This window comes from Gastrolobium bilobum, unplaced genomic scaffold, assembly GCF_033153095.1.
Source record: "Gastrolobium bilobum isolate Gb01-03AN ecotype WA unplaced genomic scaffold, APGP_CSIRO_Gbil_v1 utg3209, whole genome shotgun sequence".
NCBI classification, from domain to species: domain Eukaryota; kingdom Viridiplantae; phylum Streptophyta; class Magnoliopsida; order Fabales; family Fabaceae; genus Gastrolobium; species Gastrolobium bilobum.
In genome coordinates this window covers 234497-306182 of record NW_026899772.1, presented here as the reverse complement: position 1 = coordinate 306182, position 71686 = coordinate 234497, and the positions used below count along the sequence as shown (strand labels likewise).

General features: G+C 33.4%; 7 protein-coding genes across 9 annotated transcripts; 5 read left to right on the top strand and 2 right to left on the bottom strand.

Annotated features, from left to right (window-relative positions):
* The first annotated feature begins 9030 nt into the window (after positions 1-9030).
* Positions 9031-13193, top strand: LOC133293347 (uncharacterized). Of its 3 annotated transcripts, none has more exons than XM_061491899.1 (6): positions 9031-9253; positions 9988-10224; positions 11020-11131; positions 11214-11388; positions 11933-12170; positions 12743-13193. In XM_061491899.1, the coding sequence occupies exons 1-6, from the start codon at positions 9079-9081 to the stop codon at positions 13042-13044; spliced, it is 1239 nt and encodes a 412-aa protein (XP_061347883.1). In that variant the 5' UTR covers positions 9031-9078; the 3' UTR covers positions 13045-13193. The 3 variants fall into 3 exon arrangements, with proteins under 3 accessions (XP_061347883.1, XP_061347885.1, XP_061347884.1); XM_061491901.1 differs by having other exon boundaries at positions 9058-9253; positions 12767-13193; XM_061491900.1 differs by lacking the exon at positions 9031-9253 and adding an exon at positions 9278-9431.
* Positions 13194-14627: 1434 nt separating this feature from the next.
* On the top strand, positions 14628-17296 carry LOC133293373 (pentatricopeptide repeat-containing protein At5g19020, mitochondrial). The gene has a single exon (XM_061491943.1). It carries the CDS (start codon positions 14628-14630, stop codon positions 16737-16739), a length of 2112 nt encoding a protein of 703 aa, XP_061347927.1. The 3' UTR covers positions 16740-17296.
* Positions 17297-19922: 2626 nt separating this feature from the next.
* LOC133293378 (uncharacterized) lies at positions 19923-21170 on the bottom strand. Its single transcript, XM_061491951.1, has one exon. It carries the CDS (start codon positions 21161-21163, stop codon positions 20207-20209), a length of 957 nt encoding a protein of 318 aa, XP_061347935.1. The 5' UTR covers positions 21164-21170; the 3' UTR covers positions 19923-20206.
* A 13458-nt stretch (positions 21171-34628) lies between these two features.
* LOC133293306 (uncharacterized) lies at positions 34629-38179 on the top strand. Its single transcript, XM_061491853.1, has 8 exons — positions 34629-34778; positions 34866-35127; positions 35217-35313; positions 35410-35827; positions 35947-36241; positions 36515-37049; positions 37256-37794; positions 38124-38179. Exons 1-8 carry the CDS (start codon positions 34629-34631, stop codon positions 38177-38179), a joined length of 2352 nt encoding a protein of 783 aa, XP_061347837.1.
* A 2273-nt stretch (positions 38180-40452) lies between these two features.
* LOC133293387 (uncharacterized) lies at positions 40453-41356 on the top strand. Its single transcript, XM_061491959.1, has one exon. The coding sequence runs from the start codon at positions 40509-40511 to the stop codon at positions 40989-40991; it is 483 nt and encodes a 160-aa protein (XP_061347943.1). The 5' UTR covers positions 40453-40508; the 3' UTR covers positions 40992-41356.
* Positions 41357-42619: 1263 nt separating this feature from the next.
* On the bottom strand, positions 42620-54930 carry LOC133293341 (mediator of RNA polymerase II transcription subunit 33A). Its single transcript, XM_061491891.1, has 12 exons — positions 54616-54930; positions 52555-52665; positions 51188-51535; positions 50542-50858; positions 50355-50446; positions 49249-49609; positions 47768-47978; positions 46056-46170; positions 45801-45962; positions 44654-45308; positions 44196-44402; positions 42620-43887 (listed from the first exon to the last, which is right to left on the bottom strand). Exons 1-12 carry the CDS (start codon positions 54891-54893, stop codon positions 42770-42772), a joined length of 3975 nt encoding a protein of 1324 aa, XP_061347875.1. The 5' UTR covers positions 54894-54930; the 3' UTR covers positions 42620-42769.
* An 11270-nt stretch (positions 54931-66200) lies between these two features.
* On the top strand, positions 66201-68565 carry LOC133293355 (endo-1,3;1,4-beta-D-glucanase-like). The gene is made up of 7 exons (XM_061491914.1): positions 66201-66418; positions 66808-66829; positions 67126-67252; positions 67405-67495; positions 67605-67694; positions 67775-67875; positions 68216-68565. Exons 1-7 carry the CDS (start codon positions 66268-66270, stop codon positions 68354-68356), a joined length of 723 nt encoding a protein of 240 aa, XP_061347898.1. The 5' UTR covers positions 66201-66267; the 3' UTR covers positions 68357-68565.
* The last annotated feature ends 3121 nt before the right edge of the window (positions 68566-71686 follow it).

Sequence of the window (71686 nt, the reverse complement as noted above, 5' to 3'; positions counted from 1 at the left end):
ATTTCTACAATATAACTCTTATAAAATCCTTTAAAAATATATTCGAAAAAAAATTATGCTTCCTTATTCGTTATTTCTAACATTGTGAATTTGAAAATCTAATGCGCGAAGTCCAACCTCCAATGTTTCGGTACCAGTTTTAATTTTTAGTGACTCAAATTCTTTGAGTATTGCAGGATTAATATTTTTGTCGGATAAGGAAAAATATCAAAGAGTAAGAGAGTCCAGTTGTTTAATCACGTGTTAGAAGCTAGAAAATTTTGAAGCCTACAAATGATCAATATAATATAACGACTAAAATATTAATTTTTTATTTTTTAGCAATATTCCTGAGCAGCCAGAATTGTTTACTCTTGGGGTGGTATTAATAGTGGACCTTGAAATTTTTTTTATTGTCTGCACCTTTAGAATAAAAGAATAAAGGAAAAAAAAATTTAAAGAAAATTTTAAATATATTAAAATACGAAAGAATATATATAAAAAAAAACTTTAACTTAATATAAAAAAAGTAATCAAGAGTCAATTAAACTGTTACAATAGAACATTTTGGGTCTTCAAAAAAAATTACGGGCCTCAACTTAATCTTTTAGGGGGAGTTTGGTACGCGTCATTCTTCAAGATTCTCAGGAAACTGAATTTTTTTAAATTTTAAATTTTCGGATATTATCGTAAACTGAATCTTAAGAGAAAAAATATTACTTGTAATCCCTCAGAATTCAAAAATAGACCCAGATAATCAAAATCATGGTCTTCTGAAATTCACAAAGATCCACATTAATCCCTCAAAAGGACTAACATGGGTCTATTTTAGATTTTAAAGTGATTACGAGTCGACTTTTTTTTTAAGAGATTAAATTGGATCATGTGATTTTTGTTCATGACCCAAATTTTTTTTTTTTTTCCAAAACATTTGTGTGTGCAGTTGCACACTCTAAAACATACACAGTTGCGCCACTCGGTGGTATGATGCCTCAAACCTTAACTACTCCTTAGCAGCATATATACACATGTGATGACTTGTGTGCTGGGTGACTTATTTTTTATTGATTTATATTATTCTCTCTCACGATAAAAGTTTTTTGGGTTTGAAGTGTAGATTATTGCATAGACTCAATTTTTTATTTATTATTTAATTCTACAAGTGGAGGGCGGATCGAACTCGTGATCTTATGGTCATTGAAACTATAATACCATATAAAGAATCACTTTAACCCAAAACTTTAAAGTGACGAGTACCTTTTCAATGATTTATATTATTCTCTGACTCAGCACAGATAAATTTACTTCCTTAACAAAGAAACACTACGAGTCCCAGAATGTTCAGACTCATGCCAGATCCTTCTGTGAGGTGTTGCTGCTTTGTCCTTATAGGACTCCTATTTATGTTAAATTATTCAGTTCTAAGTGGTCCTCTTCTATGTGTTCCATATTCAAAGGAACCTATCCAAGTATCTTTCTTTCTCTCTTTCTTTGATATTTCCTGACACACAGATTATGTATGGTCTCAGTTAGTCACATCATGAACTACAAAGATCATCTAATTTTTGTTCATTATTGCATTTCATTAGACCCTACAAGCCAACAGATTAAAGAGATGGTTAAGACTTAAGTTACCACCAGCCTGGAGCTTTCTTTTCTTTCATTTCAGAAGAAAACAGCACAAAATTCCAACCATTGAAATAACTTGTCTTCAAAAGGTTGATATTCACACTCCCCCCAACTGGCTTCCACGTGTGTCACCCTCATTGGTGTAGCACTGTAGCATCCCTCTTTCTGTGGCTAAAATTTCAATGTGGCCATGAGTCATGACCCCCCCATTATAGCTGGATATCAGTAGATTAACCCCACAGGTCCACAAAGATTAATTATATGTGCTTAAGATATTATCTTTGGTACTTTCTGGTTTAAGATAAGATATGGGAGCGTTTCCTTGCCAATCTTTTTCTGAACATTGAGACATTTGTTGACAAAATCACAAGTCACATGCTTGACCCGTTTGAGGAAGAACAAATCAGCTCCCCATATGGCCCTAGAGATTGAACGATGTGGTGCTCACGTGAAGTTTTTTGGAATCATCCCTAAGGCTTAAGTAAAAAACAAGCCCTCCCTTGTGTCCCTCATTTGATTTGGACTTCATGAAGAAGAAAATTAAAAGTGGCCCCTCAGGTTTGAGAGGATAATGATGTGAGGTTTGCCACTATTTAAGATAAGGGTGATTTTTTTGTACTTGCTAATCACTTTCAGAGAAACGACAATCACCAATGGCCTGCATGATTTAACTATAAAACTATGCATTTTAGCTGAATGTGGAAAGAGAGAGAGCACGTGTATTGATGTGCAACACAAGTACAAGTGGAGCCTTAACATTGGACGAGACATTGCAATTCTACATGTGAATCCAACTAGCATATTCATTTTTGCCAGATCAGATTCTATCTCCCATAAATTGTGTGCTTGGGCAGTTAGTTGGAGCAACATTTTATGCAATCAGAGACTTACGATGGGAAACGCAGGTAGAAGATTTGCCAAGTGGAGGAGAATTGTAAGGCAACAAAGGGGGAAGCTTTATATTATGAAGATGTGTATCTATATGCTTTTTAATTGGCATAAGTACTCTTAGCCAAAAGCACTTATTTTTTAAGTATTTTCAATCAGCTTGCAGTTGTTATATGTATCTACCTCAATGGATTAATTACTCTATTTGACTGTCGTACACTAGCAGCTTGTAGTTGTTATATCTCTCTCTCTCTCTCTCTCTACCAGCCCTCCTAGAGCAACTCTGTGTTTAAGTATCTGTTGTTTGTGTTGTCTCAAAAACATGCAAATGAATATAGTCGAACGTATCTGTTTGGTGTAATTCATTGCTTGTGTCTTGTCTCACATCTTGAATGTGTTTGAAAACAAACTCATTCAGGCAGAAACTAATGTTACTTAGCCAGGATTGTTAACATTAATTAGAAGTTAATGTCCTTCATAAGGGTATAATTATAAACTCAAACGGAGTTAGCATTACTGATATGTATACATAATACGCAAATACAACAATTTAATTTTCAATTTTCATTAGTACACGCTATGTATAAAGCTGATGATCACAACAATCTGTCGAGGGAAAAAGACATCATGTGACTTTCAACCCGCAATTTATGTGGTGCTAATAAAAACAAGCTAGCTAACTAACTAGCTTATGTTGCTTCTCTATAAAAGGTAAAATCCTAGCTGGACTATGTGATCGTGCTCTTTATGATAAATAAAAATATTTTTGGATTGGCAATGATGGGAACTAAGAGAATCAATACAAAGACATGCTGAATTTCAGACACCAATGCACTTGTTCTGCGAATATACTACATAAAGTCAGAGGGGTAGATAAAAAAATACGCACTTGTTGCAGCAAGTCCTTTTCAGGGGGACAATGTGACAGAGACTGCTTTGGAATCTAAGATGCCGTTCAGAGGCTATTCATGTCACCTACACCCACCACGCACTCTCACACTTTCTCCTCAACCTTCTTCTATATAAAGATTCCAAGGAACTAAACGTTTGTGTTGTCTAGGCTTTTATAGCATGGCAGGACATTTTTTTGTCAATGATAGATTTCCTGAGCATCAGTTATGGAAACAGTGATAAGGCACTACAGGGAGAAGAAAACCAGGTTTTATATCAAATGGAGGTGTATAGTAATTCTTCTAAGGTGGGAGGAGTGTTTGTGATGGGTGTTCTATATGTTGAACATTTTGATTATGTGCAAAAACAGTGATAAAGTTGCGTAGCTTTTTGTTTTTCTTCTCTTGTAGTTCAGACATGTCAGTACGTTACCTATCTTAGAAAGCCATAGTGCAGTTGTAGCCTCCAATGGAGGAACCCGAGATGGCTTCGGTGGTTGAGAAAAAAGTATGACTCTGCTTTGAATTTTTATTTTTCTTACTCTCTTGGTCAACTTTTTTCAATTAATTTTCTTACTCTCTTGGTCAACTTTCTTTTTTCAATTTTGTGAGTTTTTGTTATGAGTTCGTTTTTTCTGCAGCAGTTTGCAGTCAAGTTATATGCAGTAGATAACTTATCATCTGCAGTAACGAATGTATGTATAAGACAATCTCCACATAATCCTTTTTTTTTTTTTAAATTCTTGTATTTTGAAAATATTTTATGCTAATATGTCTTTATATTGAGATATGATTACAATAGTTATACATATAAAAAAGCTAATTAATTAATGTCATTTGTTACAATTTGTTAATCAATTCCGAACGGATACTAATTAATGTCAACTGTTATGATTTGCTAAATAAATCCTAACAAATCCTCACGTAGTAGAAGCATGGAGACAACAAGTGCTCAATTTGAAAAGGGTAAGAAATTACTTTTTGCCAAGAAATTACAATGTGGCGTTGATCATCATGGGTAAACCGAGAGGATGCAAATGGAAAAATATTTTCATGGAACCAAACATCATGAGAGACAAATATCTTCTGAGGCTCAACATTTATGTCCATAGAGGTAACCAAGAAAAATACACTTGCACAAGAATGTGAGTCAAATTTGTTCCGTGACTTAGGGCACATATGTTTATAGATAGACAACCATACATGCATGCACAAACATAGCATTGAGTCAAAAAGTAGCGAGTACCAGAAAATGAAGCCGTATATTATAAGGTCCCATAATATCGTAGGATACAAGATCAAAACACCTCTTACTATGCTGAAAACTGTGGGAAAAAAATAAATTTGATAATATCGTAGGTACAATCAATTTTATCGTTAAATCGATTATATTGATCCAATGAGTATATTTATTTTCATCTTTATATGGTTATGATTCCCAATATTTTTACTTTAAATAGGGTAGGGAATCATAACAATACAAAAATGAAAATAAATATAATCGTTGGATCAACACAATCGATCTAACAATGAAATTGATTGGTTGTAACACTAATTGGTTGTTACAATATCCTACCATATTTGTATTTATCTAAATAATAAAGGTTTTTGATACCTTTTATGATAATTTTAATTACAAAAGTTATTTTACCAAATAATGTAATTTTAATTTGAGCTCTAAAATAACTTACTGACTGAATTAATTGATGAATCGGTGAAAAAATTTCACAAAAAATATAACTTTTAACCTAAACATTTTATGTAATCATAAATAACTTTTAGCTTTATTTTTGAATTTTTTATTTTAAAATTTAGCTTAAAAATAACTTTTAACTTTAAAAAAAGGATTTGCATTTATCATTTAACATGACACAGCAAACTTTCCTATACACACAATATTTTGTGGGACCCACACTTTTTGAAGAAAAAAAAACTACGGCACGCAAAACGAATCTCTATAACATTACACAATCACTTTTCCTAACATAACTCTTATAAGACCTTTAAAAAAATGCATCAAACAAGTTTTAAGAATGTAGTTTATACTTATGTAAAATAAATCTGTTTTTATGCCTAGGCGAAACAACTTGGGGTCACCAGTAGAATCCGTCATGTTTTATGCCATGAAGGAGATTAATCTCATTCAAATAGGTATGGACACCCCTGGAAAAAAAATCTTTTTCTTTTTTAAATTTTTTTGTTATTAAAACATTATCATTGAAAAACTAAACGACAATTAACTCATTTCCTTTCTTTAAAATATAGAGGAATAAAAAAGTTATCCATTAAATAATGTGAAACTAACTCATACAATTTTGTTATTACATTGATTAATTTACTTTGTTCTTCTTTTTTTCTTATTCATACAATTTTTTTGGGTTTTTAAAGATATTTTTATACTTTTTAATGTGAAACTAACTCATTTGATAATAAAATAATATCCCATACCAACTTTATTCGTTAGAAGTTTGAATCTAATAACCATGAGCTAGCTCAAGCTGCAGGTATATATTTTTTTTTTTAAACAAAAGGAAATATAGAAAATTTTATAATATTTGCAAAGTATTACCATTGATAGGAGATTTTGTATTTATTTAAAGAATTTAATATTTCTCCTATCATACAATCTCCCTCGAAAGCACGGATTGGTTGATTTTTTAAAATTGTGCGTGTCGGACATGGTCTTATACGGATACGCTCCAACACGTGTCCGACACGCGGTCAATATTTTAGGACACGTGGTCAACTCTCGGACATGTTCCGACACGTTTTTCCGACACGTTTTTCCGACACGTGATTAACGTTCGGATACGTTTTTTTTTTTTAGTTTTAATTTTATTTTATTCACTAAATATAAAAAAATCATTTATAAATTAATTTTTTTCTGTTATGAAATTTGACATGAAAAATTAACAAGGTACGAAAAATTATTTTTGTTTATATTTATGTTATGAAATTTGAATATTTGATTGGTTAAATGACTTATTATGGACTGTTATATCTATTAAATATAAATTATATTACATATATTAAAAAATATTATTTAATATCAAAATGTGTCCCAACGTGTCGAAATATGCCATTTTTTAGAATTAATGTGTCGTGTCCCGTGTTAGTGTCCGTGCATCATAGCAACCTCCTATAACTTTAAGATAGCCCATCTGATGTTTGCTGATGATTTGATGCTGTTTGCAGAAGCTTCTCTAGATCAAATCAAAGTTATAGTGGATTGCTTGGAGACTTTTAGTTCAATGTCTGGCCTAAAGGTTAGTATTTCGAAATCTATTATTTTTTTCTCGAAAAATACAGATGCTCACATTGCAGATGATATCACAAATGTGTGTGGCTTTAAGCAAACTCACAATATAGGGAGATATCTTGGGTCCATGATGAAACATGGTCGAGTAACCAAAGACCATTATGCTGATGTTGTTACAAGAATTAGGCACAAGTTGTCTGGTTGGAGTAACCAGGTCTTATCTTTTGCCGGTCGAATTACTCTTTCCAACTCCGTTATTTCAGCAACTCCTATATTTCAAATGCAACACAGTCTGCTTCCTGTAGTCATTTGTGATGAAATAGAGAAGTTGCAGCGTGCCTTTATTTGGGGTGATAAAAATGGTCAAAGGAGATCTCATCTGGTTGCATGGGATAATATTTGCAAGCCTAAGAGCATGGGTGGCTTAGGGGTGATTAACCTTCGTGTCCAAAATATGGCTTTCTTTCACAAGCTTGCATGGACGATACTTACTTCGCCCGATTCGTTGTGGGTTCGAGTTGTAACAAGTAAATATAAGAGAGGTTTGGATCTTCGGAGGGAAGTAAATCATAAAGCATATGACTCATACTTCTGGAAAAATCTGTGTAGTGTTTGGCCATCTTTTCTTCAAGCAATGCAATGGGAGATTGGAGACGGTAATGATGCATTATTTTGGACAGACAATTGGTTGGGTTTAACTGAGTGTCTTGCCTCTCTGGCTACTCGTACTCCAACAGGTTTGGAGTTGAACCTCCCTGTTAGTGCCTTCGTGAACAGCAATACTGGTCAATGGAACTTTCCCTATATTCGTCAATATCTCAATGATCAAGCTGTTGCAAGGATCCAAGCTGCTCTCATTCCTAGCGCATCGGATGGAAATGACCACATTATTTGGAGAAATCAAAAGGCTGGCTGCTCTTTAGTTAAAACCGCGTATTATAACATGCTTGGTTTCCCTCTCATGCCGTTGAAAAATTCTTGAACTACCATATGGAAATGGCATGGGCCTCAACGTGTTAAATCTTGTATGTGGATCATAATGCATGGCCGCCTTCTTACTAAAGACCGCACATCTAGATGGAGTGGGGAATCTGGTCATTGTAAAATGTGTCCTGGTCAGTTGGAAACAAATCTCCATGTTCTAAGAGATTGTAAGCATGCTAGAAGTGTTTGGAATTCTCTGGTTTCAGCTAATCGGCAAAGCTTATTCTACAGCTTGGATCTTAGAGATTAGGTTGAAAATAATATCTCAAAAGCTTGGAATCAAAGTAATTCAGATGATTGGCGTGATGTCTTTTTTATCTCTTGCTGGTTCATTTGGGGATGGAGGAACAAAAGTGTCCATGATACCAACTTCAAGCATCCAACCCATGGAACGCACATAATTGCTATGTATATAGAGGAAGTTCGTAACTGCATGGGTAGGAAGGCTATGGCTACTACTAGCATTCATCCAACTCGTATGAGTTTATGGAAACCTCCAAGGCTAAATTGGGTGAAGATTAATATTGATGGGGCAGTTGAAAGGAATACTGAGGTGGCTGCTTGTGGTGGGATTATCAGATCTGATGATGGCTCTTTGTTGGGAGGCTTTGAGTATCATATTGGTGCTTGCACTCCTTTAATGGCGGAGCTTTGGGGAACTCTAAAAGGTCTGGAATTGGTTTGGCAATTGAGATTTAAGAAGGTGGAACTAGAAGGAGATGCTTCTGAAGTATTCTCTTTGCTTGCTGATTGCAATGCAGCTTGTCAGCCTCGTATAGTGGCTAAGATACAAGCAGTCATCGGTCAGGATTGGGAGGTAACGCTTTCTCATATTCCAAGAAGCTAATTCCTGTGCAGATTGGTTAGCCAAGTCTGCTCTTCACAAAGATACTGGATTCTGGAGTCATAGAGTTATGCCGTTTCACCTTGCTCAGTTATTTGATCACGATCTTCAGGGAATCTCCTCTTGTAGGGATATAGACCCTGGATAGTTCTTTTTTGTTTCTGGTTGTTTGTTTGTTTTTGTTTGGGGCTTCGCCCCTTAATGTTATAAAAAAAAAAAAAATTATATTATTTAAGATTTGAAAAAGAAAAAGACATTTGAGAAATCCATATTATAAAAAAGAAATAAAATTTCGAAAACGTTTCTATTTTTTCCACCAAAGCCCAAAATAAATTAATTTTAGTTAACAGGATAAGAATTCAATTACCCTTATTTAAATCTAACTCATTTAATAATATATTTTTAATACAACCATGCGTTTCACTTTCATGAGACGATATGGGATAAGAATCTGTCCAAGCGACAAGTGTTTCCTTAAACGGCGAAGAGAAATTCTCAAACGACACGAGTGGAGCTCGGAGCTATCTGTGACTGTTTGTTCCCTTAAACTGGAAAGCGTTCAAATTCAACTCTGAAAGGAGAGAGAAAGTGCGAAAGTATCAGCCATGTCGTGTTGTGTATCTTGCTGTGCATCTTTGACATGTGGTCTCTGTACCTCTGTGGCATCTGGGATCTCCCAAAAATCTGCTAGGATCGGTTACTGTTTTTTCTTTGGCGCTTCTCTCATCATTTCTTGGATTCTCAGAGAAGTTGGAGCACCCCTATTGGAGAAACTCCCATGTAACTTCCATTCTTTCACTAAAGCTTGCAACTTTCATCACAATTTTCCATTTGGGTATTTATTTTCATGATTGGTGAAGTGTGATGATAAATTGGATTTCTCTTGATTCATATTCATGTCCTAGGGTTTTTTAGAAACGGACTACATTCAGCTGTGAGGTTGAATTTTCCTTTTAAGGTAACCACATTTATTAGGTGTCTTGATTTATGACTCTTAAGTATTTAGAGAAAAGCTTGAAGTTTTGGTTGAATGGAATCATATAGAAACAGATTATTTAGTAGCATGTTTGGTTTTGATTAATTTTGAGGAAGAATTTTTTTTTTTGTTTAATTATTATAGGCTGTTTTGGCCCCAAAAAAAAAAAAAAGTTAATCCACACACACTCACTGCTATAGTGCTACTTGCAGTAATCTTTCAGTTCAAACACAATATATAATATATATAAGTTTCTTGATACTTTCATGAGTTTCGAGTTCTATGAAGCACCGATATTCCGAATTCTTTTTTCCAACGTATCCGATACGCGTATCGGAAACATATTGTATCGTATCGGCGAATTAACTGTCGTAACAAGAACGTGTAAGAAGAACGTATCGGAAAAAAAGTGTCGGAGCCGATGCTTCATAGGTTAAGCGCACTGAATTAATATCTGTTATCCCTGGAAATTATTTTTTCTATGCTAGGATTTGAATATTTTCCCTTTTTTATTCGGTCTATAAACCCTTACTTACAGGGATAGATTCTTCCGGGACACACACCAAGGAATGGTATCAAGCAGAAGCAGTTCTTCGCGTGAGCTTGGGAAACTTCTTGTTCTTTGGTATTCTAGCCCTTATAATGATTGGTGTGAAGGACCGGAATGATAGGCGTGATTCATGGCACCATGGTGGATGGACTGTGAAAGTGGTGATCTGGTTATTGCTTATGGTCGTTCCGTTCTTCCTTCCAGATGTCATAATATTGATATATGGTATGTTCTCTAACCTTTACTTTCTTGCTTTTGATTCTTTGTGGTATTGATGATTGAATAGAGTCTTTGCACAGATTTATTTGCTATTGAAAAGTAGTTTACGGAGAGGTTTGTTGCCTATATTTGATGACTATTTGAGATGTTTATGGCCCCCCAGTGGGCATGTGCAAGCATCTTTCCCCTGATCACAAATTTTTAATTTTGATGCATTGTCAATGTTAAACTTTTTGGCATTATCAACCAATCTTGTGTTGGCTCCTCATTTAATGAGTTTGGCTATGCTAACAACTACATGATATATAAAATTCATTAAATTATATGACAACATATCATTGGATGCAAGTGCTAAACTTTTTTAATTGGTAATGCATCATTATTCAATTCATTTTCTTTTAGGTTAGAACTTTGTTCTTTTGACCCTTATATATTGTAGACTTTGGACTTAAAAGAGCCTCACTGTCAGGTTAGCCTTATTTGGTCCAGTTCAGGGAGAATAAGATTTCCTTTGCAACAAATTAACACCTTACTTCCAATTTCTCGAAATGGATGTATTATAAATTTATAATCATGGATTAATATATCAGAGGGAATCTGTTTTGTTAAAGTGCTTCTTCTTGATATTAGTGTCGTATATATTGCTGTGTATATGCATATTGTACCTATATAGAACGTATGTAGGAGAGGCCTGATTTCTGAATGATTTTAAAAATAAAAAATAAAAAATATTCCCCAATGAATAATATGAATTTAAACCATAATTTCAAAATTGATGCGTGCTTGTTTATAATATTGCAGGATTCATATCAAAATTTGGTGCTGGCTTGTTTTTATTGATTCAAGTACTAATTTTACTTGACTTTACGCACTCTTGGAATGATGCATGGGCTGAGAAAGATGAACAGAAATGGTATGCGGAAAATTTTTTATATAATTTTTTGTCCTATGGTTGTCTATTTGCCATTGTGATCCTAATAAATTTTCCTGTTTAGGTATATTGCTTTACTTGTTGTATCAGTCGTATGCTACATTGCAGCATATGTGGTGTCAGGAATTCTTTTCATTTGGTTCGACCCTTCTGGATATGATTGTAGCCTCAATGTCTTCTTCCTTGTCATGACCATGATTCTTGGCTTTGTGTTTGCAGTTGTTGCTTTACATCCTCAGGTAAATAAATACTTTTAAGCAGTTGAAGCTCTATTATATTCCATGCTTTTGTGTAATATGAAATGCTTGTTAATGAGAGAACATCTGAGGGTTTTGCAATTTCCAATAATATATTCTTTTTGTATGCTAAATAAAGTCCTTAAATCCTGTAGCCTATTTGTGGAAGGATAGAAGTTAAACTTATTAACTTATTCTTGGATGTTGTTCTTCTCAACAATGCAAAAGATGTTTATGGCTTTCTGCCAGTTTACTGGGAGACCCTTTCTCAAGCTTATATTGTGCCCTCCTGAGAGTTGGTTTTTAGTCATAACTTGTTACAGCATATTGTTGGCCAAAAGTGAAAATAAGGAGGTCCGAAAATCAGCTTTGGATAATACCCTTCTTTCTTCTTAATTTTATTTTGCGTCATGGGAATTATATTTGATAGGTTTGGAAGGAAAGTGTGGTACTTGGTTAGTTGGTTTCCATCCATGTAGCCTCATGTACTCATTGTTTTATTTTATTATTGAAAAAAAAATGAATAATAATGAGAATGTAAAAACAGGTGAACGGAAGCTTGTTGCCTGCATCTGTTATTTCCCTTTACTGTGCTTACGTGTGCTACACGGGCCTTTCTAGTGAACCTCATGGCTATGAGTGCAATGGTCTCAACAAGTCCAGAGCTGTCAGCACAAGTACACTTATTCTTGGCATGCTAACAACAGTGCTATCAGTGTTGTATTCTGCTCTTCGTGCTGGATCTTCAACCACGTTCTTATCACCACCATCTTCTCCTAAATCGGGTAATAAAAATATTTCGACTCCTTTATGATATGTGTGTTGGTATTTTGGATTAAATTCTTTTGCTCTTTGGATACCATAGTTTTCCAGAACCCAACCGGAAAAACTAGGAACCAGTCCTTCGATTAGTTCAATCAACCTGTTAAAACAGGATTTTAAAAAAATGGTAAAATAACCGATCATGAACTGGTTACCCATGACCCCTTTTTTTTACAACTTCTTTACTGCATTAGTTATTTGGTTCCTAATTTATAACCAAAACTCAGCATTTCTCTTTTTAATTTGTTCAATGTGGGATAAATAGGAGCTTGTAATGCAATAAGAGTTTGACCGTTATTTATAAATGGGAAATTTCATACTTACCCGTTGTGGGGCTAGTATAGGATGAGAAGTTTTACTCTCATCTTTAATTTATTCAATGTGAGACTAGTATATGTTAGAAAATCATGTTAGTACTATTAGTACAATTCTTTCGGTTTAGTACTTAGCATGAAATTGAAACGATAAAAGTTTCTGGAAGCCTTTTTAGATTTTTCTAGTTATTACGTCTCATTTCTAATGTTATGTTTTCCAGGTGAGAGAAATCCTCTTCTTGAAGAAAAACTGGAGGAAGGAAAAACAAAGGAGAAGGAAAAGGAAAAGGAAGCAGGACCAGTTAGTTATTCTTATTCATTCTTCCACCTAATATTTGCTCTGGCTACCATGTATTCAGCTATGCTTCTTTCTGGATGGACTAGTTCATCTGAAAGCTCAGACCTCATAGATGTTGGATGGGTATCAGTATGGGTTCGGATTGGCACAGAGTGGGTTACTGCTGGATTGTATATATGGACTCTTGTGGCTCCTTTGCTCTTTCCTGATCGTGAATTTGCTTAGTTCTCGTCTTTAAATTACTCTTACTATATGTATAGCATTTTCATTGGGTTTATGGTATTGTAAGTTATGACCTTACGTGCTTTATATATAGAATGTTAGTGTGTTGCAATACGTGATATGTGTATATATTCACCTCTTCATGTGAAATGAAATGCACTTTTTCATTTACTATTGCTTCAGAGTTCAGGTAAGTGCTATTACAGAATTAACGGCTGTAAATATTTGATTCATTGTTGACCCATCTCATTAGTTGTAGATGTCCTGAAATTGCTGATTTCATTGTCCCTGCAATGCAATTATTTACCCTAATTCCTTAGAAAAATATGCATTAAGGATTGGAATAGTCGTTCAATTTGCCAGTTCATTGTTTGAATAATGTGATTGTACACGTTGCATATTTATTTCATTGGGTTTATGGTATTGTAAGTCCTGTGTATTGTATAGCTATTTTAAATTTAAATAAAATTTTAGAAAGTATAAATAAAAAAAATTAAATTATAAGAAATGTGCATGATTGATTTAGGTAGATTTTAAAAAATCAAAATCAAAAAAAGGACAAATTTAAACTTTATGATATATATAATTATTCTTTAAATTTATTTTTAAATATTAAAATTTAGAAATAACCTGTGTAAATTGTTATTCTTTAAGGGGGAGCAAATTAAAAGGAGTTTTTGTCAAACTGTCATGGTTCCAAATTTGCTGGGAGTTGCAGCGAGTACTGTGCATAACTCATTGCAATCCATAACGAGTTTAAAATCCTGGCCATAGGGCCAAAAAACTAGCTGGCCTTAGGAAACAAGAAACGAGCCACATGGAAAACCGTATTTGCTAACAGTTGTAGTGAGTTTGGAGCCGTGTTAGTTTGGATAAATCTCAGAGTAAACACCCTTTTTAGTTTCTGGCAATATCTACGAAGTTCTTTTCAGTCCCTAGCAATAAAAAAGGATCAAATTGGTCCCTGAAAGTACAAGAAAAAGGTCACTCTACATATTTGAGAGTTGACATAAGGACTAACATGACTTTTTTTTTGTAATTTCAGGGACCAATTTGGTCCTTTTTTATTGCAAGGGACTAAAAAGGACTTCGTAGATATTGACAGGGACTAAAAAGGGTGTTTACTCTAAATCTTATTGGAAAACATGGCACAATTGTTAAAGTCTCAAATTAAAAGATTAAGTTAATGCTAAAATAGTGTACTCTAATTTAATAGATAATAGTAGAGCAATTCAGATAAGAGAAATAAAAATAATTAATATCAAAAAATTAAAAAATTTGAGAGTAGAAGTGATTGAAATTTAAGGAAAAAATAAAAATAAAATATAGTTGTTTTAAGAGAATAAAAAAATTAAAATTTAAGAAAAATAGAATTTAAAAAATAATATTTAAAATATAATAATATAAGAATTAAAAAAAAAACTGTTAAACTATAACTCACATATTGTTAGCGAAAAATGAAATTCAAAAGGGAAGAGTAATGATGGAAATAATAATAAGAATAATTCAGCAGCGATATCACGTCTCTTCTCTGGGCATAGATTAAAGGAGAATAAATCGAATTTTAACTCTAATGGTCACAACTCATGTTCGTGTTAATTTCTACACTCAGAATCTTGGTTCGATATGTTCCAGTTAAGTTACCAAATCCAAATCTAAGATGGGTTTCAAGTTCCACCAAAGCCCTTCCATTTGTGCAAGACCCACAACACTGCATTCGCGTTTTCTGCAATGCCAGGCAATACCAGAATCACGCAGAGTACGAGCTTGCATTGGTTTCCGCTCTCAAGTCCTGTTCCTCTCTCTCCACCTCCTATCAGGGCCGCCAAATTCATTCTCTGGTCTTCAAACTCGGACTCCATTCCAACACGTTCATTGGGAATAGCTTGATCAACCTGTATGCAAAATGCGGTTTAATTTGTGGTGCCCGGTTACTGTTTGAGGCTTGTCCTACGTTGGACCCTGTCTCCTGTAACATTATGGTTTCTGGGTATGTAAAAGCTGGTCAATTGGACAATGCCCGCCAACTGTTTGACATAATGCCTGGTAAAGGTTGTGTCTCCTACACCACCATGATAATGGGTCTTGTCCAAAATGAGTGCTTTGAAGAAGCCCTTGAGGTTTTCAAGGACATGAGGTCTGATGGTGTGGTCCCAAATGATTTGACTCTGGTGAATGTGATATCAGCTTGCTCACATTTTGGTGAAATTTTGAACTGTCGAATGATTCATGCCTTGGCTATTAAATTGTTCGTTGAGGGGTTGGTTCTTGTTTCGACGAATTTGATGCATGCATACTGTCTTTGTTCAGGTATAGGGGAAGCAAGAAGGTTGTTTGACAAGATGCCTGAACGGAATTTAGTCTCGTGGAATGTAATGTTGAATGGATATGCAAAGGCAGGGCTTGTTGACACGGCCAGGGAGTTGTTTGAGAGAATTCCCGATAAAGATGTGATTTCATGGGGCACAATGATTGATGGGTATATCCAAATGGATTGTTTGCATGAAGCTTTGATGGTGTATCATGCAATGCTACAAACTGGACAGGGTCCTAATGAGGTCATGGTTGTGAATTTGATTTCAGCATGTGGTCGGCTGACTGCAATTGGTGATGGTCAGCAATTGCATGGAACAGTCGTTAAGAGAGGCTTTGACTGTTATAACTTTATACAGACTACAATCATCCATTTTTATGCAGCTTGTGGGATGATGGACCTTTCCTTTTTGCAATTTGAAGTGGGTTTAAAAGATCACCTAGAATCATGGAATGCTCTTGTTGCTGGTTTCATGAAAAATGGAATGATGGACCAGGCTAGGCATATTTTTGATGAAATGCCTGAAAGAGATGTCTTTTCATGGAGTACCATGATTTCTGGCTACGCACAAACTGAACAGCCCAAAATGGCTCTTGAAATCTTCCATAAAATGGTAGCCGGTGGGATCAAACCAAATGAAGTTACCATGGTGAGTGTATTCTCTGCAATTGCCACGTTAGGCACATTGAAGGAAGGAAGACGGGCCCATGAATATGTATGTAGTGAGTCTATTCCTTTGAATGACAATTTACGTGCTGCTCTGATTGATATGTATGCAAAATGTGGGAGCATCAACACTGCCTTACAATTTTTCAATCAGATGCGAGACAAAGCCTATTCTGTGTCCCCTTGGAATGCAATTATTTGTGGGTTAGCCTCGCATGGACATGCAAGTATGTGCCTAGAGGTTTTTTCCGATTTGCAGAGGTATCATATTAAACCCAATCAGATTACATTCATAGGAGTCCTAAGTGCTTGTTGCCATGCCGGGATGGTAGATCCGGGGCGAAGAATATTTAAAAGCATGAAGAGTGTATACAATGTGGAACCAGATATCAAGCATTATGGTTGTATGGTTGATCTTTTGGGCCGAGCTGGGCTATTAGAAGAAGCTGAGGAAATGATAAGGAGCATGCCAATGGAGGCCGACATGGTGATATGGGGAACTTTATTAGCAGCATGTAGAACTCATGGAAATGTCAATATAGGAGAGAGGGCTGCAGAGAGTTTGGCAGGGTTGGCACCATCGCATGGTGGAGGTAAAGTTCTCCTATCAAACATATATGCAGATGCAGGAAGGTGGGAGGATGTATCATTGGTAAGAAGAATCATGCAGAATCAGAGAATGGAGAGAACGCCTGGGTGCAGTGGTGTTATAAGGTAGTTAAAGGAGCTTCAATTCACTTACATTGTTTTGCTAATTTTAAGGATGAAGATGTTAAACTTTCAGTATTAACATCAACGTCACTTTTATCCCAATCTAAGGCATGCTGATCTTTCATTATGAAATTTTTTTAAGGAATTATCATGGATCCAGGTTATATAAATTGTCTAGAATTACCCCTTATTAGTTGTGCTTTAGGTATACTGTTATTATTATATATGAGCTTCAAAATAATTTGTTTTGGAACCTGGAAATAAGGGAAATCCAGACTATACTCGGTCATTATGCACTATTGGAAGTAAAAAATGTGAGGTTGCTGATACCAAACCGGAAGATCCTGATCCAACATTCTAGTAGATGTGGGGAGCTAATAGGAATGCTATTAACGGTCAAGGATGTCTTAAAACTTCTGTTATACTTCGGTCTTGTTATGACCGACATTTAATATAACTGTTAAGATAATAGGTAGAGTTTAGGAATGATGACCGACTATTTGTCTTTTGATGTGTTGAGGAGCTATTGAGTTTGAATAGATTTTAGCGAAGAAACATAATTTGTCCGGCATGTAATAATAATTGGGCACTGGCTAAGTTCTTTAATATGTTACCTAAGAGCTTACAATTCCTTTAGAACATGAAGTGTAATTCTTTCATTATTTATGATAGAAGTTGCCTGCTTGCACACAAATCTCAAGTTTACATTTATGTAATATGTTTATGTTGAGCAGATTATTTATAAGAGACTTATATCTGTAGTTAATATGCGAGCTCCGAATATATTTACCATTGAAATTGCAAGTTTCTGCCTTGCTTATCCGATTACACCTGTGGCATAGTAATAGTTTGTATTACAATTTACAAAGAGTAGACTTGGCAGTGTGCAACGATACTAAGGTCAGTTACCCCCTTATAAACAAGGTGAAAAATTCACGGATAAGCAAGGGTGTATAAAACTGATTATTATAGAAAAGTTGTTTAGCCTACAAGCTTTTGCGTGAAGGTTTAGAAACTGTTTTATTTTGTATTGAAATTTGACTTAATTATTAAGAATGTGAATTTGGATGCGTGTGCCTTTGTTCGATAGAGCTTGTCTGGTTAGCGTGTATGAATTATGAAAATGATTGGAGATATTAGGATAGGACCCTTCTTCACGGGAGCTGGAAGTCACCTTGCTTCATGTGAAGCCTGAGGAGAGTGCTCATACGGATTTCATGGCAAAAAACGATTCTCATTCATCCTTTAACATCTCTTGTTTGGTTACCCCCCCCTTGCTGCCCTTCACATGAGTTTGTTAGCTACTGTTAATTCATCCTTCCTTCTTCACTACTTAGTCTTGTTTTCCTTTCCTAAAAACAAAATAATAACAAGGCCAAAGCGAAAGACAATTCATACTTCTTAGCTAATTCCTTCAAAGAGGTTTCCTGCGAATTAGTACAATAGAATTGGACAAATATAAACGGCCTAATTCAGTTATGAAAGAGACTCTTTTTTTTTTTTTACTTTTTTTGGTGATTTATTAAAGGGACTTTTAATATTTAAGTGAATCGTTTGCTAGTTATTGTTTCGTGCTTTTTTCTCTTGAATTACACGATAGAATTCACCTCTGTTTGTCTTTTTCTCTCGAACTGCACCTGCATCGGTCTCTTTTTACCCTCTCCGTTACGGCTTTCTTTTCTTGCCCCCTTTCTGCGGTGGTTCAACGAGTATCCAATGCAAGCTTCTTGGTTTGATGGCAAAAGAAATCTGAACACAGGTAGCTATCAAAAAATATATTTATATTGAAATCCGTCAACCTCGTTTATACTTTATTTATTTCATTATTTGATATATATAAATGCAAAATGATTTCTGCAGCAGCTGTACCTACAGCAAGCAAGGATCCGCGTCCGGATCCTAGGATACGGCAACTGGCAACTGATCCTGAGTTTTTTTTTTTTTTTTTAAAAAGCTGTGGGGCCCACTTTTCTGTGTCAGCTGTAGATAACACTATCTACGGCTGCTGCAGAAATGTTAAGTCTAGGGGTGACAATTTGGGTTGACCCGCTCCGCCCCGCCACCAACCCGTCAAAAACGGGGCGGGGCGGGTTGACCCGCCAAAAAATATGGGTTGTAAAAATGAATCCACCCCGTTTCATGGTGGGTTGGCGGGTTGGTGGATCAACCCACCAAAAAATATGGGTTGTAAAAATGAATCCATCCCGTTTTATGATGGGTTGGCGGGTCAACCCGCCAATTAAAAAAATGTAATTAAAATTCAAAAATAAATTATATTTTATGAATTTTTTTAATATTATTTTATTTTATTTCACACTTCTCTATATTTTTTTAGTCTCAATCTTAAATGTATACTAATATTTGTCAAACATTCTTTAGGAATTTATAAATAGATAACATTTGTCATAAATAAAATTGTTATTCTTTATTTTTTTCTAGAAAGTACTAAGATAAAAAAAAATTGAATATCACAAAAATTTAAGTACTAATGAAATACTACCTAATTGTAAAAAAATAAAAAAAGTAATAAAAAAATTTAAAACCCGGCGAGTCAACCCGCCCCGCGGCGGGTTGAACCCGTTTTGACCCACTTCAAGACGGGGCGGGTTGAGGTGAGTTAGTGGGTTGAAAATCTCAACCCAACTCGCTCCATTTTGGCGGGTTGGCGGGTTGACCCGCCAGACTCAACCCATATTGCCACCCCTAGTTAAGTCCATATATAAAAAAGAGAGCATGTTAAAACATATTTTTTCACTATTTTATTATTTGAAAGAAACGTAATACAGAAACTAGATAGGTATCTTAGTTGAAAGGGCATGTTTTTTTTTTTTTTTTGATAACATTGAAACGGCATGTTACTCCCCAATCATTGTACAGAGACCTCTTAATATCACCATTTGATAATGAAAATCAAATTAGGTGTGCTAAACCAAAACCACGGCTAGCTCCTAGTTTCCTCCCAACAGAAGGGTTGCAAAAAACTGCTAGGACATTGTAATTAGTACTAAATCCGTACAAAATAAAATAATCCCAAAGTGATAACCCACGTTAAATAAGGAAAAAATTATTCTTATATTACATAAGTTAATTTTTTGGCTTACAAATATTTTGATAACTATGCCTTTTTTTTTTTTTTTTTTTTTTCAAGTGATGAGCCCTGTTCAAGATATTTTCCTTCGAATTACATGAAAATAGATAAGCCCTTAAATTAATCAACAAAATCTCTATATTTCCACAAACTTAGAAACACTAATAATTCTTTAGTATCTCCCAAAGTCCAAACACACAATCCCCCAAACCAATTATCCAAGTCTAAAAAATACTTATAACACATGAACAAGTTTTCTTAAGCCAACCACATTATTGCTGGCTTAATTAATAAATTTACATGGATCCCACCAAACTAATAGTACTCACTATACACCCCAACGACCTAATCACAAATTAACCACCCCCTCCTATAGTTTCGTAACTCTACCTTTCAATGTCAACAGGTGAAAAAGTTTTCCCTACGTGAATAAAGCTCTTGGGGTTGCCAAGTACGCTTCTCTTTTGGGACTCAACGTCGTCATTTGACTTATCATCTTCTCGTTCTTCATTCTCCTCCTCCTCGTTCCCCAACGAGAAATACTGAACCTTTTGACCATAGAGTTTGACCAAAACCAAGTAGAAAGAAACGGCGAAGATGGTGATTCCGATGAGGAACCAGCTGAATTGAATGTTAACAAGCGATATAGCACGGTGGAGAGAGTCATGATCAGAGCATCTAACAACCTTGTGACCCTCCTCAGAGTTCATGAAACACCCTTTGGGTATAAGACCAGGGGTCCAAAGCATAAACCCCATAACTATGAGCCACAAACCCTGAAAGAATATACTGAGGGAACGCACGAAGCTAACCAAGAAGCTCTTTGGCATGCCAATTCCCATGAGGGTAGTGGAAAGTGAAACAAGGATCACAAGCTGTAACAACAAGTGGTATTGGCCTTCTGGTCCCATGTGATCTGCGGAGTGAAGGTGAAAGAGAAGAAGCTGTTGACCAAAGGCTATGGAACCTAGCATCTGTGTTAACTCATATTGTGCTTCCGTGTGGATTTGGTCGAGGATGATAGCAAAAGCTGCGTAGACAAAGAAAGTCATGGAGATTAAGGAGTGTTCGAAGTTATGGAGATGGTTAGAGGGAATGGTTCCATCTGGGTCAAAAGGTTGGTGGCGATCTGGTCCTATGAAAAGTTCCATGGATATGGAGGCTGTACAACCTGCCATAATGAGGAAAAGTTCTAGGTACTTGGATTTAGATGTTGGGAACCATGGTGGAGCAACGTAGGACTTGGAATTAAGAACATGGAGTTTGATGTGGTTGAAGAGGTGCCACAAACCAATTAGCAAGAACCCAAAACCTGGAGCTACATGTCCCACTAGAGTTCCCATGATGTTATGAATTGATTTGCAAGAGAATTAAGGAAGGAAGGGTAGTGGTGTGTATGTGTATGTGTATGTTTGTGTGTGTTTTGGAAGGGAGAAAGGGAGGGAAAATTGGTGATGGGGCAAAAAAAAGAATGGGATGGGATTTTATGAAGGAAGGTGATTGGGCTTTTAGGCTCTAGAGTGTTCTATTATTCAATTCAAGTCCTACGTACAACGTTGGTGCCTTGGAGAATAAGGTTATTTCCAATCTGACCAAATGACTCATGACGAATGTGATGAGGTAGCGCTGACTTTCTAGAATTAATAAATTAATTAAACTATTGAACTGCCTCGCAGCCCTTGTGCTTATCCCTTTAATTGCTCATAAAATGGATATAAGTGATGCACAACTCAAAGAATTCTTATGTTTACTACTTTTCATGTTCTTTCATGGCAACGTTATTTTCATGACTTTATTTAATTTTAGCAAGGCAAAAGCCTTTTTTCCTTTTCTTTTGTTCGCGTTGAAATTTGGTTTCAGTTTTGTTTTCGTCCTAATCTGTAGTTTATTAACGATTTCATTTTTAAGCCCTATAATTTAAATGATTATTTTTTTCTCTCTTAAATTTCGTAGTATATAATTCTATCGGGCTAATTTTTTATTCATATTAAGATCATAAATAAAATTGACATCCGTATTAAATAGGATGAAAGTTAGTAAAACTCGATAATTTTTGTTCAATCTTAACTCAACTAATTTTAAAACTTTCAAGCCAACTTAACTCGAATTCTTATTTTCTTAATTTTATTATTTTTCAATTTTTTATTTTTTATGATTTTTTAAATAAATATATGTACAGGTTAATAACAAAAACCGGTTGGTTCGAATTTGATTGAATTTAATATGCACGTAATTTAAAAGCAATTCATATTAGCACGAGTTAATTTTTTAAAAAAAAATTGAGTCCTTTTTATTTAATAAGTTTAAATCTTTTTTTTTTTTCATAACCAGTTGTAATTTCGCACGTACCTGACCTCCAAACGCAATTATGTTATGCCTCATTTACCATGTTGGTTTAAATCTTTGCAAAACTAATTTAAAAAATTGATATTAATTAAATATTTTAGTTAAATTTAAGAAAAAATATTTTAAAATTTAATTTAGTATAAATTTTATTTGACAAGTATAAAATAAAATCACTTTTAAGCGCAACATACTTTTTTTTTTTTGATAACAAGCGCAACATACTTAAAAGAATACTAAAGGTAATATAATTTAAATTTTAAATTGAAGTGAATAGCGTCTATTCATTTGACATAAAGTCATTTTATATACCACTTAAATAAATTAAAATTTAAAACCAATTCTTCTATAACTAACAAGTGAATTCTTAATTAGATCATACAGTGGGTGTGTGTATATAATATTAAATGAATGAGATCTTATCGTACCAGCGTAATAATTGATGTAGCATGAAGGGACCGTTAAATTTACGTACTCTTCATACTTCTAACTCGAAATATAGAGGGAAATTTCCCATTACTGCGTCTCATATATTACAGTTTGGTGGCGTAGTTGACGAAGACAAAATAATTCAATCGTGCAAATTAACTGGCTGTGTTTTATTTTTGGGAAACTTGAGGGAAGAAAAAAAACCAGTCTATTTGATTACAAGAATAATAATATAGTATATCCAAACACATTTACACATCATTATTTTATTTAAGTAATTTTTATCTTCCGATTATTATTAGTTTTATTAAAAAAATTATGTGATTATACTTCAATGTCACACCATATTAATATGAGAAGATATAAGAGAAAAGTGAGGTAGAAGAAGATTTTTCATTTCATAATTAACGTTGTACTCTATACATGTATCCCAGAAATAAAAATAAAAAACTATACATTTTTTTTCAGCTTTTCATCTTTCACGAAACTGCGGAGATGCGGATTTTCGAAGGGACATATTCCCCTATCACTATATATGCATGTATTTTATAATAACGTGCGAAATTGCGGATTACCATTTTTTTATAATGACTTAAAGGGAATGCTTTTGTTTAGATTTGTTTTTTTTATTTCACTTTAAGTAGGTTCCTATGTTATTCTTTCACGCCTGTGACGTGCAATCCATTTAATATTTTATGGTTTGTTAAGATGCTTTTGGTTTGGTTTGGTTTGGTTTTTTAATCTTAATAAGATTCCTATGGTACTCTTTCACGCCAATTCTGTGCAATACATTTTAATATTTAATGAGATAAGATATTATGCTTTTTTTTTCTATACTTACTTTATTTATTTATCTCCAATATTATTATATTAGAATTTTAAGAGAAAAAGAAAATTGATATAGATTAGTTAAAATTCTAATCTAATGGTGCTGAAGATCAGTAGGTAAAATAAGCATAAAAAAATAGACACAATATTTTATCCCTATTTAATTTCACTGTTTGTTAAATATTAGGATTTCACGGAGCGTGGATCGATGATAAGAGCAAGAGTTTGATTCTTGCAAACCTCCATAACCATCACTTTGTTAATTGATTGCAAACTTCCAATATCTACGAGAAAAATATTAATAATATCGTTAAGTTGATAATTGTTAGATAAATAAAAAGGTATAATTGATGCCCGAAGATTTTAAATTTAATTTATTATTGATATTTTTTTCCTAAATCAAAAAAATACTATATTAGTGGAATGATTAACAATGTTTTATGACAGTTTTAATTTTTTTAGTATGTACCACTATATGATATATTAAAATTTGATGGTGTAAAATATTTACTTTTACATAAATAATCAATTTTAATTTAATTAATTTAATAAATTGTTATGAAATATTTTTTTTTTGTATTCGACCAACAATCTTCACAAACATTATTATGAGATTAATTCTTCAATATTAAGAGATTCTATTAATAATTATCTTTTCCTGAGTTTAAACTATGACCCTCTAGTCCCAGTAAGAACGACTCGGATCACTTTTCCCCACTTTATTTAGCAATTATAATAAAAAAAATAATACTATATAAGTTACATATATAATAATGAGAAATGCATTTGTCATGTTACACGGCAAATGAATAGTTGTTATGTTAAGAAAAATATAAATTATATAATATTAAAAAAATAAGATGACACATTATTCAATGAATTTATTTTATCTTTTTCTTAACATAATAACTATTCATTTGTCATGTAATATGACAAATGCATTTCCCTATAATAATATTATAAAGAGTTTAATATTTTGAGTGTTACGTATCGAACTAACCCAAAAAATAATACTTTTTAACTTTGATTTTGCTTTCTCTGTATATTTTAAAATTGGAAATTTCTGTTGGTATTATTTAGTTTCCTTAAATTCCTTCTTCTTTTTTATTAGACTTTACGATTTATGTTAAGTTCCATTATTAGAATGGTGTATAGAATTTTTTTACAAGACATCACAAGGAGAGAGAAAAAAAAGAAAAAAGAAATATTTTATCAAAAATATTAAATCTCAATTTAAAAGCTTACAAATAAATATTCTGAGCGAGTGGAAAAGCGTCACCTATGACCTAACCTTTTCTTCTTTCCTGGATTTAGCCTCTTTGTAGGAATTTAATTTATAAAATAGAGTCATTGAATTTGAAGGGGTAGATCTGACCTTTTGTTTTGACCAGTCATTCTGCCTACATGGCCGAAGCTAACCAATTTTTTATTTTCTTCTTGTCTTTTTGGAAAAAGTGCATCATCACCTACGTAATATAAGAGATCACTAAATCGCTTTGCTGAGCTTTAATTATTTTTTATTTGGATGACTGGATCTGACTTCGTTCTTGGCGGCTTATTAATAACTACCTCAATTGTATTTTATCAACTTGATTTACATTTTTTAATTAAGTAGCTAGTTTTTTTTTTCCTTTTGGTAATAATTAAGCAGCTAGTTTTATTACTACATGATGATGACTAAAGACTCATTTTCTACCAAAACATTATTCAATTATACTTAATTTTCCTTTGTTTCTTATTTACGATAGAAAATTCAATTTTCTTACCATGAGTTGAGTCCACATATGTTAAATTAAGTGAATAACTCAAAACTAAACTCGATATTTGGGAAGGGATTTGATGATCCACTTTTATATGGATTTTTTTACCCTAGGAGTTGAACAAGTAATATCGGGTGAAGTAGAGTATCAATCTCTCGAAGATTATAATATTTTCAATTAATTATCACTTAAACTCAGAATTTATGTTTGATTTAAAGGTTTGAGTTTTAAATTAAGAAAAAATAAAATAAAAATACCACTAAAATAAAGATGAGCATGATTATAATTACTAATAGAGGATTTAAGCGGATTTTAATTTCATCTTGCAGGCTTCCATTAGATTATTATATTTCCTTTATTAATATTAATTTAGAAATTATACATTACTCATTTAGAGTGTAAAACTGTCTTTTTTTTTGGTAGAGTAAAAGTCATAGGCGGACCTAGAAAATTTTATTTATGTCTGCACACTTAGAATAAAAGGAATTTTTTTTAAATATATTAAAATACAAAAAATATAAACCGAAAAAAAAAAATTTAACTTAACATAAAAAAATAATAATCAAGAGTCAACTAAACTGTTACAATAAAACATTTTGGGTCCTCAACCAAAATTATGGGACCCAATTTTATCTCATAAAAAAAAGTCATTTTGTGATCTCTTTAGATTACAAAATAACCCATGTTAGTTCTTTTGAAGGACTAATGTTGATCTTTTTGAATTTCAGAGGGACTACAATTTTGATTATCAGGGTCTATTTTTGAATTTTGATGGACCACGATAGGATATTGTGACAACCAAGTAAAGTTACAACCAATGTTACTACCAATTAATCTCACCGTTAGATTGGTAGTAACGATCTGACGGTCATGATTTGTTCCTTATATAAACTCTCTCCTCCCTTCTCTCTGACTATACTCTCTAACGCAGCAGCCGCCGCTGCCGCCCATAGCCTCTGTCGCACCGCTGCAGTATATGGTTCTGATTTAATTGATTTCCATAACCCCTCTCTCTTCCCTTCTCTAAGTTGTGATTGATTTTTTGTTATCTATCCCCTTGTGATGAGTATCTCGTTGAATACAAAGAATGCACTTTTTATAATACGAACAACCCTTCTCCTGTGAAAAAGCTCCTATAGTTTTGGAACATGGAATATTGTAATAAATTAAAAGAGCAATCAGAACACAAAAAATGGGAAGGTCTATCCGCATCAAAACTGCATCGCCTTATGGTATTAGGGTTACAAGCGGCGGCGGCCGGCGGATATGGGCAGCGGCGGCAGAGGCAGAGAGGCTGTAGAGTGCGGCAGCGCGACGGAGGCTGCGTTTAGAGAGTATAGTCAGAGAGAAGGGGGGAGAGAGGCTATATAAGGAACAAATCATGACCATCAGATCGTTACTACCAATCTAACGGTAAGATTAATTGGTAGTAACATTGGTTGTAACTTTACTTGGTTGTCACAATATCCTATCCCCATAATTATAGGTATAATTACTAACTTGTCTTTTAAGAATATTTTTTTTTTGATAGACCTTTTAAGAATTTATATTTACTAACTTGTCAAACTTTAAAATTTGATACCAAACCGTTGATTTTTGCTAATCAACGGTTATCATTTATTAAGAATTAATAATTAATTAATGAGTTTCATTGACGAAAATGATAACCGTTAATTGACATAAGTCAATGGTTAGGATTTAGTTTCAAATTTTAAAATTTGACACCGTTGTCAAAGGATCCTGCCATATATATATATATATATATATATATATATATATATATATATATATATATATATATATATATCAATTTTTAATGGTATTCTTCAATATGTACATATTAATTATTTATAATTAAATTTTAAAATAATAATAAAAATTCATAAACTAATGTATATGCGTGATATGTGTATACGTGTGTCCACTGCCGCAACTCCTACGTACCCAACTCTTACATAAAACTTCACTGAATGGTTTAGGACGTAAATGAAACTTAATATACACTTTTTTTATAAACCATATGTATCATTGGAAGAAATTCTGTTCGAGTCGGGAATAATCACGTTTTGGTGAGGTAGCTATTATTTAGTGGTGATGAGAAAATTTACATAAATTTAGATTTGGTTAGCACTTGCAAATCTTAAACTTGTAGGATGCCGTGTTGATTTACATAAACCAAATTCTAGAATGGCATGGTATCGAATGTTCTACACTTCCAAATCACATGTTAAAATTTAAATTTGGTGTTCAAGTTCTGTCAATCTCAATGACAGAAAATTCAGCAGGCCAATGTGATGGGTCCAAATTGTGATGATCACCTAATTGGAAAGCTATGTAACTGAGGGAAGAGTGATTTCACACCGCAAGTTTCCGAGCGCTTAGTGTTCTGGAATATGATTACCTTTCAATCTTCAACGTAGACATAAATGAAAGTCTTTCAGAATATCCATTGACAATAAATACAAGTCAACGGCAATATCCATTGTCAAGCTATGTAATAATCACTATGAAAAATACGATTTACTAGGAAGTCTTCTAGAATGTAAAAATGTTTGTATTGATAATGCGATGATATTGCTTGCTCCATTATCATAATGTTATTTAGCATTATTTAAATTATATTTTATCTTTAAAAATTAATGTATTCTATTCTTAATTTTTTATCTTTTCTAATTTTAAATTTAAATTCTTCTAAACTAATTATGTATTTTTTATCAATATAAACATTTTTATTCTATTTTATACTCTTTTAAATTATATTTGCATTAATTATATATATCTTATTTTAAATTTTAAAAAAATTCTTTATGTATCAAAAAAAAATTCTTTTAAATGTTTTTTTAATTTATATTTTTAAATTAACTTAAATTAAAAATATTTGCATAATGCACATCTAGCATACTTACTGATTAAATTTAACTTTAGCTTACCAAAAAAAAATACAGCTTTATATATATCGCACACAATCTATTATTAGTCATTTCAATTTCTCATCCTTTACTTTCTCTCAATCTTATCACCAACTCATGTTTATCAATAAAATTTGAAAAATAAACCTTTATTACATAAATAATATAGACGATAAATTAGATTTAAATCAACTATGAAAATATCATATAAATCTCACTCTGAAAGAATGTATAAAAAAAACTTCACCACAAGAATATTATGTTATTCCATTTTTTTTTAAAAAAAAAAATTGGTGAGATTCTTGCCGTCTTGTGTTGTCCTGTACGTCCTGTCCTGTCATTTTTTTTTTCCTTAAAAAAAATCCTGTCATGTTTTTTCATATGCAGACAATCACCTTCCTTAATTATTACCATATGGAAGGGAGGATTAGAAGCAAAAGGAATTCCTATAATCCTAGAAGTATGTGGAGGTTATCATTAATGTTTCAACGATACATTCCAATAATCCTGTCTTAGCGTAACTTTCTCATTATCTGTATTTTAAAAATAAAGAAATACAATAATCTAATTCATACATTTGCGACATACACTACATAGATTTGATTATTTTAATTATTTTTAAAATTTCCATAACATAACTCAAGTTTTTTATTTTTTAATCTCCAAAACTAGGGGGGTAGATGGACTAAATTAGGTTTTGGCCTCACTATGTCAGACTTATATAAAATAGTTTGAGCTTGACCTATATTAGTTTGATGTAGGCTAAATTATATGATTGATTTAACTTATATTTTGAAATAAGGTTTAGCGTGTGCCTCTTAATCTCTTTAAGCCTATCTAGCCTTCCAAACTTATCAGGAATTAATAAGTAACAAAAATAATATCATTTTATTATTTAATTTTTTTAAATAATTACTTTATTTTATTTAAAATAAATAATATGATATAAACTAGCTTTATAGGCCATACCTTGAAAAAGTTGACCTATGATCTATTTTTCAAATAGATTTTTTTGAAGTCTGAACATGTTTTATTTTGTATGTCATATCAGGTTAGATCGAATCTGATATAAGTTAGTCCGTAGACCCTTGGCCTTGATAAAGTCGCCTTATCTATTTACATTCTTTTCAAAACTAAAAGTTTGATTTCATGATGTGGTTTTAAATTTTTAACTTTTGATTAAGTTATTCTAAGTTTCTATGGCTACATTAAATTTTTATAATTTAAAGGTTTTTAGCATAGTTCTTATATATATTGTTAAAAATCTTTAGATAAATCCTTATGGGCAATAGTTATTAAGACTCCATTAACTTTTGTTGAATTCTGAAGGCCTATTTTAAAATTCAGATAAACTAAAGAGATTTATTTAGCAGAAAACATGATTAAATAAAGGCATTAATGCTTCTGCAGAGAATTTAGATAAGTTATCTATATTCATCCTCAAAATGACGGTGTTTTGAGTTAAAAAATTATAATAAAAAAGACTATTATAATCCTGAAATAACTTATAATTACAAAAATACATTGATTTTCGCCTCAAAACAACATTGTTTTGGATTTAATGTAGATAAATTATCTACATTCACGGTAGAAAAAGCGAACCCTTAAAAAAATTCTTATACTTCATTTTAATCTTTAATTAATCCCTGTAGTTTAGCAAAAGTTAAGGATTGTAACAATTAGGGATGGATTAAAAAAACTTTAAAAATATAAAAAATTTGTTAAATTTTCTTTGCCTATTATGCTATAGTTTTCCTTGTCCCTTCCTAAACATATTTCCTCAAAAATAATTTCATAAAATACTCTTATGTTTCTGAAGATGCAAAAATACTTAGAACAGTACCCTGTTGCTCAGGTGCGCTACGTGGACACTACAATCTCAATGTTTTTGTGTATATAAAGTGGGCTTTTTTACCCTTATAACCCTTTATTATTAATTAATTACCGATTTGACCTTGATTATAAACTATTTCAAAAATTTAACCCCCTCAAAAAACATAACACCAATCTGCCTCTGTTTGACCGTTGACCACCAAGCCTACCGGGTACACCCCTCTGTACCCGGGTATTTTTTGAAAATTTTTATCTACCCGGGTAGGGAGGCGTGTACCCGGGTATTGTTCTTCGCACCTGAGAAATTGCTTGAATTATTTACCCGGGTAGAGAGGGGTGTACCCGGGTAAATCTTCAACCACCCGGTATGATTGCTCTTTGGATCTCTCATGCACTCTTCTTCTCCAAGCTTTGAATATGGAGGCACCGACTATCACGTGCTCTTCCTCTGCAACTTTTTTGGGTCTGTAAAGCACACAAATATTTTTCAATGATTATTTCATAAAGAGAATTCTCAGTTAACAGTATAAATCCACAACCACAAACCTTGTCCCATGCATGTCTTCCCTGAACGTGATAATTCGTCATTTACCAGTAAAATGAAAAGCTACATGCTCACACTAAATTTCTGTACCATGAACCCTGTCTTTATTTTCTTTCCGTCTCACTCTCCCCAATAGACCCGGTACCACATTTATATATAGGAGCGCGATTTTGACGTACATAAAAGTAGACCCCATCATAATCGATACGAACAGGGACCGCTTTGATGAGCAGTACAGTGTTGATGTATGGAAATTCCAAATCCATTCTCAAAGCTAAAAGCTCTTCAAATTGGTTAGGCATGCTTAACTTGATAATACTGATCTATCTCATTAGCTGTAAAAAAGAGAGAAAAAATACCAAATGGGTGGTCGAAGATTTACCCGGGTACACCCCTCTCTACCCGGGTAAATAATTCAAGCAATTTTTCAGGTACGAAGAACAATACCCGGGTACACTCCTCCCTACTCGGGTAGACAAAAATTTTCAAAAAATACCCGGGTACAGAGGGGTGTACCCGGGTAGGCTTGGTGGTCAACGGTCAAACAGGGGCAGATTGGTGTTATGTTTTCTGAGGGGGTTAAATTTTTGAAATAGTTTATAATCAAGGTCAAATCGGTAATTAATTAATAATAAAGGGTTATAAGGGTCAAAAAGCCATATAAAGTGCTCTCTTTTTTTTTTTTGGTAAAACATAAAGTGCCTTTTTAAATCAACCATATGTATAAAATATTTATGTCCTCATGTGAACGTATTCTCTTTCAAATATTAATATTCACCTAAGTAATGTGAGTAATACATAATTTTCATATTTATCATTTCAAATTATTTTAATTAATAAAAAATCTTTGAATTAATAATTTACCTTTATTGAATTATTAATTAAAATAAATTGTGATTAATTATATTTATTATGATTATTTAAGGCTTTATTTATTATAAATTAACCATTCGCTGTCTGTCACATCCTTTCAGTTTAAAAAAGAAATAGTTAAGATAACCGTGGAAGCAAGATTGTGGACTCACGTCAGTTTAGAAAAAAAAATAATTCTGGAAGATTTCAGTGTTCCGTGTTCTGTAGTCATGCATGATCTCATATCATCCACGAACTATAGTCATGCAACATTCCTTGTAGTAGATTATGGTTTGAAATATAGCAAGCTGTATTTGTTCAAAAATAATCGGGGACCATATTATCATCTATCCAGCATCGATATTGTCATAGGACACAAAACACGACATTACACGATACGATACTTGAACACGTTAATTATAAAAAATGTTAAATTTTAACACGTTAGTACACGTTTTGATATTAAATAATATTTTTAATTTATATAGTATATATTATATTTAATATTCAATAATTTACAAAAAATGAAACTAAATTTATAATACTTATCAATTTTGCAAAGAAACATAAGATATCCCAAATATTTATATTATGAGGAAGGTTATACTTACAACCTTTTTTTTTACAACCTCTTACAACCATATCTTAACACCGTTGATTTCCGTCAATCAACTATTATTATTTTCGTAAATTAAACTCATTAATTAATTATTAATTCACAATAAATGATAACCGTTGATTGACAAAAATCAACGGTGTTAAGATATGGTTGTAAGAGATTGTAACAAAAAAAAAGTTATAAGTATAACCTTACTCTTATATTAAATTCAATAAAATGGTAATCGTAATCTAACGAATCTAATAGTTAGAATTAAAAACACAATGCAACGTAACCTTTGAATTTTTTTGAGTCTCTACAACGCATTTGGAGTGTCGGAGTGTCGGAGAGTGTCGGAAAGTGTGTCGAACACGACACGTCAAGATTTTTGAAGTGTCAGTGCTTCATAGATTATCATGGTAACATTGTCGTTGTTCGTTATAATATTTTCAATCTCAATGTTTTTATGTATATAAAGTGTGTTTAACTTCATCAAAATACAAATAAAAATGTGTAGAGTTCACACTTTTATGTATATGTATCAAAATGTGAAGAGAAGGAAAAGAAAAAGAAAACATGAGCCCACACACTTTTATGTATATGTGTATTTTGGTGTACATTGGATAAAGTTATTTAAAGTAACTTTAAGAACTTTAAACCCTTATATTATCCTCTAATAAAGATCTTGAATATTAGTATAATTTTAGGGGATATGATAGTATGGCTATTTTTTTTCATTCTCACTCTATTTACTCATCTCCAACACTATTAAATCTGAATCTCAAGAGGAGAGAAAAAATGTAGACATAAAAAATTAGGCATAATATCTTGGGTTCATCTAATCTCATGTTGCATGAGAGAAGATCTCTCATATTGTAGACATACATGTGGTGGGCCAACCATTTACAAAAAAAATAAAAAAAGGTGTCACAGTTCTCGATGGATCTATTGGAGATAAAACTACTCTTATATTGCATAAGAGTAATTTTTCCTAATATCTTATGCCTAATTTTAATGTAAATCTAACAATATATTTGGTTTATTTTTGTGTTAATTTGGTGCATAATTTTACTCTCTCTTCTTTTTTTAAGAAAACTTTTCTCATTATAACAAGGGATATAATATTGTAGTTACCTTTTTTCGTATATATTCTATCTACTTATTTCCAACACTATTAAATTAAAATATCATCTAACCTTCACCCTTTCTCTATTCACATAAGATTCTGATCTAACGATATTGGAACTGAATAAGTAGAGTAAGCATGAAAAAATAAGCATAATATCCTATCCCTTGTAACTAGGGTCGGCAAAACAGGCTCGACAACCCGCCTCGTCTGCAAAATAGGGAAGGGCGAGGTGAGTTTGACAAACCATCTCAAAAGCGGGATGGACTCTTTTTTGGCAGGTTGATGGCGAGGAGAGGTACGCCAATATAAAACAGATTCAGGCCGAGTTTTTTAGCTCACTTTCAAAAGCGAGATGGGGCAGACTGACTCATTTTTTGGCGAGATGGGTCGTGGCGGGCAGGCGCCCACTTTGCCACCTCTTCTTATAACAAACACACATCAAATAAATTAATACTTAAATATACAATAAAAAATTTAAAAAAGTACATATAAAATATTAATAAATCAAATTAGAGCAAGTTATAGTTACAACCTTTTTTTTTACAACCTCTTACAACCATATCTTATCACCGTTGATTTCCGTCAATCAACGATTATCATTTTAGCAAATTAAAGTCATTAATTAATTATTAATTCACAATAAATGATAACCGTTGATTGACGAAAATCAACGGTGATAAGATATGGTTGTAAGAGGTTGTAAAAAAAAAGATTGTAAGGATAACCTTCCTCGTCAAATTAATATCTGCAATTTAAACATCAATTTAGTATGCCATATATAATTACACGACCAAAATCTATATATATATAAAGGAGGGTTCAATGTTGGAAAGTTTTGCCAAGTGTCACTTCCTGGTTAATTCTACAAATTGTATTCACACTACATGGCAAATACAAACTTTCTTTATTGGATAAATTGGAAAAAAAAATTCTTTTAAAAATCGAATTTTAATTTTTAAATCGAATAATTAAATGACCATTTGTGGTGGCAGACAAGGCATTGAATGTCCCACTGCCCATCACATTGGTATCCAAAAAGAAATCAGCTGTTTTAATTGTTTTTTATGTTGGAATTGGTCATCTGATCTAAAATTCGAAATTTGAAATGGTTTAAAATTTTGAATTTAAATATGGATGGTGGGAAAAGAATTTCTTTTAAAAATCAAATTTTAATTTTTAAATCGAATAATTAAATGACCATTTGTGGTGACAGACAATGCATTGAATGTCCCACTGCCCATCACATTGGTATCCAAAAAGAAATCAACTGTTTTAATTGCTTTTTTATGTTGGAATTAGTTATCTGATCTAAAATTCGAAATTTGAAATGATTTAAAATTTTGAATTTAAATATGGATGGTGGGAAAAGAATTTCTTTTAAAAATCGAATTTTGATTTTTAAATCGAATAATTAAATGACCATTTTAAATCGAATAGTGCATATTCGTGTATAAATAGGTATTTGGAACAACATATGTTCGTTTGCTGATCAGCTTCTTTGGGAACATTTGTAGCGTCTCTATTTCGTTCTTTTCTTTGTCCTCAAAGGCTTTGAGCCAATATTACCTCATATACGTTTGGTTATGTATTCTAAGTATGATTTTATTAAGGATCTTAATCCTACTAAGGAGGAGTGGAAGATTAAGGCTAGAGTTGTTAGAACATGGAAGGTTCCTAATTTTCAGCAAAAAAAATTTGACGACAACGTAGAGATGATTCTGTTAGATGAAAAGGTATTTGTTTTTGTTTTGTTTTTGATATTACTGTTGGTTTGCGGTCCATGTTTTTAAAATGTACTAATCTATGCATGCGTTTTGTAGGGTGGAAGGATCCACGCTGCTATCAAGGGTTCTTTGCATATCCGTAAAAAAATTCACGAAGGAGAAGTTTATTTCATAAAAATTTTTGGAGTTGGTTCGAATACTGGTAGTTTCAGGCCAACTAAGCATGATTATCGTTTGTCTTTCAACTTGAGGACTGATGTAAAATCCACTATTGATTCTGCTATTCCCACCAATGGATTTGATTTTGTAGATTTTGACGTTATAGAGAAAGAGTTTTCTGATTCCCCTTATTTAGTAGGTTTGTAGATTTTGACCTGTTCATGCTGTAAGTCATGCTTTTGTTGTTTGTGTGACGATATCATCTGTCTAACCATCCTTAATGTGTAGATGTCATCGGTTTAGTCTCTGGAATAGGAGAAGTTCGTGAGCATATTATCTCCGGTAGGAAGACAAGAATGGTTGTCGTGGAGCTTGATAACCTCAGGTATCTATTGGTTATTTGTTATGTGTTATGCAGCGATGGCATAACACATTATTCTTCATTTATTTTTTACTTATTTTTATGACATTATTCTTGCAGTTCGATAAACAGTGAAGATATGCTTGATCCTGATATTGTCCTATCATTAAAGGAAATGTTGGATAAACACAACAGTATTGCTCAATCTTTTAGGTACGCTAGAGATCGATATAGGGACAATGACTTTACTGGAGTGAAGTTGAGGCTTATTCGAAAGCGTGGCAGTGATGGCAGAGTTTATAATCTTTCGTCTGCGTCAGAAGTTGCTGCTCTTATTGTTGGGGATATAGACAGCGCATTGGGTGATAGGGATATTGTTGTTGAGACACAAGATATAGTTTTGCAGCGTATAGATGTCAAGCATCCGTTGTATCTTGGATTGCAGTATCCTTTGTTATTTCCTTATAGTGAAGATGGTTATCGTGATGATGTCGAGCGATCTTATACATCCCATGGTAGGACTAATCCAAGATCCACTGTTAGCATGCGAGAATTCTTTTCGTTCAGAATTCAAATGAGATCAGGAGAGTCCCAAGTTCTCCATCACTCAAGGAAGCTTTTTCAACAATTTTTGGTTGATGTTACACTATGGTTTAGTCTGATCGGCTGAATTTTATTCGATATAACCAGAGTCATCTCAGGGCAGAGTTATACAAAAATATTAAAAATGCATTTGACAGGGGTGAAGATGAAGCTATAAACACTGGAAAGCGTATCATTATTCATTCTTCGTTCACAGGCGGACCTAGATATATGGCTGAGAATTGTAAAGATGCCTTTGCAATCTGCCGTTGGGCTGGATATCCTCATCTGTTTATAACGATCACCTGCAATCCTAAGTGGCCAGAGATTACCAGATTTCTTAAGGCAAGAAAACTCAACGCTGAAGATGGTCCTGATATTCTTTGCCGAGTATTCAAGTTCAAATTGGACGAATTGCTACATGATTTAAACATGTTCTTGGCATAGTTAATGCACGTAAGTGTATTGTTGAGATTATTATTTTTGATTTTTATGAGAAAATTTTACACATTGATATATAGAAAATAATTGGACAAACCGGATCACAATTTTATGTATCCTACCAAAAAAATTCAAAATAAAAATCGAAAAAAACCAATTTTATTGATTTTAACTAACTCTGTCTGTTTGTTTAATGTAACAGATGTTTGTACAGTTGAATTTCAGAAACGTGGACTGCCTCATGCTCATATTCTACTTTTCTTGCATCCCTCCGAAAAGCCTAATACTGGACTTGACATTGATAATTTGATTTCAGCTGAGATTCCTAACAAAGATTCCAATCCTTCACTTTTTGCAGCTGTCACTAGTTATATGATGCATGAACCCTGTGGTCCTGACAATTACAAGTCTCCTTGCATGAAGAACGGACATTGTTCAAAGAAATTTCCCAAGAAGTTCTGCTCCCGTACTTTTATTGATGATGATGGATTCCCTCATTATAGAAGAAGAAATGATGGGAGTGTTGTCAAAAAGAACGGTGTTGAACTTGATAACCGTTATGTTGTGCCGTATAATGCAAAACTCCTTCTAAAATATCAAACGCATATCAATGTTGAATATACTTGTCAGAGTAGTGCCATTAAATATCTCTTTAAATACATCCATAAAGGGAAAGACAAGGTGACAGCTGCTATAAATCATTCAGATGATGAAATCAAAATGTTTTATGATTGCAGGTTGTTGAATTCATATCGGTTATGTTTCCTTTCGTTTCTTCGAATAACCTTTTTCTAACTTAATTTGAATTTATTGCTTATATATGATAGGTATGTGTCCGCATGAGAAGCTGCTTGGAGAATATTCAAATTTGAGATTCATTACAGATTCCCCCTATTCAGCGATTGTCATTTCACCTACCCAATGAAAAAAGCATTGTTTTTAGTGATCATGCTTCAATAACCAATGTCAAGACTAAGGCGGAGTCTAGACAATCAATGTTCGAGTCTTGGATGGATGCAAATAAAAAATATCCAGAAGGTAGGAATCTTACTTATGCAGAGTATCCAACTCAATTTGTATATAAAGAAAGTATGCATGAATGGCATCCCAGAAAACAAGGATTTTCAATTGGAAGAATAAATCATTTTTCTGCCAATAATGGAGAAGATTCCTATCTCCGAACTTTACTTAATTTTCAAAAGGGTTGTGCAAGTTATGAAGATTTGAGAACGGTCAATGGGGTGCTTTTTCCTACATATAAGGATGCCTGCTATTCTTTGGGGCTTTTGGATGATGACAATGAGTACATTGATGCAATTAAGGAGGCAAGTTCTTGGGGGTCAGCAACTTATCTGAGAAATCTGTTTGCCTTATTGTTATTTGGTAACTCAATGAACAAGCCTGAAAATGTTTTCCAAAAATGCTGGGAATTACTATCTAACGATGTTCTTTATCGGCATAGGCAAAGAATTGGACGTGAAGGTAATTGTCCGGAACAAATTTTGTGCATTCATTTATGTGTATTGTGCACTATAATTAATATTCTTGTCGTTCTGTATCGTGCATTCATTTATGCAAACAATTTGCTTATGTTTAATTCACTTGACCTTCGAAAAAATGTGAGCATTTTTTGTTCCTTCATAATAAAATTACATCTATACATTATACACCGTCCTATTCTAATATTTGGTTAAAAAAATTCGTTACGTTTCACACCCTCTGCTTTGTTCATAATTTTGTTTTATTTTTCTCTCCTCACCAACTTTGTCTTTGTTAATCCTTTTTTTTTTGTATTTTTCAATATTTTTCAGATGCTTTGCTTACAGAGGATTCTATAAAAACACATAACCCTTGCAGAAATCGATAAGGTGTTGCAAAGCAACGGTAAATGCCTCTGATTACCCATCCATGCCAAGCATCATCAGTGAATCTTTATTGGATATGCAGAACAGATTGGTGATGGATGAATTGTTGTATGACAGTTTCTCTTTGAAAGAAGAGCATGACAGACTACTGAATTCACTCACTGATGAGCAGAGGGTTGTTTATGACAAAATAATTTCAGCTATTTCGACAGGTAAAGGAGGATTTTTTTTCCTGTACGGCTTTGGTGGGACTGGAAAAACATTTATTTGGAACACCTTGTCAGCATTTGTTCGATCTCGAGCTGAAATAGTGCTTAATGTTGCTTCTAGCGGAATTGCTTCACTTTTTCTTCCTGGAGGACGTACGACACATTCTAGATTTCGTATTCCTATACAGATCACCGAAGATTCAACATGTCATATAAAACAAAATTCTACTTTGGCAGAGTTGTTGTCAAAAACAAAGTTAATCATTTGGGATGAAGCACCGATGGTACACAAATTTTGCTTTGAGGCTCTTGATAGAACACTTAGAGATGTTCTTAGATTTTATGATACCAGCTGTGTTGATATGCCCTTTGGTGGAAAAGTTGTCGTTCTAGGAGGTGACTTTCGGCAAATATTATCTCTCATTCCAAATGGCAGTAGACAAGATATAGTTCATGCAACCATCAATTCTTCCTATCTATAGTCCCATTGTCATCTGTTATCTTTGACCAAGAACATACGTCTCAATTCTAGAAGTAGCACTAATAATTTGTTAGAAATAAAAGAATTTTCTAAGTGGCTGCTTAAAATAGGAGATGGTGATCTTGGGAATGATGTTGATGGAGAATCTATTATAACAATTCCAGATGAATTGTTGATCAAAGGTTCAAAAGACCCACTTTCAGATATTGTTGATTTTGTTTACCCGAATCTGATGGATAATATATTAGATCCTACTTTCTTTAAAGAACATGCTCTTCTGACTCCTAAGTAGTCCGATGTTGCCATGTTAAACGAGCACCTAATGGTTGTGATTCCAGGTGAAGAAAAGACATTTTTGAGTTCAGATAAGGTTTTGAAACAAGACGAAAATTCATCTCTTGAGGATGACAAAATCTCCCCTGATATCTTAAAAACATTCTCATGTTCGGGGATTCCTGATCATAAATTAACTTTGAAGGTTAAAGTACCGGTGATGCTATTGAGAAATATTGATCAATTAAGAGGTTTATGCAACGGTACGAGATTACTTATTACAAAGTTGGGGAATCATGTTGTTGAGGCAATTGTTTTTACAGGAAACAATATAGGAGATACTGTGTTAATCCCTAGAATGACGATCAGCCCATCGGGTCATACATTTCCAGTAAACTTCCAAAGAAGATAATGCGATGACTATCAACAAAAGTCAAGGACAGTCGCTGTCTCATGTTGGCATTTATCTTCCTAGGCATGTCTTCACTCATGGGCAATTATATGTGGCACTATCTAGAGTAAAGAGCAAACATGGATTGAAGATGCTGATACTTAATGAAAATGGTTGTGTTACAAATACTACCTTTAACATCGTCTACAAGGAAGTATTTCAAAGATTAGTGTAATATACTTGGTTATTTCTACAAAGAGATAACATTGTTGTTTGGTATCAGGTAAGATCTCAATTTTTTATCAGGAAATATTTTTTAATCTTCTTTGTTGATTTCCTTTAGTTGTTATGCCTATTTTTCTGCCAATTTTTTATTGTTATGCAGATTCAGTATTCGAAGCACAATCAGTATATTATTCCCTTGTCATTTTTCAGAGTCAAAGGTTTCTCATTGTAATTCTGAATTATTCATCTGCCATAAACTATATAATTCTCTTCAATAATTTTTTCTTTTCCAATTATTGTTTATGATTCATTTCGAATAGCAGCAAATACCAATAGTGCATGGCGGACGATATTTTACAACTGTTGTGAGTATCAGTTGGGCATATTTCTTATTATATTGCTATCAACATGACATTTAGATTTTTTTAATGGAGATTTTGTTGTCAACCATGAAATTTACTGTATTTAAATTATTATATTCTTTTTTTGTTCCTACCTTAAAAGTTACACGTTTATGTCATACGAACAAACTGATTTTCTTATTAATTCGTTTACAGGACAAACAAATCGATTTCTTTTTTCTGCGTGCATCGCACCGGTAATCAACTACTTTGAGTAAATAGTGGTGTAATAATTTACAAATTTTTTGTAACTAACGAAAATACGGAACCCTAAAACGAAGCAATTGAACGGAAACATAGAAAGCCGAAAACACAAAGATCAAAAAGGCTTCACTCTACCGCTAAATAGCCATGACCGTGGTGACGCGAAAGAGACGGCGCATGATGCTTGAAGCCATGACGGCGACGCCACCGAGCGACATGGTGGTTCTTCCGGAGGATCTGATGATCGAAATCCTCTCTAGGGTTGAGGTGAGCAATCCGTTGCAATTGGGGTGCGTGTGCAAGTGGTGGAAATCCTTGTTGGTGGATCCTCAATTTGTGAAGAACCATATCCATAGATCATTCACGGACATCACGGATCTGGCATCGAAGGCCATGGAAGACATGAACGCTTTTGAGTTGCAGCTGATTTATGCCCCCGATGAGGAAGAGACACATTTTACGAACGAGGTTGCTTTGTTGGATAATCTGTTGGGAGTTGTTCGGTCTCTCAAAGGTGGCTTGGAAACTATTAAGCTTGATGTTCAAGCCATCAAGGATAGAATGAAGTGCCTCCAAAATTTTCTTGAAATTTATCTCAAGACAGCATCAAAAAATTACAATTCTTTGTGATTTTTAACTTTTCCAAATGTGACCATGGTTTCGTTTATCTTTTTTTCTTTCTTTTTTTTTTAAACATTGTAACTGCTGATTGCGTTTTTTTAAGTTAATTTGAAATCATAATGAAGGGATGTTGGAGTAAATTAATTAGTGATATTGATGCCATTGTTAATATTCACAGATGGGTCACATGATTGTAAATGAATGGGTTAGATGATGATTGTGATTTAGATCTTTATTTGTGCTCTTATTAGTTGATCCTGTACAACTGAACAAGTCACAGGTATGCTTCCTAACCTGATAGCATTGTCTTCTTGTTGCGGAGCAACAGAGCTATTCTTGGCTTCTTGCTATAGTTTAATGTGAATTGTAAATTGTAAATTGGGTCTGAGTTAGAAATGTATCTATTTTTAAAAATGTTTGTGCATGTTAGATAATGATTTTAGGACTTTATTACTCTCATGTACGAGATAACTTCTCTCCTCTCTCTCGGAGTTTTGCACCTTTTTTTTTTTTGTAATTTTTTTTTTTTTTTTTTTTTTAATGGTGGGACATCCATTTTCATTTTCTCTCTACCATATAAGATATCAATCTCCTTTCAGTAGTATTTCCCATGATTTTAATGCGTAAAAATTCACATGGTAAATGGTGTTCTCATATTTCTCACCTACACTTGGAGTTTCAGTCTTTCTTGCTAAATTCAAAAAATAAAATTTATTAGCATTTCTGAGATGTTAAGTCCAAATTTTATATCCATACGCCAATATTTTAGACAGTAACATGAATTTCATCTTCATATACATCTTCAGTTTCTACAAGTTGTTTAATTTTTATTAACATGGGGGAGAGGTGTTGCAACAGAGCTTAAGTATTATCATCTAAGTTTTAAAAAATCCTTAAGCACAACCTATCACGCTATCTCTTAACACTTACATTATGATTGAACAAATATAAAAAATAGTAGACGTACTTTTATCATTTTCCAGTGTTTATAGTAGATGTGCCTGATTATGATTTAATCATAAATTTGATCACATGTATCATCCAAATGATTTATTAGCAATTGGCATTTGGCACATCAAAAGTTTTTTTTTTTATACCCCTGGTAATCTAAGGCAACAGTAAGAGAAAAGGCAGAGAGAAGGCTCCACTGTTAAGTGCATGGACATTTTTTTGTATAAAATTAACTAAATGCTCCTTTACAAAAAAAATTAAAATAATAACAAAAATGCTAATATTCTTCTATAGAAGATGCCGCTCCACTTACTCTCCTATGGAGGGAAAATTAATACTATTTAAATATTTTTATAAAATCTTCTATGAAGAAATGAAATTGAATTTTTTTTTTTCAGGAGAAACCAAACCAATGAACAAGTAGCAAGCTCCTCGTCCCTGCTATGGATTGGAGTTTTTTCCACTTGCAGCAAAAGCTGTTAAAACAGAACATCAAATGATTGGAATTGGATGCGCTGTTCAGAATTAGACTGTAGGTAAGGAAAGCCACAAAGGCCAAAACATAGGAAACCATATAACACTAGCAATTGTGAGACGAGGTTTGATAGCAATGCCAAGTGAAATCTGATGGTGATAAAACATACCTTAGGTTAGGATGAGCATTATAGATAAAAAAAATTTACCATTCTCATATGTGATACTTTTCAAACAAAACTGTTGATTTAAAGCGTTGCACAACTTTTAAACATGTAACTTAACCAATGTAAAAGTGGTCCTAAAAAGCACAGGTGCCCTCATAATAGAGAAAAAGGGAATAAAAAAAAAAAAAAAAAACTTTACATTTCAGTGTCAATTATAAGCTCAGCTGCAGCACCCATTGTACCTACCCCACCAACACCCAACAAAGCAAGAGCAAGTTCCTCCTCGTTCAACTGCCTCAATCCATTGCTAAGTCTCTTCAACACATGTACATCTACTTCCAGCACCCAGTTCGGTGTGCAACCTACCATTAAGCTCACAAACCCTGACACATAGGCACGCCAAGTAGCTGAATCACATCCAAGTGATATCTTACCATCTAAAGCACTTGCCAGAAACTCCATATGGATACCCAAAACTTTTGGACGTCGCTTTGAAGCTGATGATGATGAATCAACTCCCCAAGCAAAAGCCCCACAAAGAACTGCAAAGTAAGCAAGTGCATATCCACCTAGCATTGCAACAATCCCATCTAACTTTTCTTCCTGGTCTATTCTGTGAACAGATATAAACCAAGATGGCAAAGTTTCTTTTATTAATAGTTGAACCAGCATCAACCCTCCTGATATCCATACTAAAGAAGCACCAAGGGCAGCTGCAAGCTTCACCCGAGTCATTGATGCAGCAAGTGAAACATGTCCATATTTTATGCCATCTTTGGTTGCTTTCAACTTTTCCAATCGCTCCCTTGGCAGCCCACCACATACAATTTCTCTCACTGAGTGCATCAAGATGGAAACAATCTCTTCTGTCAAGAAAACAATATCCCTGATTGACCGGTAAGCACGTAAGTAGAGAATTCCCGGAGCAACAGGGCAAATCCCTCCACATAAATGGGACTTAAATCCATGGCCAAGGAGTGCTCCAACACCACCACTGCATGAGATAGGAGATCTATTCATGCCAAGTGTAGCTGTGAAGCAGCTTTTAAGAAGTTGAACTACTGCATCAATATTGTGGAGGAAGACAGTTCTAGATGCTGAGAAGATAAGGAAATCACTCCAACGTTTTGCCTTTTGGGTCCACAAGGAAGCCACAATTGGCATGCAAGGCCATGGACAACCTGCAGCAAGACCCTCCAATGCTTGGCCAGCCAAATTAAGAAAACGCTCTGATGACCTGTCAACTTTGTAGGTTATGGTAAGGCTTGTGAAGGCTGCCAAGGGCAATGGAAGTGTGGCAGGAGAGCTGTCTCCTGTGGAAAAGATGACCATTGGTCACTATACTAAATAACAATTTAATAATGTTGGAAGAGAAAAGGAAGATAAAGGAGGAAGACATGTCCTAAACAACAATTGGGCATTAATGCTCAGATCAAGCAATGTAAAAGATTATATTATGGATGCAGATTGTTTTTAATATAATGGACAAAATTGCAGTACTGAAACACATGGCTTGTACATGTAAACTGTCTCTTTCGAAAATGCATTACAAGTCAGGATTATATCAAAAAAAGAAAAGAAAAAAACTATTCAGAATTTAGGGTCATAACAACGAGAGAACCTGGAGCAAGGCTAGGCACATCAACACCGGTTGCAGCCAATATTTTCTTGATCTGTTCCTCAACATTCAGTAGATTTGCAGCGGGGCTTGGCCAATCCGTTCCATTCATAAATACAGGTTTCCAAACTCCCCGAGTTACTTCAGCAGAGAAGTAACTTATTATGGTTGCCAGAGATGCAGGAAGAAAATCTGCTAAATCTTTAAGCCCTGATAAGAAAAGCATTCTGGTATTATGATATTGTTGTGTACATCAAGGAACATCTACATGAACATGAACTTGTTTGGTTGCTCAATATATAGAGGTAAAAGACATCAACGAGAATTTCGAAAACCTAAAACGAATAACATTTTTGAGGTTTGCCAACGGCCAGTTAGACTCTTTGCAGTACTTTATAAATCATGAGTTCTACAAGCTATTTGGTGTGTTCCTTGGATTTATCTGATCAAAACACACATACCTGTTGCCAGCTCACGTGGAGAGAGTCTTCCATGAGCACAGGCTGTGAGAGCAGCATCAACTACAAAGGGAATGGCCTCAAGAATATCCCAAGCAGGCAACTTTGGCCATGTAGAGGCATCTTCATTTCCAGGTCCAGACGAGCTACTGCTTCCAGATGTAATAGTAGTCTGGCTTCCTCTACTAATCTTTCTGAACATCATGTTAAGAAGCCCCTCAACAATCTGATGGAAAGGGGTTCCATGTACAAGACCAGAAAGCGTTGAAGCTATACATGCTTGATGTTGCCGATACCATACTTTTAATTTTGGAAAGGAGTCAACAAATACAGAATTTGGTGACCATAAATTCGCAATTTCTGAGAGTCTCCTCCTGTTTCGATCTTTGTGGATGTTACCAGCTGACATTAAGTGGGAGTTTCGCACTAAAAGTAAGTATTCAGGAGTTAATTGAGAACCAACAGTGGGTACATCTCCAATTCCATATTCAAGAGGAGGACGATTAAATCTCCATAGCTTTAAAAGAAGAATAAATGCATTTGAGAACACAGCATGGGAAGATATTTCTTCCTTTGATGTTAGTGTCCCTGAGATATTAGGCACACATGACCCAAATACTTCACAGATTGGCATCAATGAACACGTGAGCTGTGGAACCTGGTCAGAGATTTGGGAATGCATTAATTATAGAACATGAAAGATATGAAAAAATAAACGATGCATTTAAGAATATTATTAAAGTGAGTACATCCTTTATTTCTTTTTTTCACCTGCTTTACCTGCCTAAACCCAAAATTTTAAATTCAGATTCACCTCTTGGCTACATATACTTATATAGCTTCATATCTTAAGAAAGATGATGTACTATATAAAACTATGATCATAAATAGGCTAGGAGACAGGTCACAGGTTCAAATCTAGGAAAGAGTTTTTTGGCAAAATGTAAGGGTAAGGTTATGTACAATTAGCCCTCACCCATAACCTACCAAAGTCGGGGAGTCATTGTGCACTGAGGTTTGCCCAATGCCCTTGGGTTGTTATTCTGTTTCAGAGGATTTCCTCTGTTATAGGAGCCGAACTCCATCCTTCAGTTATATAAATTACAAGTTCTATTCATAACACTTTAAATTAGGGATTGATTAAACTTACCAAGCCATGGAGCGAAAATATTTGAACACAATCAACAGATGCAATTCCAACAAAGAGTACATTTAGTATTGGGGCATAATTGATCAAATGGCTGTTTCCTTCCGTATTCTCTACAGGAACTGGTGGAGATAACAACCTAAGAATGAAATGAACAGTGTGCTCCTGCATAACATAGAGATTCAAATTCTATTAGGATGGGAAGGTAGTCAAGAAGGTGTAAGAGTTTTCATATGCTCTACTGACGAACTTCACTACCTGTATATTCCATCCCCGAATTAGGGAAGCCCCGCAAAGAATGGCAGCTGCAGATAACTTTTCATCTTCTGATCCCCCAATTGCAATTTCAAAAATTTTCTCCAGCTCTGCTAAGCTTCCATCAAATCCAGGAGCGTAAATTCAGTTGCTTTACCTTTTTGGTAAATTTACAAAAAAGAGCATCTGACATACCTGGCTTCAGGAAAGAAAAAGAAAAACTGAAGACCAGGCCACGGAATTTTAAAAAGTAATTTAAAGCCTACCCACTTATAGTCATTCTTAATATAAATTTAGTTTATGATTGACTCTTGTTATATTGAGCAAATTATCTCATGTTTCAGCATGTTAATTCATCCATACAGTGACAGATGCATTAAACATGAGACTGAAGTAAAGAAAACCTTCAATTCACCCAAATGATACATATCCCCGATACAAATTAACATATAGATTATTCACATTAAAAAGCTTATCATCTTCAACCTCCTGGCTTCTTTAGACCGGGAACGTAGAACATAAAAGCTTCCAAATGTGTTTTGTAACAAGTGTTAGAGATATATAAAAAACCATTAAAGAGGCCCTCACCTAAAAACTTAAGCTATTGGGTGAGGCTACATTAATGGTTTTTTATATATCTCTAACATGCCCACTTACAAGAGAGTCCATTGGGTTAAAAGGTGGATAATGCATCAGGCCCAGCCTATCTGTCCTAAGAAATTCCACACAAAAAAATGGGGAGCCGCAAGAATCAAACCCAGGATACTGAGGCTCCGATACCATGTAAAGAACCAATTCAACCCAAAATCTTAAGGTATTGGGTGAAAGCCTTTTTAATTATTTATATTATTCTCTAACACACCCCCTCAAGTAAGAACTATTTGGACTTGAAACGTGGATATTGCATAGGCCCAATTTTATTTTATTTTTTTTTGGTTTTACCTTTTGCTTATTTGATTCCACAAGTGGGGGGTAGTGAGAATCGAACTCGTGACCTTACGGTCAGTGAAGCTCTGATATCATGTAAAGAACCAATTCGACCCAAAACCTTAAGGTATTAGATTCATGGGTCCATCCACTTGTATCCACTTTACTTAACTCATTACTAACCAATGTGGGACTAATCACACTTGAATAACCCAACAATCTCCCCTTCAAGTGTGAAACCCAACATTGATATGCTCCCCCTCAACCGAGTACCCCAGGCCCAAGGTACTCAACCCACCTCTAGCCAAACACCTGACTAGCTCGAGTCCAACCCAGCTTTGATACCACTGTCAGGTGGGTCCAAAGGGAGCCCATGGCAGGGGACCACCATCAATGGGCTAAGCTACATCAACCGTAGCAAGTGAGTCCGACACCATGTCTCAACCCACTTTCTCTTGTGAAATTTTCTTAGCACAAGTAGGTAGGCCTGTGCATTATCCACCTTTCATGTCCAGTGGACTCTTGTGTAAGAGGGCGTATTAAATAAGTATATAAACCATTGATAGGCCTTCACTTAACAGCTTAAACTTTTGGGTTGAATTGATTCTATACATGTTTCATAAAAATCACGGCATGGTGGCTATAGGCCTACACAGTACACAGACGGAAGTAAAATAAATTTTTTACGGGAATACCTTTGCATAAATTTAGAAAATTGCGAGTTCTAGAATGTACACCTAAATAGGTAAATGAATCAGTTGACTGAATAAACAAATATGAGATCATACCTTGTAGCAGGACTTGAAACCAGAGCATTTACCATCACTGATGTAAGTGGGGCTCCCTTCATAAATGATGACCAGCCAGGTACTTGAGCCGGAATACACTGAGGTATTTGATTGATACGTCCATTCACATAACCTGGCCATAAATATGCAGATGTTTCCAGTAGATTTCGGGCAATACAAGCCTCAACTATCAGATGACGCATGTTCCCAGCTGAAAGAGAAGAAATAATTTAAAATTTAAAAAAAAAAATATGGAAAATTACATAGAATGAATTCTTGGTAAAAATTTTGCCCTTCAGAAAAGAAAAAAAATTAACCACTCAAGAAGTTAATTAGGTCAATAATGGTTACATATTAACTGCCCTTTGAATGTCGTTGTTATCTTGTTGAGTGGCTAGATATTCCAAACTTAGAAATATTTTTACCAAGATCCTTTTTTGAAAAATTTTCCAAAATTATATAGCTCATGAATGAAGCAAGATGTGAAGAAAACATGTTACAAAATAAACTGCCAAATACAAAATGCAGGATCAACTTCGGTAAAAGTGAATTGCTAAATCAAATATTTAACGGAATACAGGACCCCTGGAGAGAGAGAGACAAGATTTTACACGATCCAACTCTGTCATGAATTAGCTTGTTACAAATCTCTAGCCAAATAAGATTATTTCCACTTTTGTACAGTCATTATTCTTGCTTATAATATTAAAACGAAAATTCATAATTAGTCTGACAAATACAGTGGAAATCAGTCTCAATTATATGTATCATCAATAGTGTCTTAAAAGGCACATAATGCTTTTCAAAGGATGATCTAGGCTATTTTCTATGCTCCAGGAGGCTTCTTCACCATTGTTTTTTTAGAAAAAAGAAGAAGATATTCTAAGCATATTGTAGAAGTCCACTTGACAATGTTTACTACTGCAGAGTCTCCATAGATTCAAATAACATAATCCATTTGCCTCTACAAGAGTGAGACGAAGGTAATTAGACCACATTGCATTATAGAAAATTACCACCTTTCAAAAGGACTTTGGAAGCTAACCTCTGTAAACCTCATGTGATTTGAACAGAATCAGAAACACAAAAGCAGACTCAGTTACAAATAACATATTCAAAGCATTATGTTAAAGTGATGGCCTATTGCAAAACTTCCTGTTGTTGATACTTTTCCATTGCTCCATACAACAACATCAACAACACCTTTATCCCAAACTTTTCCATTGCTCCATAATCAATATAATTTCCAAAAAGAAAATTCACTTAAATTAGATAATAGAGATTACTTTCACGGCAATCAGATACATCATCACACACATCTTTGACTGTTATACTTCATCTCAGAATGTGAAACATCAGGAAGAAAATCACACATAGAATTAGCAAATGCAAAACAACATCCTCAATAATGATAGAAGTTACTTTAGTTGCTGAAGATCCATATACAATTCCTGATTGACAGTGAGAGCAATATCACTTACAACAATCAACTGGCATCTCTGTCATGCTGAGGCAGTCGAAGTATGCACTCCCTATAGTGATGCCAGAAACAAACAGCATTGCTTTTGCAGCAGCCTGATTTGCAGCAGCAACAACAGATTGAGGTGGAGTGAGCAAGCTCTGATAATCGCCTAATACCTGGAGACTTGAGACTAAATCATGGCGACATTTTCCTGCAACCCTTTTCTCTTTCCAGTGATCTGTAGGACCACTGTCCTTTTCATCAACCGGTGTCCTATCCTCCTCCTCAATAAGATCAGTAACAACGAGAGGTATGATACACAAGAGCATGCATAAACGAGTATCAAGATGAGGCATTGGGCCTTCAATAGGATCTCTTTCCTATAAATATATCAATGGTTAAATGAAAGGAGTAAACCACTGATTGTTTCGAACATAAATACAAGGGAACACAGGGGGCAGTCAGTTAGATTAGTTAGTTAGTTACATGGGTAAAAGAGGGACTTTTATAATGGGGATATAAATAGGTTGTTTGGGTCTTTTGGGGATTCATTCAGAAATATTGTATTTGAGTGAGATTAAGTGATATCTTAGTGTTGAAGGGAGTGTCTCCCTTGTGAAGAGCAAGGGCTCTTGTAACCAAAGTTTGTTCTTGAATAATAAAGATCCTGTTTTGTCTTTCTTTGTGTTGATTCCTCTGTTTTGCATTAAAGATTCTGGTTAAGATCTTCTCTGGGACGTAACAATGCATTTCTTGTATGGTAACGGTATCTCCCTTTTTGTAGTTAGCTGAATCCTTAGATCCAGTGAAACTCGTTATATCAGTAATCAGCAGCTTAAACAGGTGTGAATGGTAAAGTGAAATATAGACCAACACGAAGACAAATCAGACCAGTCAACTTTATCCTAAAGCTTCCAATTTAGACAATTGTAAACAAATGAATAAACAACAGCTGGGCTAGTTATCAGAAGACCAAACAAATGCTAAAATATAATAAAATATGCTCTGCAAGGGATCTAAGGCCAAAAACCTCATAATGAATACCAGAAGCAAATGATAGACAAGATATATTTAAAACAAAAACTTCACAGGAAAACACATTGAGTTGCAGAGAAAGAGTTCTACCCTCTGAACGAGACGAAGAGTTGCTAACCAAAGGCCTAAAAATGTGTCATGCCAAGACGTGCCATTTATTGCACGGAGAGTCTTTATCAAACCTACACAAAACAAAAAATTTCATCTCCGAGTACTTCATTTAAAGATAAAAAGATAATATTTACCATTTTATTCCAACAGTTATTCCCAGTCTTACCACTAATTGTTTCAATAGCACTTGTTGCACTAACTTGATAGCCATCCATTGCATCCTCTAGCACCAAATCAAGAGGAATCCAAAGAGCAGAATGACTTGAACCATGACAAAGTGATGCTGAAGAAGAAAGGTATTCAAAAGCCATAACTTTATGGAACTTCTGCTGTGAACTTGTTTTGCATTCTCGAGACAAGACCATACAGGTATCTGATGTCAATTGCAGAAGTGCCTCAGGACTTATTCTTGATTTTCTCAATGCTAATGAATTTGTTCCCAGCAGCTGCAGTCCCTGAACAAAACTTAGCCAATGTGCAGGCCTGACAAGATGGAAGAAAAAAGCTGAACAAATATAAACAACAATAATCAAGCCTTATCCCACTAAATGTGGTTGGCTGATATCATGACTCGAAAAAATTCCGTGTGAAATCACTACAATAATTAGTGTAGAAGAACATATAATTCCATGAATTTTTTGAAATCATTTCATTAACCCAAAAAAAGAAATGAAAATGAAAAATCAGGAATCATACACCAAATCAAATATATAGGAAATTTCAGAATAAACAGATAGATTCTGATTGACTATGTTATCAGTAAAATTAGACTGAAAATGTGAAGAATAAGTACAAGGATAACATATACTTACAAATTTCGGCGAGCCAAGTAAAGAATCCTTGAAGATATTTTATCCTGCAAAAACTGCCCAACCATCTCAACAGCCATAACAGTATTTGCATTTTGCAATTTCTCTTGTTGGTCAGTCTTTTTCTCAGTATAATTATCATGCCTATCCACTTCCATTTCTTGATATAGTATTGCCCATCTAGACTTTTTTTCAGGAGTAAATTCCAGCAAACCTTCATCATCCAACAATGCATCAAGCAACTGCCAGGCAATTGAGAAAATAAATTCAACCACCAGAATGCCAGGCTCACTTTGTGTCATGCCAAATATGTGAGAAAGATGAAGAACAGCATCTACAGATTTCATGACCCTGTCCATAGCATAAGCAGAGAAGTTAACAAAGGACCAAAGTGCATAGCTAGACACAATAACCTATTGCTATTAGGAGTTCATATTTATCTCAACCATTAATCTTTACCATAAAAAAATTAGGGTAGTAAGAACGACCCCAACAATTAGAAAGAATCTCTCAGACTTGAACTGTCATCTGCAATATATTAGCAAATAATAAAACCATATCACAGAATACTAACACAGAAGGGTGTTAAATGTAGTATTATGGTTAAAAAAGTGAACTAAGCTACAGCATTCAGTCATAATAAGATGAATTGAAGAGGGCCATAAGTTAATGACCTTATACACACACACACACACACACAAAACACATACACGTCTATTGTTGGATCAAAAGCTCATATCATGTATCAAGTCTTTCATCAGCACGAACCTCCTGAACATGCATAAATACATACATTTACACTTGACAAACACCTGTGCTCATCATATTCCTAATCAAAAAACACCATGAGAGATAAAAATAAGGTGTTCATTGTGATGGTTCAGTACCTTTTCAACAGCCTAACGTGTAGCCAAGTTTGTGATGAGCATAAGGACTTTACAACTTTACATCTTTAACAAAGGCCAGTAAAGTTAAAATGTCTGTGGAAAGTATATACTGTACCATACATAAAATTTAGTGTTTATCCAAAAAAGGGTTTAGTGTTGGCATGGGTTAATTGCTTAGGAAATATTTTTAAGTACAAGGCACAAAAATAATCACATATGTAAATCAAATTACAGTTGCCAGACTTGGATCACTTTAATGCCAACTAAAAAGGAGTTAATGTGATACAGCATAGTAGTGTATTTAATTACTGAACAGTTTTCAGAAATCAATCATCAATGCAGCAGAGAAAATTGTATAGATTGTCAAAGAAGAGAATATGATTGAGATGATAAAACCCCCACAGCAAAAATAATTTGAAAGGTATAAACAAGATGAAGCAAGAAATTTATTAAAAAAGAAGTGCTATATCAATTCAAGCTTACTTTTTATAATCAGGCCTGCTTATCTGAGATTTAAGCTCAAAAGCATGTCTTTTGAGGAGTTCCAAATACAGCCTATATGCTGCAGGATGAACATGTCTACATGGAAGAACCCTGCCAAAAAAGAATAAAAATATCAATTTGACAGATCGACAAACCAAAAAAGCAATAGATCAGGGAACACAGGCATATATACTTTGTTCCAAACTGGGCAGATAAACATGCCCCTATCCAACATCAAACTGTGATAAAAAAAAAAAAAATCAAAAATACTGGCCTACCCGGAGACCCAGAGTGTAGTGTCAATTAAACAACTCAGCACTATGATCAGAATGCAGGGCAGTGAATGGCAATCATGAGCAAAAGATGAAGGTTACAGAAATGAGAATGCTGCAATTGATGAGTGAGCATACCTGAATGGATAAAGCTAAGAAAGCTATTATTAGGGAGAAGGTTGAAGTGGCTTCTATAAAGATTTTTTTTTTTTTATAGAAAACTATTTAAGATGGTTTGGTCATGAAAGAAGAGGACATACAAAAACCAATAACAGATGATGTCCCAGCAAAGAGGAGTAAAGGGACACCAAAACAGAAGTGATGAGAGAATATTAAGAAGGATTTAGGTTTAGGATGCATGGGGCTTCATGATAATATAGGGTTGAGCACAATGGCGTGCTAGAATCCATGTAGCCAATGCCACATGGGGAGAGTAAGGCTTGGTTGTTATTAAGAGAAACTAAACTGCTACCAGTTACCAGATTTTCTTTGTGAACGCAATTAATTTCAAGAAAAAAAATGTATTACATATAAATAGCTTGTATCAACACAAGATCGTGCAAATGCATTAGAGCACTTATATAATAAACAAATGCTCTACAAATTTGATTGCTAAAAATTAAAATAACCCCATGAAATTCCGGCTTGCAAGGGTAGGGGTGAGTAAACCATTGTCCCTAGCCTTACTCTACATTTTGTTCTAAAGAGGTTGTTTCCGTATTTGAATTTGGAGAGGGAAGGCAGGAAAAAGAAGAAGAAGAATATAAAATAGGATAACTCAAAAAAAAAAAAAAATTGGATAACTCAAAATTATAAATATTTTGTAACCTCCATTTCTTTCTATGTTAGCACTGAGGATGAAAGACCCAAAGTTTTTCTTTCTATGTTCAGTTCAGTGTCCTGTTTTGTCCGTTTTTCTATATTTTTCTTTTATTTCTTTATTTATTTAATTGTTTTTCTCTTTATTTTATTTTATATTTTATTTTTATTTATCTGTTTTTTATTTTATATTTTATTTTTTGTTTATCTTTATTTTCACTTTATTTTATGAAGAATGATCTATTTATAAACTTTTTTTACAAATTACTCTAAGTATGACCGGTCATACACTCTTGATTGAAGTATGACCGGTCATACTTAGTGTAATTTGTAAACAAAAAGTTTGTAAATATAACTTTTTCCTTATTTTATTTTATTTATTTGTATTTTTCTTTTTTATTTTTTTTATTTACTATTCCTTTCCTTTGCCCAATATTCTCATACTAAACATTTGGTTGATGGAATGGAGCCAAGTCAAACTAATTTGAGATAAAGGTGTGGTTCATATTTAATATTGTAACACCTATAAGTCCGATCCAATATTGGAAGGACAAGAGAGTGTTATATGGTATATAAGACATGCGAAATCACCCCCAAAATCTCACTTCTTACAATTTTCTCATTAAACAACACGAACTGGACTTGTCATCTAAGAATTTAAGAAAAAAAAAAAAAAAACATATGAGCTATGCTATACTCGAATTATGCTCATACACAGTAACAAAAAAAAGTTATCCGAATAGAATTAAACGTTAAAAGGGCATGACTGAATAAACCAAAGAAAACAAAAAAAGGAAGAAGAAAGAACTCCATGAACAGTGCATGGCATAGAAAATGAAAACATAGCAAAATAGGGCAAACTCATAATGTTATAATGAAAGACAAGAGGAAAATCCATATCCATAACAATTTTTATTTTATTTTTTTTCTTAATTGAATATGGAGCTCAAAAGAAGAGATAAAAAAAAACCTGACAGAAAGCAGAGCCAGAACAAGCATAGGTGGGACGATTTTGAGCATCAATGCTTTCTCTAGAAACTTCCAGAGAATGGGAACATTGTTGTCCCAACAAATGTAAGACACCAAAAACTCGGCGAGTTCCACGGAGGGAAGAGACTCTCCCGCCGAGTTCAAATTCGAATACATCTGAATGGCCCAAACCAGAGGATCACTGCCCTTCTGCTGCGCCGCCTTCGTCAGCTCCGCCACGCCGTCCAAGGGGCTGCTGCTTCGACCGGAAACCTCCATGTCCGGCGGTGAATACGCTCCTACAATCGGAGGAGGAACATATGTATACGCTAAACACAAACAAGTACAAAGGGATGTTGGGTTGGATTTTGTTATTTAAGTCAAACCGGCCAGGGGTAAACTAGGAATTTCGTGTTCAGGTACCGAGTTCGTCGAGGATCGTGACAAAAAAAGTAAACGCACACTCGTACGTTGTCGTTTTGAAGCCTCGACGGTAATATTGTATTATTAAACTCCTCATTAACTTTCTACCTTCTACTTAATAATCTTTTACTTTTTAATCATTTTGTGTCATGTAGATTGTAGGGTCAGGTTATAAGTATTTAATTTTTTCATTATAGAATCAATTTATATATATATATATATATATATATATATATAAGATATAATTACCTCTTTGAACATAATCAACTTTTTAGTATCACCACGAGCTTCAGCTAGTCAGTTATGAGAGTAATTTTGAGTTGGACATAATTGTTATTAAAATATTTTGTCCTTCTCCAAAAATATATTTGACAGAAATTGAACTCATAATCTCTCCTCACCTATTTAGCTTATGTTATCAACTGAACACCTGTTAAGTATAGATTCAAGCTTTGAGTTAAAAAAAATTTGGAGAGACATGTAATTAGATTTTCAATGATGTTGTCTACTGTGAAGTAAGGATAATGGCATTCCCTAGTGAAATATTTGGAAATTTTGATTAGCATGGCCTACTCATATATATTGTTATTAATATATTAGTTTATTGTTTATATAAAATTAAAAATTAATTTTTGATTATCACCTATTTAACTAAAGTTATATACTAGGATTGAATCAATAAACTTTGATCCAGTACACTTTTTAATTGTGGATATAATCCTAAAAACATTCTTATAATTTAAAAATCAATGAAATTAGTTGGAACTTCCAATTTAGCTTTTTATTTATTTATTTTATTTAAGGTTGATGGGGTTTCCAAACTAAAGTGGTTACGTTAGGTAGAGATGATGACATGGTGGCTGTATTATCCCCCACCACACAAGTGGGTCCAAAACATCAAGTGGTTGGATTTGGGTAAGGTTGAATGCGAAAGGTAGCCTCTTTATCCCCACTCTTCCATTGTGATAAGAAGCCGAGTTTGGGAGTTCCACAATGTCCACATTCAATCATTTATAAATAGAAAATGTGCGTTTTCATTTGCTCTTCTCTGTTTCATATTTCTCTTGTTAATTCTTCAACTCATGAATGGGACATGTTGGTAGGTGAGGACTAGTGCCTTGATCTGTTAGCAGCTTTTCATTGGCCTTTTGGAAAGCGGTATGGACCACAACGCCATGTGGTTCAACACCTATCCATACCAAAAAAGCTTAAAGGCTAAAGTTGATTTTGAGAGGGAAAAGAAAAAGTTATGGTTTGGTAACTAAAAGTTTAAGAGAAAATAATTTTGTCTCGTTCCAAAATTGGGATGGTAGTAACTTTAGGATAGAACTTGCAATGACATTTATAATAACATTTTATCAACTTGTTCCATAAAGTAGGTGATCAGTTCAAAACAATATAGACCGGCTAATATGGTCCAGACCAAATCATACACGGTTGATTGATGAAGACTTTGGAATGGGTAAGTGCTTCGTAGGTTGTTGATGTCTGCTTTGTGGTTAATTGATGTGGAACTTCTTTGGCTCGATGGATCTGGCTGGAGTACTTACAATGACACTCTGAAGTTCAAATCAGTATCAATGCTAGGCTAATATAGTGTTCTTACAAGAATTAGATGATCTTACCTGTGTATTCTGTTGCTGCCTTCGGTAGGCGGTATGTCTTCTGATTGACTGTTTATGGGCTGCAAGCTTATCTGTTCTCAGCTAGTGCCTTTCTGACTATACATCTATATGTCAGGCTGCCTTCTTAGAGTGGTGGCAAGCTGGAGCTGTATTCAGTGTATTGGCTTATAAACCCTCCCGTAAAAGTATTTTCACAGTGTTTTTGGTAATGTTAGTAAATGGTATTTGAACCGTTCCTTTTTTATTCATGTCAGCATTTCGTATAGAGGTTATTATGTCAGCGATGATATCCTTACCCTTGATAAACGAAAAATTATGGTTGCCCTTGACTTTCCATATAATCAACATGCTCTTTTCTCTATGTTTTTTTCTTATTCCATTTTGGCGCGATGAATCCTTGTCTGTTATAGAGTCCTTCCTTAGCTTTTAAGTCATATAAGGTGGTTTAGGTGCAATAAGGCTATTGCGCTTTCCGATCCTTTGCGCGATGGAGATATTGTGCATTTCATGGGCCCATATGTACTTGGGTCTATTCTTTGGGCTTTAACCCTTTGTAGGTTTATTGTAGTTTATTCAGATCAGTAGAATTAACTGTAAAACATCTAAGATAATTTAACTGCGATATTTAAGATAATTACAAGAATTAATTTTATAAATTTACAAATTTAGTTTTATATATTTGTCAATTTCATCCCCAAACTTGAAATTAATCAATTTTAAATTCAACGTTTTTCTTAAAGCTGCATTGTTTCGGGAAATAAAATTTTTGGCGTTGTTACTCTTATAATATAATGCATTCTTATTGTTTTAGAAAATATAATATACTCTCTACTTTAATATCACATTTGTTGAGAAAAGTTTGTAAAAACTAATGTATTGAATAAAGAAATTTGAAATCTCTAAGGAGTAACATGATTGGTAAGCGGGTTGTGTCCGAGGAATGGACTATTATAGTTGAAAATTTACTGATTTAATCCTAACCGAAGCACCTTGAGGCCACCGATAAAAAATTTTACTCTCTACGTTATGAAGAGATTAGTCTCATCCAAATGGATATGAATGCCTATGAGAAACAAAAAAAAATAAAAATAAAGAAATTTGATGTTTAAAGTGCTTCGAAGGATAAATCAAAATATATTTTACCAATTTATTGGTAAATAGCAGAGGCATTACACAAATTTATTTATTTTTAATTTGGCAATAATTTTTTTTAATAGATATAATTATTTTTAGTATGTGTTTGATAACAATTAACTTTTCAACCCAACAATTTACAATTTACAATTTTTATCACAAAAGTTTCAAATGTTTCTTTATTTTTTAATCTTATTTGTTGCATGAATTGATTAATTTAAGTTAGACTACATTTCCTTATAATTTATTTTTTGTTATTTTGGTTATAAAGGGGATCTATGATATGGTGGCTCATTCATCACATAGGGGTCCTTGACTTTTAAATTGCCACTTTATTTGTATTTTTTTCTGAACCCAATTTCTCCTATTGGAACTCATTTATTTTATTTTTTTATTTGTAAGTGTCGCCCTCTTGGAAACTCAGACGGCATGACAAGTGGCACAATTTCAGTCATCCGAGCCCCTTAAAACAAAAAGCAAATTTTTTTACCACCCACTCTTTTACCTCCTGTCTTTCTACCGAATTTTTTTTTAATACCACGGTAGTACTGAATTCAGTACCACATCTTTCAAAATAAAAAATTTTTAATACCATGTATATCCTGTATTTTTTATTTATTTATCTCTATACCCTTGTTATTTTCTAAATGGGGAAAGGGTGTACCTAGGGCAGTGGTACCCAAAATTCACTCCTTTCTACCGCGTTCCATTTCTCATTCAAATCTCTCTCATTTCTCATTCTTGATATCTCTTTCTCTCTTTTTTCAAATCGGCATCTGGGAATTTGGCCAAGGGAAGCAACTCCAAAATTTGTGGTCAAAGAGCAGTTGATTCAACCAGTTGGTATATTATTAAGTTTTCTCAGCTTTTCGAAGCGCAGCACTAAGGTAAGTAGTATTCTTTTTTTTCCAACTTTTCTGCATATTTTAATTTGGCTATGTTTAATTTAATTTAATTTAAATATATCATGATTATATCTTAATGATTGTTTTAATTATTTATTTCTTATTAGATGCAATATTTTTTATGTTATTCTAGATATTTGATATGTGTAACTAGATAATTATATAATAATTAAATAACATTTAGATATATGACGTGTAATATAGAGAATTATATAATTAGATAATAATTAGATATTTAGATAATAAAAAGCATGAGTATTTAGATATTTACATAATAATTAGATATTTGATAATTAAGTAATTGGCTTTAATGTTTCTACATTGAATGTAGATAAGTTATTTACATTCGCTCTCAAAATAACGTCGTTTTGGGTTGATAAAGTAAAAATTAAAATTAAAAAAGACTATTATAACCCTAAAACAAATTTTAATTACAAAAATACCTTAATTTTTGCATCAAAACGACGTCTTTTTAGACTCAATATAGATAAATTGTCTATATTGACTGTAAAAAAAGTGAACCTGTTATCAAAAAAAAAAAAAAAAAGTGAACCTAATTAATTAGGTAAGTAATTTTTTTTTCAACTTTGTTGCATATTAAAATTTGGTTATGTTTAGGGTTACTTAATTTAAATATATAATGATTATTTTTTAATGACTATTTTAATTATTTAGGACATATTAGATGCAATATTTTTTTATGTTATTCTAGATATTTGATATGTGTAACTAGATAATTATATAATAATTAAATAATAATTAGGTAACTATGTAGTTAGATAATTAGATAATTTTTAGATACATGACATGTGTAATATAGAGAATTAATAATTAGATAATTAGAATATTTAGATAATAACAAACATGAGTGTTTAGATATTTATATAATAATTAGATATTTGATATGTGTAATTAGATAATTATGTAATTACATAATGAGATAATAATTTGATATTTGACATGTGTAATTATATAATTAGATAGTATTTTGATTAATATTTTACCGTTTGTAGATTGATAGTTCATTAGTCATAGCTCTTGTTGAGCGATGGAGACTGAAGACTCATACATTTTATATGTTTACGAGAGAGGTTACTATGACACTTGAGGATATTACAATGATCATCAATCTTCCTACGGACGATGAACTTGTTATTGGCATGTCCGAAACACGAGATTTGATCAATTTGGTTCCACAATTTCTTGGGAGGACCCTGAGTGCATTTGATCTGAAAAGACGATACTGTCAAGACTTCATGGTTGAATCTTAAAGGTGGTACGCTTAAGACTTCTTGAGAGAGTGGGACGGAATTGGGTTCGAAAAAAATTAAATGATGGTGGTGAGATTTAGAGATGCTAACTTGAAAATTCCAAACGGTAATATATTTTAATCAAATATCAAATTAATCAAAGATTCCTATTTGATCAAAGAGCCATGATATGGTGCCAAAGCCCAAAAGGACGATGGTAGGTCAAAGTGCATGCAATGCAGCTTTTTACCTAGTTTAGATTTGATTTCGGAATCAAAAAATTCTACCAAAATAAAAAAGAGTGCCAGTTTTAACTAAGCTCTTTAAAATATCAATTTTTTTATTATTATAAGGAATTTTAATAAACAATCATTTTCTTGCTAAACGGCAGGGTGAAAGCAACGGTATGGATGACGAATAAGTTTTTTCTTCGGGTGCAACATCTCCACGGTATTAAACTATGGTTTTTTAACTGCACCATTTGAGAATCACAGTTGGTACGATCTGATTTGAAGGTGAAAAATTTGGGATTAGAAACATAGAGGATACAAAAAAGGGTATGGACCATAAATTAGTCTTCATGATTCTTAGTCATAACTTTATTAGGAGGAACATAAAATAAATAGTTTGATTCAGTTCTCTGTTTTTTTAAGCTCGCTGTTTAGATCCTTAGAGACTTTCAAAGGCACTCTTGTTAACGAAACCAAGACGGCAAAGGCAAGTAAGCATAATTGAGCTTATATGGAATAAGCCAATTTAAAACGTAAAGAATTTTATTATCCCCTGAATTTTCTCTGCGTGGAAGCTAGTGGCAAACCTAAGGATTTAAAAATAAATAAATAAATAAAATAAACTTTCCATCAAATTCCAATTAGCAAAGATAGAAGTAAGAATAATTCTTGTATGCATTCTTAATCTTGCATATTCATAAAAATTATTTTCCAAATTCGAATCAATAATCTTTTAATCACAAAAGAAAAAAACAATTTTATCATTTCCCCAAACTCACTCTTGTAATAAAATAAAATGAATGCTCAAAAAATATCTGGTTGTTAACCTCTCAAGAATCAAGATCACGGTGGCCAAAGTCAACCAAAAAAGGGAAGAGGAAACGGTTGGGATTGGGACAATTGCTTTGATGAAAGGCTATATATGATATGATTCAGGAGTGGATTTGTGCATGAGATCATCATAAAGACTAGGCAAGGGCATTGTTTTGAGTAGTACTCTTCTTTCAATATATACTAGGTGAAACTCGATATCTTTTTTCACTTGGAGCGTTTGGTTGGAGCTATCTCATGAGATACATAAGTATTGAAGAAGTGGAATTTTTCATTGACCGTGTTTGGTTGAAGAGTTTGGAATATTTGGCTAGCGAAATCACTCCCCCAGCCATTCACTTTGCATTGTCTATTGGACCCAAATGCAAGGTAATAGATTCCCAATTCAGATATGATATTGGAGGTTGTCTACCTAAATGGAGAAATGGGTGAAAAATTAGATGACCAACATACCCTCGACTTTTGCTAATTGCTACTTATTTTCGTAAAGGTAAAGGGTAGGTGATTCAAAAAAATTTAAAAACAGGGATATTTTTGTAATTGCCACTTATTTCTTCATCTGTATTTTACGTCAAATTAAGTATAGACTTTATTAAATTTACCTAATTTTTTCGGTAAATTTTTTTTCAATCAAACAATTTTTTTAACATTTTTCTATCAAATTCACTTTCCAATCAATTCCCTACTAATTATATTTCTCTAGTATTCAAAAAAATTTTCCTCAACCAAACGTCCCCTAACGAAAGTTTTTTATGCACATCGGATATCGGATGTACCCAAGTGAATACATTTTATTTTCAAATGGAGAAAATTTTATAATGTGGCGGAAATTATTTTTTAAAAAAAGTGGTTAAAAATGTACCAAACGTGAAAAAATAAAGTACCCACTTGGATACTCCTTAATACCAAAGTTTTACTCTACCTCAACAGGACTCTAATTACAAATTCAAAGATGTGAATGAGGAGTTATAAAGTGCAATTACAAATTACACGATATAACACAAACACAATGCAGCACAAACACAATAACGCTGCATTCACGGAAAAAATTAATAAATTGAAGGGCAATTGGATATTCTAATCCCTCTCTGACTCCACCATTTATATCAAAACAAGTGCTAAATGCTTAAAGGGCACTTGGATATTCACAGAAAAAGATAAATAAATGTGAAACATAAAAAATCAATTCGTTCCTTAAAGTGCTAAATGCTTAATTTTTTATTTTTTATTTTTTATTTGTAAACAAGTGCTAAATGCTAATGCTTCTCAAGAAGTCTTCGAGGCAGGTTCATATTTTAAACTCCATGTGCAAAGGGGTTTGGTGGGATTTTATTACGGCATCATATACTTAATTTATGTTATGAGATTCGATAACGTGGTGTGATATAATGCAGCTCCTAACAAATGCGTAGAATAGGCTTCCGTCACCGACCAACCCATTGTTCTGTTTTTCACATTCACTTGACCGCACCTTTGGATGATTTTTTTTCTTCAAAAGTTACTTTTTTTTAGAAAAAAAAGTACTTATCACTTTGAGAGTTAAGAAAGTTGGTCAGTGTACTAGCTTGTAATTAGGAACAATAAAACAACAACCTTTATCCTAATTGACGGTCTAAAGTAGCGGAATCTTCTTAGTTATAGGCTCCTAATACTCTAAGCTAAGTTAAAGTTTTACTTAGACCCTAATCACCAATTTTTTGCAATGCATAATAAGGACAAAGCTTTGGAGATTCTACAGACAAATACTGAATTTCATTGGCCTAAACGAAATCTTACACAAATCGGTACCAGAAAGGCACAACGAAAACAAGCACTTGGGGGAAGATTAACCCTAACTCCCTAAATATCGTTCTTTAAAACAATAATTAATATTGATATTGTTTAACGTTTAACATTGGTAAGTTAAAATTAATCTGCATTAATGGGCAACTTATCATGGATAAATGTTCCATTAACTCAACAATGCGCTTGTAAGTATGCACCAGATATTATACTCATATGTGTTTACATCAAAGTGATAATGCCCTTTTTTTTTACTTTATTAATTTTAGCAAAAACCAGTGTATAATATACTTTCCAAACAACCGCAATACAAACTTATTATTTAAAAAAAAAGACTTTTAAAAATTGTCATGTAATTCAGCCAATAACTTGTGTACAATCATAAATCATGTTTTATGAGGATTTTTTAGATTGTGTAAGTATCGTAGCTCTTATTTCGGCAACAATAAATCTTAGTTCCTTGCAATAATTTTTCACAGAAAACAATTTTATCTTCTCAACCATTGTGCTAGTCAATTTAAAAAATAAAGTTAAACAAGAATAAGTATGTGATCAAATTATTAGTATTTTTGCTTATTTAAAAAACACATTGATTTTATTATTTGCAAAAATACAAATTAATAGTTCGCATCAATATAAAATTTTATCGGTCTAATTTACGCAACAAAAACTTTAATTCAGTGATAAATTTTATAAGAAAGTCAACCAATAATAAAAAGTGATTATAAGACTAAGTTTTGAATTCAACATAAAGCCACGTGAATGGACCCTTTTATATTTATTTTTTCTTTTTTTTTTGATACATGGACACTTCCTATTTAACTATACATTAATGTGTGGTGTCCTGTCACGTCCACTATCTGGTGATGCCTATAGTTGGAGTGAATGTTGAGTGCAACCGTTGCATATATGATTTAGTGCAATCGTCTATTTATAAATAAATATAATATTTTTTAGAGAAAAGTTCATTAATGTTTGTGTGGTTTACTCACTTATGCTTTTGTGATTTTTTTCTTTTACATATTTCTCTGTGGTTTGTAAAAGGGTATGTTTTTTATCACATATACCCCTGTGACAAAGCACAGGGACATATGTGATAAGAAAAAATCACAAAGACATAAATAATTCTGAAACAAATCACAGAGCTATTAATGAACTTTTTCTTATTTTTTTTATTCATATATCATAAAATAAACGGCAGTTACATTTACTTGAGTGCAACGATGCACTCAAGATTTATCCATTTAGTTGCTGCCAACTCTTTGCAGGGTCACTGCCAAAGATTCTTGTGCAAAAGCCACTTGGTGGTGTGTTTGGTAAGTTGTGACACATTTATCTGTGTCACTGTCACGGGGATGGGATAAGACAAAACCTCATTGCGTAACGTGCCGGCTTGATTTCACCCATCCAGCAAACACACGCGTTGCTTCAGATCATGTTCACTTTAATTATTGGACGAGACTGATAATTTTTTTTTTTTTTTTTTTTTATATATATATGCTCCGCATGAAAGGAAAACTTTAACTATTAGAATAACTTGCCATCATGGCTTCAGGGGCGAAAGAGGGGTTAGCATTAGCAACGCTAGCCCTTTTTAAATTTTAAATTTTCTATTATTTTATTAATAAAATAATATTTTCTAATAATAGTAGACTCTTAATATTAATAATTAATTCCTCCCTAAAAAATAGTTATAATTCTATTTTTATTTTTATCTCCTATTATAAAAAAATTTCGGCCTGCCACTAATTGTATTGCTACATTTTAAAAATTATTTAAACATGTGACCTGATTAAATGTACCAGCCAGAGACATCTCATGGGTAGACTAAACATGTTCTGAATTTTTTTTTTTACCCCATTTGACATATGCATAATACTTGAAGCAGTAATAGAGAAATCATGATTAGAATATTCATCAAGCTTGAATACAATTTTTTTCCAAGCATCTTGAAGGCTTGACATAACATATGCCTTCTGACGAAATAGTTAAGTCTTTCATCTGCGCAATGAAGCGGAAGTTCAATATCAACATCTCAGACTAAGCAACTAGGTGTAAGGCATCACTTAAACAACCAAGGAAACCTGACGAAGCACATTATTTCAGTTTTTCCTGACACATGCATTAGCTAAGCCCAAATATGCCAACAAGTTGAGAAATAATTCTCGAATACTGACACATGCAAGCAGGAACACCCCACCCCAATTAACAATTCTAGTAGTATATATATAGTCATCTAAAGCACCATATCTGCATTCAGCAAGGGAAGTTTCCTGAGAAGTTCCAGCGAATTTTCAATAGAAATTTGAAAATAAATTCCCAGATTGAATGCACCCTTAATTTTTCATGTATTTTTTTCCCTACTGGTTTGTACGGCAACTATAAATATGTAAACAGTGAAGTTTAATGTCATCCTCCACATTTTTCATACAAGGGAACCAGGAAACATCGACCAAAGTGTTACTCTTTAGCAAATTTTTTTTCTAAATACGAAACTGCCACACGACGTAATTTGCTACGACTAGTAGTGAATTACTTTCGTCAATAATTTTGTAACACGTGGCATATTTTTGTAAAAAAAAACTGACTAGACGAAGTTTGCTATTAGTGGTAGCAAATTTAGTATGCAATGTGACCACGTGGCAAACGTAATTTTAAAAATTTAACAATAATAAAAATTTAATTTATTTAAAAAGTATATGGAAAAAGTGTTTATCCTTCTAAATGACATAGCTTATATCCTTTCACTCTCACAAAAAAGTGGGACCCACACCTTTATTTTTTTTTTGTCAATTCTCTCTTCTCCTTTATCTATCTCTTTTTCTCTATTAAAATGACACAACTTTACATTCTTTAAAATCACACACACTTTTCCCAAAGTATATAACGTTAAACTTAATATATGAATTATCACACAATTTTAAATTAATATAACATTTTATAAATGTAATCTATGTCACATAAATTTTTAATCTAATCTAATCTAACCAAATGGTGGTAGCTCAGTTGGCGCATGGGAGCTGAGCAGGTGGGGAGAGAGCATGTGTTCGAATCCTTCCAGTACCACCTTTGAAAGGGGTTTAAAGCCTTAATCCTGGACCCGCCCCGAATCGGATTAGTTGCGAAACGAACCTATTGAAATATTTAACAAAAAAAAATAAAATAGTAGCCGCCCGCTTGGCGAGCAGGAAGTAAGATAAAGCCTGCCTTCGTTCATATAGCTTTGGGCCTGCTTGAGGCCATGGCCCAGATAACACAGACAGGCCTAGGAACAATTGGGAACTGTGAGATGAACGAGCTTGGGTGCAAACTCGTATCTGGGGACGCCTTTTGGGTCAATCCTCTTCATGGGTTCATTATATAATATATAGTATTGCTTCTCTTTCCTGTCACTCAGCCTCAAAGGTCATAGAACTGTACTCACTATCTTTCTTTCTCTGCACTCAGTGACTCATCATTAGCATATCTTAGCTATGTCAAGTGCTCAGTGTTTTGAGAACCCACCTAACCTGAACTCAGGTATCCATGGAGCAGGGACTGTACTTGAACTTGGAGGACTTAAATACTATGTCACTGGACCTCATGATTCCAAATTGGCACTCATCCTTATTTCTGATGTATATGGTACAACAACCCATCACCAGTTTCTTATCTTTGTACTTGTGTTACTTTAATCTTATGTTAACTGTGTCATTTACATTATTCAACTATATATGCTTGCTCTCAATTTCGACACAACTCTGCATATGGCCTTTTCCTGAAACCATAACAAAAAAGGAATAAGAAAGACAGTTAATAAAGCATGCTTTAAGTCACAACATGTTATGCTTATGAATGGTGTGTGCTCCACCACTATCTGCATTGATTTTGTAAAAACTTCACTCATGCTTCTCACTTATGCATGTACTCTGGATCAAGGAAAGTGTAGTGTTTCAAGATTTATTGAGAACCAGCATGTTTTGAAGATACTTGCGACATAAATCTAACTGTAAGTTGTTTTGTAAAATTTTCAGGCTATGAAGCACCAAATCTAAGGTAAATGAATTTTTCGCTACATTGGCTCCTTTGTACGTTATATAAATAATAAATATTGAATCACTTGTGCCTATGCTCCCCCAAGTTGACCAATTGCTTGACGAAGATGGAATCTCTTGATATTAGTCTTTGACCTTGCAATCTGCCATATACTTAACAAAAGATGAAGCATCTCATTATTGTACTGTCAGCCCCCCCCAAGTTAGCTATTATTAGGCTTCAATGCTTCATCACTGCATCAGATTTACTGCCTGTTAGATTTTCTGCAAAGGACTTGACAATCACTCACTATAAAGGAAACTTGCGGATAAAGTGGCAGCGGCTGGATTCTTGGTTGTTGTTCCTGATCTTCTGTATGGTGACTACGTTGATGGGGATAATCCTCAATTCGATCGAGTTTCATGGATGAATGCTCATGGACCGGTTAGTTTCCTGCTCATAGATGCAGTTTTGTTTTTTCTATATCTGATTTCCTAATACATATCGTAGCATTCAGCCTGGTCACTTGTTGGTTTGCGTAAGATTTTACTATTACAATATGTTTTAAGCAAAGATGCTGTATATTTTCCTTATAGGATAAGGCGTGTGAAGACACCAAACCTCTAATTGCTGCTCTAAAGAGTAAAGGTGTTACAGCCATAGGGGCTGCAGGTTTCTGCTGGGGAGGTGACTCATTTTTTTGCTTATTCAACTTCTTTATCAATAAACAAAAGGGAAAAAATAAATCCCTGTAATAAGGGATGTGAAATGGTTTGACTTGTTTGCTTTGTTCCAGGGATGGTGGTTCTTAAATTGGCAATTTCCAGTGACATTCAGGCCGCAGTTATTCTGCATCCTGGTCCAATCACAGTTAATGAAATCAATGGTAAACTTGTGCTTTTCAGTTTTCTGGTTAAACAAATGATTATAGAGATTGTTGACAAACTTAACTTAGTTTTTCTTCAGAGGTCAAGGTTCCTATTGCTATATTGGGAGCTGAAATTGACAATCATTTTCCACCAGAAAAGTTGAAACAAGTTGAAGAGATGTTGTCTGTAAGAACAGAGGTGAGAAATTCTGGGGGAATCCTTTATTGATTCTCCTTATTAGATTTCCTTTGCAAAATCTAATTTCTTCAAAATTTGACCCCAAAACACAATTCCCAATTTTTTAATTGAGCAGCTACAATGAGGTTTTAGGATTTATTACAGTTAGAAATAGTCCAGCAAAATTGAAGCATCAGTGTCCTTCAATATTTAAGCAATAAAAAACTGTTTTGAATGCAAATAAATTCCATCTTCCCTAACAGAGTAGTGTCATCACATTCTCAAATTTGTATTAACTACCCTAGTCAAAATATCAATATGTGCACTTTTGACTCCAAATTGTTTATGCTTTTTTTATCAGTTTGAAAGCTTTGTGAAGCTATACCCTGGTGTTGCTCATGGATGGACAGTGCGATACAATGTTGATGATGAAGCAGCTGTTAAGAGTGCAGAAGAGGCCCATCAGGACATGTTGAACTGGTTTATCAAGCATGTCAAGTGAAGATTGTTTTCACCACCAGAAGATGCCTCCTTTTATTGAAATCAAGTTGAAAGAAAATCTAGTTTTTATTGAGTTATGGTTAATGCATAAGTCTTGGACTAAACGGCATTTCTTGACCGTGGCAGTTCACTCTTAGTCTTTGATGTTCGATATATTAAAGGGTGTGATATTAGCTACATATAGTTTCAATAATAGTATATTGTATCAACTGCCATTTAGAATTCAAACTATGTTTAGTTTATTTTTATCTTAATTAGTTTTAAGTTTGTTCTATCTTATCTCATTAGCAGACTTTGTTATTTTATTTCAAAAAATTATTTCTCTGCTAGGGTTTTCAAAGAAAACCTGATTTTGGTGTGATTGAACAGTGTGTGTTCTCTGATTCTGTTTCTAGTTGCTGGTTTGTTCTGGTATTTGTCTGTTTGCAGGTAAAGGTGGTTCTCATGAGGTGTTCTTGGTGGTTCTTGCTTGACCGGTGTTCTTTGGTGGCTTTGTGGAGCCAAGACTTGTGGTTCTGGTGGAGATTGGCTTTAATCTCCCTTGTGGTTCTTCAATACTGATCTTGTATTGGTTTATTGCGTCTTCCTAATATCTGTGTTCTTGTTTAAAGTGACTTAAGTTTTTTTCGGTTAATCTGTAATTTGGGGATTTTGGCTTTATGTTTACTGTTGTCTTTATGTTTTGTGCTGTAATGATTAGGTAATAATGTTTACTTATCTAGGATTTTGCGTGTATGTTTGAAATTTTGTGGCAAAATGATTTTAGTAAGAAAGTTTGAAAAAAGTTGTTTGATACGTCGAAATATTATTAAAGAAATTTGGTTAAATTTTTTGGGTGTATATTTAGTTGAAAGTAAAATATTGATTGAAAAATTGATTAAAAATACTAAAATACCCCTTTTTAAAACTTTTTGAACGTGAATGACCGTTGTGTAAAGTCTCAGTACAATGTGTGTTGGACAGTATCCGTTGTGTAAAGTCTTATACCAGTGTGTGTTGGTCTACATCGGCTTCCCTTTCTTGCCTATTTAGCTGGTCAAACTCAAATACCACCTCCAAATCGTCTTTCTGAATAATGACTTCTGTATGATTTTTGCAAGCATTTCTCAAACGTTATGCAAATATGGTGCCTGGAGAAAAATTTCAAATCTATCTACCAAACATGACTTACACACTTTGCCAACCTCAGATACATGAAAAAATATTTAGATAACCTGAACCAAATGCCCCTAAATGCATCTTTAAGATTTTTCCCTTTACCTTAATTTATGTCCTTTTTATTAATCTTATGTTTTGTTGTATTCGTATTTTGTGTCGTTATTTTATATCATACTATAAAAGTGGAAGAGTTTCAATATTTTGTATTGTTAATTTTCCTTTTGATCTATATTAAAAAATTTGAGGCAACGTTGTGAATGAAATTTTATCTATTTATCAATCTATCTAATTGGAATTCTGTACATCCTTAAGATTAGGTTTGATATTGGCAATATAACTTGAAAAAAGAAGTTTCATGTTGTAAGAAATTTCTAATATCATGTCATAAATATAATAAGTGTGGGGTTCATCTATTAAAAAAAAAAACACAAAAAAATAGTGACATAGTTTTTTATGGTGAATGTAGAAAAAATTTATTTTCTCTGAAAAACAAACCTTATGTAACTATTTCATAATATGTTTCATCCACAAAACAGAGAGAATTATGCTTGTAGAAAAAAACAATTTTCTTTGAAGAATTCGATCGATTCAACCGCAAACTGGACACTGAATAATTTTGTCTTATTTCCACAATCGACTTGATAGTCAGATTATTTTGAATATGTCAAAATAATAATAATAATAAAAAATTTAGTTGAACCCACCATTCATTAAATCTTTAATTTTTAATAACTAAATTTTATTTAATATTTCGTTAATGTTTTATAATTTTTTTTTTGGATACATAAAGTTTTATAAATTTCATGTTGTTGTGTGTGAACAATTTGTATGTGCCATCAAATTCGACTGATCAATTTAAACAATTTAACATCATAATTTGGAAAAGGTGATTTCCAGCATGGAATAAAATCCCCCCACCCCCACCCCCCACAAACACACACACACAAAACATACCCTTATTAATTACAAAAGAACAACCACTGCCTTTTACTAAATCAAAACTACCTATCCGGTAAAAAAAGAATTTTTTTTTTAGCTAAATTTCAATTTAATTATTTAGTCTAATTGAATCAACTATTTTATGCATAGTTATTAAAACCGGACCGACCCGGCCGGGTCGATCCGGGAACCGATAAATCGTTCATATAACCGGTCCGGTTGAAGCAACGAACCGGTCATGCATCAGAATCGGTGCGACCCGGTCGGTTTTCATGAAAACCAGTGACCCAGTCGGTTTTCATGAAAACCAGTGACCCAGTCGGTTAACCGATGACCCGGCTCGGTTCTAAAAAGAAATATTCCAATTTTTTTTCAAAAAATGTAAATCATAATGGACATATTTAAATATTTTTTTGCTTATTGACTTATATAAGTTATATACCTACAACACTAATATTATCTCAATTGTGCATTATGCAAAAAATTTTGATTTGATTTATAGTTAGAGATATTATTTTCTGAATTTAAAGTCCCGTATCACGATCATTATATTTTTATTTTATTCTTTATTGGATAATAGTATGTGATTTATTATTTTTTATATTAAAATATTTGAAATTTTTATTATTATTTTTTAGATATTTGAGTATATTTATAATTTTTTAATATAAATTATAAAATTGCATATAATTACCGGGTCATGCGGTTGAACCAGTGACCCACTGACCCAGTACATCGACCGGGCCGGTTTAATAACATTGATTTTATGTCATGATTATTTAAAATTTAAATACCCTTGGTAAGCAATTCTTATTTCTGGCAGAATTTTTATTATCACATAATTAATATGTGACAAATTTCATTAAAATAGGGTAGGCATGTATTGGAGGATAATTTCTCACATAATTATGTATTGTGTAAAGTCTGGCTTTTTGGCCCTTTTGCCCCTTATTAATTAATTAATAATTATTTTGCCCCATACTCAGAACTATCTACGAATCTACCCCTCTTTAATCGATTAACTTGAATATTTAATCGATTAAATGGTCAAGACAAAAATGGTTGACTCAAGATTTAATCGATTAAATCTCCCTCTTTAATCGATTAAATCTTCAATGAAAGAGGATGCAGTGATGAAATAACCTTGAGCATGGCCAGGAAGGAGAAAAGAAGCGTCACCATCAAAGATGATGCATCTCGGCTAGGTTTTCTTCTGTGATATTAGTTATGGAGA

What these genes read in the sequence shown, in the direction of transcription:
- LOC133293387 (XM_061491959.1), top strand. Translation starts at nt 40,509, where the DNA reads ATGACCGTGGTGACGCGAAAGAGACGGCGCATGATGCTTGAAGCCATG.
- LOC133293373 (XM_061491943.1), top strand. Translation starts at nt 14,628, where the DNA reads ATGTTCGTGTTAATTTCTACACTCAGAATCTTGGTTCGATATGTTCCA.
- LOC133293378 (XM_061491951.1), bottom strand. Translation starts at nt 21,163, where the DNA reads ATGGGAACTCTAGTGGGACATGTAGCTCCAGGTTTTGGGTTCTTGCTA.
- LOC133293306 (XM_061491853.1), top strand. Translation starts at nt 34,629, where the DNA reads ATGTATTCTAAGTATGATTTTATTAAGGATCTTAATCCTACTAAGGAG. An exon ending in TGATTCCCCTTATTTAGTAG is followed by an intron (nt 35,128 to 35,216) that starts GTTTGTAGATTT and finishes CTTAATGTGTAG; the next exon opens with ATGTCATCGGTTTAGTCTCT. An exon ending in GCAAAGAATTGGACGTGAAG is followed by an intron (nt 37,795 to 38,123) that starts GTAATTGTCCGG and finishes AATATTTTTCAG; the next exon opens with ATGCTTTGCTTACAGAGGAT.
- LOC133293355 (XM_061491914.1), top strand. Translation starts at nt 66,268, where the DNA reads ATGTCAAGTGCTCAGTGTTTTGAGAACCCACCTAACCTGAACTCAGGT. An exon ending in GGATGAATGCTCATGGACCG is followed by an intron (nt 67,253 to 67,404) that starts GTTAGTTTCCTG and finishes TTTTCCTTATAG; the next exon opens with GATAAGGCGTGTGAAGACAC. An exon ending in TGCAGGTTTCTGCTGGGGAG is followed by an intron (nt 67,496 to 67,604) that starts GTGACTCATTTT and finishes GCTTTGTTCCAG; the next exon opens with GGATGGTGGTTCTTAAATTG.
- LOC133293341 (XM_061491891.1), bottom strand. Translation starts at nt 54,893, where the DNA reads ATGGAGGTTTCCGGTCGAAGCAGCAGCCCCTTGGACGGCGTGGCGGAG. An exon ending in GTTTCAAGTCCTGCTACAAG is followed by an intron (nt 46,171 to 47,767) that starts GTATGATCTCAT and finishes ATTTGATGGAAG; the next exon opens with CTTAGCAGAGCTGGAGAAAA. An exon ending in TCCACGTGAGCTGGCAACAG is followed by an intron (nt 44,403 to 44,653) that starts GTATGTGTGTTT and finishes TTTTCTTATCAG; the next exon opens with GGCTTAAAGATTTAGCAGAT.
- LOC133293347 (XM_061491899.1), top strand. Translation starts at nt 9,079, where the DNA reads ATGTCGTGTTGTGTATCTTGCTGTGCATCTTTGACATGTGGTCTCTGT. An exon ending in CCTATTGGAGAAACTCCCAT is followed by an intron (nt 9,254 to 9,987) that starts GTAACTTCCATT and finishes CCTTACTTACAG; the next exon opens with GGATAGATTCTTCCGGGACA. An exon ending in TGTCATAATATTGATATATG is followed by an intron (nt 10,225 to 11,019) that starts GTATGTTCTCTA and finishes ATAATATTGCAG; the next exon opens with GATTCATATCAAAATTTGGT.